The sequence below is a fragment of the Lacerta agilis genome, chromosome 4 (genome assembly GCF_009819535.1).
Source record: "Lacerta agilis isolate rLacAgi1 chromosome 4, rLacAgi1.pri, whole genome shotgun sequence".
Classification (NCBI taxonomy): Eukaryota; Metazoa; Chordata; class Lepidosauria; order Squamata; family Lacertidae; genus Lacerta; species Lacerta agilis.
In genome coordinates, this window is record NC_046315.1 from 74,626,375 (window position 1) to 74,698,135 (window position 71,761).

The following is a 71,761-nucleotide window of genomic DNA, read 5'->3' on the forward strand; positions in this document are numbered from 1 at the left end:
AATACTGATCCTTGGGGAACTCCACTTTCTACATTCCTCCAATGGAGAGCTATGCTTTTATTCCTACTCTCTGCTTCCTGTTTCTTAATTGGTTGCTATCCCACGACACAAGTGGTCTACAGCAATACCCAGAAGCAAAATTTTTATTTCCAGCAAGAACAGAGAAATACTGCCTGTGCAGTGTACAAGTAGTGCCAAAATATACTTGTTTCCCTCATCTGCAAGAAATTAAGAAACATTAAATGCACCCTGAAATCTGTTGTTCATCATTCTGCCTAAACACACACACACATTCCTTTAAGATGAGAACATGAATGAACATCTGCTTGCAATCATATTTCTTTCCCTTTTGAAATGCTGTCCTACTGCCTGAGCAGAAATGCGATTCTTCCCAACTCGTCCACAAAGTGCTTTGTGGAGCTATTTCTGCAAAGGGTTGGATTTCTGCAAAATGGAATAAATATGTCCTTCATACATTGGTCCTAGCGGTTAAAAAAAAAATGCAATACTTCTCTCTCCCACCCCCCATTACCCAGTTTCTTATTTCTTTCAGAAGTCCAAGGTGTACTTCAGTAAAGACTCACTTCTTCTGCCCAAGCACGAAGGCAGGAAGCCGATTCCTGGAAAGGTAATTTTATTAAATAAGAGTATGTGTTTACTATAGGAATGGGATTTTTTAAAAAACAACAACAGCAATTTGAATTCAGATAAAGAGAAAAATTGACTGCTTTATATTATTGTACTGAAAGGTCAAATGCAGGCTGATTGTAGGAACTGTGGTTTAAATGTCATGGACTTGTAGTATTTTATTTGCTCAGGAAAATATAGCTTGTGACAGAGGTTTCTTTTAGTTCATTCTGTATACATTATCTACAATCCTCCCACTACTCACATAACATTTGCCCTATTCAATGTGATTTTACTCCAAAACTATTCTAGCTCTTTTATATATAGATCAGCCTCTGAACAGGGGCTAGAAATTATATAGCAGCAAAATTACTCGTTTTAAATAGCTGAAAAACTGTTTGCTATTATTATGTAATCTAAATACGAAGCACATTATTAAGCAGCATTGTTTACATTGGTATTTGAAGACTTTTCTTGGGCTCAATTCAAAGGAGCTTGCTTAATTAAAGGTTGCAATCCTATACATACAGCGGTAAGAGTTGCGGAACATTATCCAAGGAAATTCCAAATAAATATGCATAGGGTTCTACATGACCAAAAAAATGGTTTTGTTTTTGTTTTTTTGCTGCTCTTCTTAACTTTAGTGGGGGTTTCACATGAGTTCTGGGTATCTTTTATCTGATATCAGTTGTAGGTGTAAATACACTTATTATCTTTAAGGGCTGATACTGTGTTGGTTTTTAAAAATTCTCCTCAGATGCCAGACAGGTTCCCACAACAACAAATCATTCCTCTTTAAGAAGGCATTTTGGACATAAGTGGTTGCTCCCTTTTTATTTTTATTTTCAATGGTTGTGCTCATTTCTAGATTATTACGCATATTTTACCTTTCCCATACTGCAGAGTCTTACTATCCCAAGTGTTACCTAATAATTTTTTCCTCAGTTTCACGTTTAATTTGTTTCTGGAAAGGTAGAGAGAAAAAAACCTTTTTACGTGCGGCATTTACTGATGAGCAGAAATGTGACGTGGTTGGATTGATTTTAAGCTTCATTTAATCTGATTTTTGTAGTCCAAGCTAAAAGTAAAATTTAAAAACTGTCTAAACCAAAAAGGAAGGGAGGGAGGAAGAGGAAAAGCAGAACTAGACAATGCAGCTAAGGAAGATTTGCATGTGGTTTAGATACTCTCTTAACGCTGTTTATTTTAAGCCAAATAGTTATTCACCCTTAAAATTAGCACTGTTTAGCTATGCTTGTGTTTGGAATTCTGCACAGTGAGTTAGTGTATCGTAAAGAAGCAGATTTTTAGTAAACAATTAAGGGCCTCTTTGGAAATACTGTAATCTGTTTCAGCAGGTGTCTCTCTCTCTCTCTGTGTGTGTGTGTGTGTGTGTGTATGAGAGAGAGGGAGAGAGAGAGAGAGAGAGAGAGAGAGAGAGAGAGAGAGAGAGAGAGAGAGGACTACCTTACTAGCCTAAGGCTCAAGGGGGTAAACTTTTGTTCTTGAGAAATGTTTCTTTCACAGACTAAATTCTAGAGGACACATTCATCTTGCTAGAAACTTGACTTACCACACGGTTGAACGGCACTATTAGCAGGAAGAAATTCCGATGAAAATCACCGCTGTTACATATTTTACATGGCTGTTTATGTGTATATGTTTTAAAATTATACATATAGATGTTTCATGATGGCCTCTACTTGTAATTCCTAGTAAAGGTTTGGCGAAGTAAGTAAGACTCACCACAGGGAAGGAAAAAAGGCTGGCTGAGATACACTGCAGAAACCACAAATAAACAGAGTTGGCAATATCCTGTGCCTTTTGCAGTGAGGCTCTGGAGATCTCTTCTGTCAGTGTGTGGCTTGGTTGCCCTTGTCACATCCCCTAACTTCCTCCTTTTACCTGCTTGTGAAAAGACACTTTCCTTTCCCAGGTGAGTCTCTGCAGGCTTCCTGCTCAGAGAGCAATGTAGGTGCTGTATACTCCCTTTTCTGTGTTGTGCTCATGAGGAACATGAGAGGATTCAAATTCCTGTCTAGATATGTCAGGGAACTGGTAGTATTGAGCTTCTTGATGCCTCCACCACTGGCTGATGGAGTGGAGACACTGCTGTTACCTTGAGCGCTGTGTGTGCAAAGATACAAAAGTGTGCTGGTCACGATGAGATTGTTGGTTCCTTTAGCACATGGGTGGCACAGTCCTTGGTTGGTTGGTAGGCTTTCTTTCTAAGGTTGTAGGGAGCATGTTTGCCATTTTGTTGTTGTTGTTGTGTATGCGTCCCCTCCCTCCTCAAGTTGAGCACACAAGTTCTGAACTTCCCTCAGGAGGAGTTCAAATCCCTCTATGCTGAAAGGTGTGGGTGCTCTGCTATCCAAGAAGGTACCTGGGGACAGCATCACGGAGAAAGCTTTGTGCAGCTCAGTTACAAAGCCATATAACTTTTTTGTATACGCAAAATGCCGGGTCAGTGCACAAACGTGCCCTGATGCTTTTCATACTACAAGAGAAAAGTCTCTTGAAGCCATTTTTACAAAATCATCTTTGAACTTCTCTTGCACTGTTGAAATGCCCTTAATGTGAAGGTAAAGGTAAAGGTACCCTGACCTTTAGGTCCAGTCGCGGATGAATCTGGGGTTGCGGCGCTCATCTCGTTTCATTGGCCGAGGGAGCCAGCGCACAGCTTCTGGGTTATGTGGCCAGCATGACTATGCCGCTTCTGGCGAACCAGAGCAGCGCACGGAAACGCTGTTTACCTTCCCACTATTTATCTACTTGCACTTTGACGTGCTTTCGAACTGCTAGGTTGGCAGGAGTTGGGAACGAGCAACGCGAGCTCACCCCATTGCGGGGATTCGAACCGCCGACCTTCTGATTGGCAAGCCCACCCGCATCCCCTGCCCTTACTGTACCTCCATCCGAAAGAGAACAGCTGTAGGGCCGCCATCTGCTCTGAGACGCCAGGCTCCTCCTTCCACTAACTTCTCCTGGCATCACCTCAGTCTGTAATAAAAAGAAAAGGTGTGCAGAGCTGCTCTGTCAATTTAGCTGGGAGGCCACCAGCTTCTGGCTCCTCCTGCTCCTGAACTTCCCCACTCCCAACTGTTCACTAGAAGACTTTGCAAGGAAAAATACTTCCTGCTCCCTCCCAAGGCAATCATTTGCTGCTGCTGTTGCATCTTTTTAGATTGCAAACCTGAGGGAAGTGTGTTCTGCAAGCCTTTTTGGGTAAAGATTGAGATCACTTGGTTGTTTTTAAATCATTTCATATGCACAAAGATTCTTTGCACATGTCAAAAAGCTTTGTAAAAAGGATGCCAGAGAAATCCCCCCCCCCAAAAAAAATGGTTCACAGTATAAATGATCAGTGATTTTTAAAAAATGCATTTTTTTTTAAAAGAAGTCTTCTTACTGGAACATTTCAGTATCTAATATGTAAAGTCTGTCCAAATTGCTCATATAGTGGCCTCTTGGGTATGGCAGTTTCACTCTATATTAATGTGGTTTTCACTGCAGAGAACGAGTTCTTTGTACTTACCCGACTTTCTGCTCAAAAAGAGGGTTTTTGCACATTCCATTCTATTGCCCCCAATTTACAAAGTGATTACCCACACCAAATTACAGCAGTCACACATGCTGTCACATACTTGATACGAAAATATGTGCTAATCAGCAGCAGAAGATACTTCTTCAAAAGCATTCATGTTTCAGAATGCTCAGTTGGGTGGGTGGGTGGGTTGGAGAGAAGTACTGGTAATCTCCTCTGAGAGCTTCTCTTCACATCATCACCATGCAGTTAACTGGTGCTGAATCTTTTGCATGCTGAATAAACTCCCCTGCTGCAACTCTGTTCTCTGACATTCGTTTGTGCATCTGCATCAGGACAAGAGTCAGAGACAGAAATGAAATGGGAAGTGCCTCAGTGTAGGCAAAGCTATCATTTTCCGGACAATTACCCTAGTCCGGTCCTACCTTCGCTTTGTGTATTAGATCCAAAACTTAATGCAGCTTCACAAATGCTTTATTAAGTAGAGGCTTCCATTTATCAGGGGACAATGCATCCTAAGGGAAACATGCTTGCAGAACTGAAGGGTTTTAAAGATAATTAGAATGAGGCTATAGTATCTAGTAGTACAGCCATCCCCAAATTCGGCCCTCCAGATGTTTTGGGACTACAACTCCCATGATCCCTAGCTAACAGGACCAGTGGTCAGGGTTGATGGGAATTGTAGTCCCAAAACATCTGGACCGCAGAGTTTGGGGATGCCTGATCTCGTATATATTATTTCCCGCCTCTTCAGTGGTAGGAAAACTTCCTTCAATCCGCCCCCCCCCCGCCCCACCAAACCAGGAACAATGCGGTCCATGAGATCTGCAAACTGTCCAGCATAACTGAAACAATTGCTGCTCCCATACTGAACGTTCCTGCCAATTTCAATTGATGGGCAGCACTCTATTCTCTGCACCATCTGGCTGAGAAGTTGCATCTCCTGGGGCAGATTCCAGGCCCTTCAGAACAGTAGCATCCCGTCTGTGACATCCACTCTCCAATGAGGTGTGCCCAAATCTCAGTGAGAGCCCCAAATCTATTCACCGCTAGAAGATCGCATAAAACATTTTCATTTGGGCTCTTGAGGATTTATCTATTTGTGGCATTTTGGTGTTCTAATAGAATATTAACTTTATAGTTCTGTTGCCGATATTTGTGCTGCATTATTGATTCATTTAATGGATCGTAATTGTTTGTGGGTTCTGTAGCTCTGCCTTGAATTGCTGTTTTTATGGCGAGAAAATTGAAGTAGAAATGGGGTGGGTGGGTGGGGGGAAACCAGGAGCAGGTCTTCAACTATGCAGAGCCCTAAGGCAGTGGCTGGGAAACATATTTGTTCATGACAAACAGCACAGCAGTAACACGCAAGCCCAACTTGAAGCATTCTGAATCTTGATACACAGGCACAAGGAACAACCTGTAAAAACATTTTCATCATGCAGTTATTAGGATGGATGATAATGATAATTCTTGACTTTCCAATAACTAAACACAGTGAACAACCAAAACAGATTTTGCCAAAACAGATTAAGGTAATGATTAGGAAACACATTAAAAAAAACCTTTATATGCCCCAAAGGAAGCCCTTAAAAAAAATACCCTCCAACTTTTATCCAATGAAGAATAGGGACATTCTATCCCATCATCATCATCATCATCATCATCATCATCATCTTACTATTTATAACCCTACCATCTAATTGGGTTGCTCCAGCCACTCTGGGCAGCATCCAATATATATACATTAAACATTTTAAAACTTTCCTATACAGGGCTGCCTTCAGATGGTTCAGGCATTGCATAACTCCATACCCTACCAATATTTCTCCAATTAAAATAGGGGCGTCCTAACGAAAAGCGGGACATTCTGGGATCAAATCAGAAACCGGGCTGACTTCTGTAAATCCAGGACTATCCCTGGGAAATAGGGACATTTTGAGGGTCTGAAACAGGGATGGGGAGTCCTCCAACCCAGAGGACAAATGCTGCTTTCCAGATCTGTCTGTCCTTGGGACACTTCAGAGCCACCCCCTCTTTCTCCAGGCTACGTGTCCCAACAATTTTGCATCATATTCTCAAGGGTGTTTTTATCTGGCTGGAAAGAGTTCTTGAACTCTGACAACATTTCTTGGTTTTCCTTGATAGAGGGGTGTGTGTGTGTGCACAGACTAGAAATGAGCGTGCTGTATAAAAGTAAGATTTAAATTCATTGCTCCTCATATTTTTACCTCTGGCTGAACCCACAGAAAAGTCCCCCACCCTTGCAGGGAATGAGGTCCTCAGTCTGAAAAAGATTTTCCCCCACTCCTGCCTTAAATTCACTTTCACAATGAGAACTGGGTTGCCCCCAGCCACTCTGGGCAACTTCCAACACATATAAAAACATAATAAAACATTAAAAAAAAACTTCCCTATACAGGGCTGCCATCAGATGTCTTCTAAAGGTTGTATAGTTACTTATCTCCTTGGCTTGGGGGTTGCATAACTCCATACCGTCCAACATTTCTCAGATGAAAATAGGAACGTCCTAAGAAAAGTGGGACATTCTGGGATCAAATCAGAAACCGGGATGGCTTCTGTAAATCCGGGACTATCCCTGGAAAATAGGGACACTTGAAGAGCCTGGAGCCTTATCCTCAGTATTGTTCTAAGAATAGTTGGGGAGCTTTCCCAGATGAAAGATCAAATTACCTTAACACAGCCTTTCTTTTAAGCTCCCTCTAAGCTGTAGGTTAAACCACAGAGCCTAGGGCTTGCTGATCAGAAGGTCAGCGGTTTGAATCCCCGCGACAGGATGAGCTTCCGTTGCTCGGTCCCAGCTCCTGCCCACCTAGCAGTTCCAAAGCATGTCAAAGTGCAAGTAGATAAATAGGTACCGCTCCAGCGGGAAGGTAAACGGCGTTTCCATGCGCTGCTCTGGTTTACCAGAAGCGGCTTAGGCCACATGACCTGGAAATTGTACGCCGGCTCCCTCGGCCAGTAACGCGAGATGAGTGCCGCAACCCCAGAGTCGGACACGACTGGACCTAATGGTCAGGGGTCCCTTTACCTTTACCTAAGATTCCTGACAGTACCTCTCCTGCTTATGCCAATTAAACAGTTCAAGACATGTAAATAGGCAGACAGACATGCTTGAGCCCAGACACCTGGAACATTATTGAGATACAGATGCAAATTGCTTGTTTAGATGTAATTTCCCTCCTAAGGTCAAGTGTTAGCCTCCTTCATTCAGCATCAGCAAAAAGCAAACCGCAGTACACAGTGATGAGAGTCAAAATACTTCGGGAGGCCTTGACTGATGAGCTTAATGCTCTTGTTATTTGGAAGAAACTCATGACTCCTGTAGTTTTCTTGGAACTAACTTTAGAAACCAATTTGCCATGCCAAGTGCATTTAAGTTGCAACCAACTCAGTTCAATTAAGGTAATATATCAGCACTCATTAGAAGAAATTAATAGCAGCAGAATGTCAGACACTATGTACTGTGCAATTAGAGGTTCTGGCCCCTCGTGGACATTGAAAATTCCTTACTGGGCTTTACAAAACTGAAAGTGTTTTCTCTTATTAAGGCTTCTGGCAAAATGTGTTTATTTTTATTTGGGGCAACGCTGGTAACTGGTGGTTTTATTATAGGCCTGGCATTATGCGAACCTTTGAAAGAAATGATGTGTTCCTACCCTGCCCTGAATTCCTGCTTTTATGTTCAGAACTTGATTTCTTGTTGTGTGGATATGTGTAACAAACCTTCCGAGTTATCTTTTATTTCCAGAATGGCACTGATGCCTTAACAGTCCATCATACCTAAACAAATACAAGTAAATTGAAAACTCAGACATTGTCCAGGCCCCTGCACATAGCCAGTTTGATGCACTTTGCAGCCAATATCTTTCCCCTTTGTGGATTATGCATGCATACACATACATATATATGCACTGATTGTTTTGTTATGTCTGTTTTAAGCAATTTATTGAGCTTTTATCTCATGTTTTTATCTCGTGAACCACCCTGAGATCTTTTGATGAAGGGTGGTATATAAATTGAATACAGAGCTTTCTAAATTGTGTGTCTTAGCATTAGTATGAGGGCTCCCAGAAAGGGGTCCGTGCCCTCTCTCTTCGTTTTGCTGCTGTGCTGTGCTGAGCTAAGCCATAGTTTGGCTTAGTTTCTTGCCCGGACACAGTTTATCTCAGCCAGACAAACCACGAGCCATGAACCACAGGACAAAACCTTGATTAGTTTTTGGTTTGAGAGTGCCAAACCACAAGTCCAGGCTTGGACAAGGCACTAAGCCAAACCATATGCAGAAGCAAAAACATCATGCTAAGCAAAGCGGTTGCAATCTCCTCTCCCAGAGTCTGCTTATTCATGCCAAGTCATGTTTTGGCTTAGCATGATGTGCGGAACAGATCGCAGTATCTAGGAAGCTGCCTTATACTGAGCCAGACCATTGCTTCACCTAGCTAAGTATTGTCTACTGGCAGTAGCTCTCCAGCATTTCAGGCAAAGTTCTCTCCCAGACCTACCTGGAGATGCTGGGAATTGAACCCAGGAACTTCCACAAGACAAGCAGATGTTCTACCATTGAGCTATGGCCCTTTTCCTAGCTCACCTAACTGAACTCTAGCCTTTCTCTTTATAACTCCCGGCGAGTTGAGAGAGAGGGCCCAGAGCCACTTTCTTTGTTCCCCGAGTAGCCTATCACCGGGGTGAACTTTGCTAATACGGTGTCCTGAGTGAGGACAAAATTTGGTGCTCTCCCCCAATATTTATTATTTTTACAATAATTCATTTTGGTACAGTTGCTTTTATGGATCTTCTCAGTAGGTACCTGTATAAATATAATTATGATTATGATGCACCCCCTTGGCTTGGTGCCCTGTGCGGGGTAAGTGCCTGCAGCACCCTAAAGCCGGCGCTGCTATCATCTCACCAGGAAGTTAGCTATTCTACGAATTAAAAGGGGGCCCCAGGCATTTTGCCTATCCCCACCCAAACTCTTATTTATTTCGCATTAAGGAAAGTGTGGGCTACATACACTGAAACATGTGGGCAGACAATTGCTGGAGGTGACAGGACTCTGTTGCAAATAAAACATTTCAAATGTGTTGTAAAGTGCAATATGCAAATGCGACACTCAATGGCGACAGTGAGCTATGCCAAATTCAATGTGTTTTTCAAAACGCTTTAAAAAAAAAGCATTTTGGCAGCATTTTTATATGCTACCTCAATAACAAACCAGGGGTGCCAACTTGAAAACAATATTGGGGGGGGGAGGTAAACCCTGCCTTGTATATTCCATCACATGATGTGGTGCATTGCACACTATTTAAATGGACGCAGGTGGCGCTGTGGTCTCAACCACTGAACCTCTTGGGCTTGGCGATCGGAAGGTCAGCGGTTCAAATCCCCACGACGTTGCTCTGTCCCAGCTTCTGCCAACCTAGCAGTTCGAAACCACACCACTGCAAGTAGATAAATAGGTACCGCTGTGGCAGGAAGGTAAAAAGTGTTACCGTGCGCTCTGGTTTCCGTCACGGTGTTCCACCAGAAGCAGTTTAGTCCTGCTGGCCACATGACCCGAACAGCTGTCTGTGGACAAAAGCCGGCTCCCTCGGCCTGAAAGTGAGATGAGCCTCGCAACCCCATAGTTGCCTTTGACTGTACTTAACCGTCATGGGGTCCTTTACCTTTATTGTTATGATTTGAATGGCAGTGTCCATCATCTTGTGGTCGGGGGCAAGCCCCCTCAAATATCTCAAGGGGGGGACACACAGGGACCTCAGCCCCCAAGGAGTTGGCTCCTATGATAACAACCCCAGCATACACGCTCAATAAGCAGCAGGCGTCGCACAACCTTTATGCAAACGCCACGGAGGCTCAATGAGCATTGAGCAGGTGGCTCCGAAGCTACCAAAAGAAACGCATCTGGAATGTGGGAAGCGTGCCAGCTGCTGCTTTGCTGCTTCACAAATCCCCTTCTCTCTCACACACACACAAACACCCTGCCGAGCGGTTCTTTCTCTCCCCCCCCCTTCCTCTGCGGACGCTGGGCAACGTAGATGCGCATCCAGGTGGGCTGCAGTCGCTTCTCCCGCCGCGTCCCAGGCTCGCCTTGCCCGTTGCTTCGCGCGCTCCCTCCTTCCCTCCCCTCTGGCCCAAGACCCTCCTCGGCTCCTCCCCGCGTCCAGAGCACCAGCCGCCTCTCGCTTTTCTCCCTGCAGGCGAAGGGAGAGAGCAGCGCCAGGCGAAACTCGGCCGGACGGAGATTCCCGCCAAAATGGTGCCCGGGCGGCGGGCGCTCTCGTGGGCTGCGCTCGCGCTGGTCCTCCTCCTCGTGTGCCTGAGTCCCGGTGAGTCAGCCCCGCGCGCTGGAAAGGGGCCGGGCGGCGGGTGCTGCCCCACACTTGGGAGAAGTGGGGCTTGGGGAGGCATTTTTGTGTAAGGGGGGAAAGATGCCCAGACACACACTTGAAAACAAAACAAAGCCCATTCCACCACTGCTGTTAACAATGCTCCATATTATTAATATGTATGCATGCATGCATGTGCACAGCTATGAAAAGTGGTATACTTCAGATGTGATGCATATAATGTGGATTTGCTTTGCTGGAGGAAAGAGACTGCCCTTGCCTAAACAGCCAGCTGTGGAAGCAATCATGTTTTTCACTCCCAGCCCAGGAAAGTCTCTTCGCTTTTTCCAGAAGGTATCCCCTTTATAACCCTGCTGATAGCTCCAATATTGCCACGTCGTATATGTTGCCAAAGTTGCACGTTCGATCCCCCGTATGAGGCAGCTGCATATTCCTACATTGCAGGGGTTGGACTAGAGGACCCTCAGGGTCCCTTCCAACTCTATGATTCTATGTCACAAAGGCTCCCCCCCCCACACACAATTAGGGACTTTATGTTTGATATGTCTGTTTCAAAGGCATAGGTGAGCATACAGGAAAGCAATCTCTGCAGATTGACAGTTACCAACAGAGTTCATTATGCTCCATTCCTTAGACGAGGGGCAGCCAAGGAGGGGGGTGCCCCCCCGGATGTGGCTGGATTCCAGCTCCCATTGGCCCAGCTAGTAAGGGCAGCGGTCAGAAATGATGGGAGTTGTACACAAACAACATCTGATGGGTACCAGGTTGGCCAGCCTTGCCTCGGTTCTCTAATTGGGTTTTAGGTGCCAACTTCTAACATTACACTTGTCTGGAATGAGACCCCTTAGTTCCCTGGATTGGGGTGGGGCTACAGACAGGCAAATTTCTACAATTTACTATTGTAAGCAAGCACTGGGGGGGGGGGAGAAAAAGACCTTCATTTGGCGACAGAAGCATCTTGTTTTCTGCAGGCTCAACTTTCTCAAACAAATATATTCACAACTCATATTAAGAGAGCAGTGCTTTGCAGGAAACCTTGTAAATTCTTTCAAACCTGATTTGTTTTGATTTTGGATTCCTTTAGGTGTATCAAGAGGAAATAAACTTAAGCTGATGCTCCAAAGACGGGAAGGTAAGTTTTCTGTCTCCAGCTCATGGCTCTTTCTGCCTCAGCTGTTGCGTGCCAGAAAAACAGCAGCTAACTCAAACCAGAGCCACACATTCTGCCCAGATCTTGGGTTTGTTTCAGATGGTGGCAAGTGGGAGAAATTTCCAGGGGATTAAATGGCTTGTAAAAATAGGGACACTTCATTTCCCACCTGTCTTTCCCCTTGTGCAACTGTCCCATTAGGGACTGTGGGAAAGACCAGGTCAGTGAAAGTCAAACGCACCCTTCAATCTAATTTTTACAGGCTGTGATGACCACTGTTGCAAGAAATCAGATGAAGACAGAACATGTAGGTCATCCTTCATATGCCAGTACAATACCCAGGGATACTTCACCGCAGTTGTCCAGTATCACAGAATACCTGTTCCCATGTTATGTTTGATATACAGTATATGTGCTTGTCACACAAAGCAACACAGAATCTAGCATGCAAAGTTGCGTAACGGATCCACATGCAAAGGTTTTATACATTTTGATCTTCATAATGGATTATGTGTTTTATTTATTGTTGTTTATAAGTATTGTAGGGTACTTCAGAGCAGGGATGTGGAACCTAGAGAGTATAGACCCTTCAGGTGTTTGGACCCCCAACTCCTACCAGCCCTTTCCACCTGTCAATCCAAAACATGTAATTGATACCTGCTTGGAACAAGTGACATTATCTAGAGAGTAAGCAACCTTTAGGTTAAACCGTTCCTTGTGTCTGCTGTCTCTTGCATTTCAGCTCCTGTTCCGGTTAAGGCAGATGTGTCTGTCAAAGAAGATAAGGCCAAGGAGTTTTTGAGCAGCTTGAAGCGTCAGAAGCGGCAGCTGTGGGATAGGAGTCAGCCAGATGTACAGCAGTGGTACCAGCAATTTCTCTACTTAGGCTTTGATGAAGCAGTAAGTGGCAACATTTTCTATTTTGGAACATCCGAAAAGGCAACTCGCTGAAGCCCCCTCCAATTTTTATGTCAATTAATTTACTTTTTATTATTTTTTTTCGTCGTCTTCGCGTGAAACAGGGTTTAGAGTATTTTCCTTTCAGATAGAAGCAGGCATGGTCTGGAAAGGGGAGTTTTCTAGTGGTTAACTTGGGTCTGATTATGTGAAGTTCATTGAAGCAGGAATGGGATAGTACACTCCAGCTCTTAGAACAGAACCAGGAAACCTGATCTGGGCCAGTGGCCAGATCGTCAACTCCCTTACCCTTCATGAGTCAGATTGGACAGACGGTGTCAGTCATATGACATCACCCTGCACTGCTTGCAAATAGTTTGATGTGGGTTAAAAAGTGCTTTGAGACTCCAGGTGCCTACATCCATTTAAGGTGTCCAGTTTCTGACTTTGAACACACACACACAACACCTAATAACACTGTCAGAGCAGGGCAGGTCGGTGTGTCTTCCTCCTTTTAAAGGAAACAGCAGCTGACCCGATGACTTTAATGTAGGAGACAACTGACCGCATCACAGACACAAGACTGGCAATCTTGTGAGCAATTTTCTCTCAAGGAAAGCAACAATTTTACAACTTTGTATATACACAAAACAGGAAGTAAAAGATAAAACTTTTGCACTGCTCGCATAATGCTATCTTTAGTAGTAGCATTGGGAGTTCCCGCCTTATGTAACAACAAAGGGAAACTTTTGGATAGTTTTCTTTTACATATTGTGTGGAACAAAACTTAATACAGATTTTGCTCTAGGGATTTATACTGCAGTTTGGTACCACATATTAAAATGCAATAATGTATTACCTGAATGTATTGTAGTACCTGAATATGGCAAAGGAAAATTTATTGAGTTCCATGGCTGTTGTGTGGTTTTGCTAGACTGGAGAGATATTCTAACAGTTGCTTAAATATTGAGGCTAGGAAAACTACAAAAATGTAAACTGCTATATAATTTTTGTTGTTGTTCAGTCGTGTCCGACTCTTCGTGACCCTATGGACCAGAGCACTATATAATTTACTTACCTTTAAATCTCTTTTTAAACAGTTGTGAATCAAAAGTACACCTGGGCAGATAAAAAGATCCAATAATATTAATTATTGCTTTTCTTCATAAGTAACAAGGCACATTGTGCTTTATTTAAAGATATCATAATTTGGATTACAAACGAAACAAAACTGGCATCCTTTCATGAACATAAACATTAACGAGATTGGAGTGATATAGCATCATCATAGGCTAAGAGCAGTGAAATAAGGTACTACTGTAATAAGGTAATGAGAAGTGATTAAATATACAGCAAACATTTTGAGGGTTTGGGATATAGGTCAGAATTTAAAGTGGAGAATTAAAAGTTGGTTTTATAGAATTTCAGAGTTCAAGTTAATATGCGAAACTAAAGTTTTGAAACCTCTCTGAGCTTGGTAAATTGTTGAAAACAGCCCGTACTCACTCTTCATGTCTAGGAATTTTAAATTGGTATGAAGTGCTTAAATACAGGGAGGTTTTTTAATTTAATGTGAATACTGTGCAAAATGGGTGCTAGTCTAGAGCAGTGAAAATGAGTCCTCGACACATGTGATGTTGGATAAGCATAGGCTCATAGAGTTGTAGAGTTGGGAGAGACCCCGAGTCATCTAGTCTAACCCCCTGCAATGCAGGAATCTTTTCCCCAACATGTGGCTCGAACTCATGACCCTGAGATTAAGAGTTTCATGCTCTTACTGACTGAGCTATCAGCATGATCAGGCTGTGGGTTATGTTTTCAAATGTGAAAGATTGTGCAGGCTTCTAATCAACTTTTTAAATATTGTGCAGGCTTCAAATAATTTTTAATGGTTTTTTTATCCTAAAGCTTTGCTTTGTTTCTTCTCAGACCCGTAACAAAAAAAAAAATATTTTGCACTGCTTAAGTTGTTTTGGGTAACAGTATGAATAAAAGAGAAACCTTCCAATGCAATACAGGAAGTTGTTACTATTTACAAAGGCGCTGAACCCTTTGCGGGGACGCGGGTGGCGCTGTGGGTTAAACCATAGAGCCTAGGGCTTGCTGATCAGAAGGTCAGCGGTTCGAATCCCCACGACGGGGTGAGCTCCTGTTGCTCGGTCCCAGCTCCTGCCCACCTAGTAGTTCGAAAGCACGCCAAAGTGCAAGTAGATAAATAGGTACCGCTCCGGCGGGAAGGTAAATGGTGTTTACGTGCGCTGCTCTGGTTCGCCAGAAGCGGCTTAGTCATGCTGGCCACATGACCTGGAAGCTGTACGCCAGCTCCCTCGGCCACTAACGCGAGATGAGCGCCGCAGCCCCAGAGTCGGACATGACTGGACCTAATGGTCAGGGGTCCCTTTACCTTTACCCTTTGCATGGCAAAGTTGCAGCTAGTAGCCAATTGCTTACACTTATTTTTTTATTGTATGCAGAAATTTGAAGATGATGTCTCCTACTGGTCAAACCTAGGCCGTAGTGGCCATGAATATTACGGTGGTTATTACCATCACCATTATGATGAAGATGCACCTATCGGCCCACGAAACCCGCATACCTTTAGGCATGGAGCAAGTGTCAATTATGACGATTATTAATCTCATCTTTCCTTCTCTGGATTAGAACGCCGGGAAGACGGATACCGCCCAAAGGTGCCTCTTACGCTTCTTTGAAATTAACTAGTTTGTTATAAACATTTAAAACAAAAAAAGTTATGGAACGTTTTTATATCCACTCAGTAGCATAACATGTATAAACGTTAGCATTAAAATTTCTTGATAAGTATTCTTCCCAGTATTTTTGGTGGAAGTTATTGTAAGACAGCATGGTTACCTTGTGAAATTTCAGTTATCTTGAAGGACATCCCAGTCTACTAGAACAGTGGGTGGCATATGGCTTTGGTAAAATCAGTGTGCCCCCGCCCCAAAGTGTGAATTGATAATCAGACTCTAAACATTCATATACTGGCAGAAACAATTGCTTACAGAACTTAAGAGCCTGTTGGATCCACTTAGTCCAGCATCCTGTTCTCTCAGTGACCAACCTCCCAGATGACTATGGGGAACCCACAAATGGAACTTGAGCACAACAACACACTCCCCTCTTGTGGTTTCCAGCAACTGGTATTAAGAAGTATACTTACTATGGAGGTAGGACTATCTTCCATGAATTCGTCAAATCCTATTTTTAAAGATGTCCAAGTTGGTGGCCCTCAAAACAGTTTGTCTTTAATCCTCCAAGCTAGCAGTATAGCATGGGTGCCACCATTATACTGTTATAATAATGTTCTACTTGTTTAAATAAAACAGTACAATACTTTTCGTGTAGGGATTTTGCATTATAATTAAATTAGGGGAATGTGAACGAGTGGTGTGAACGTGTTAAATTAGTACTGCAAATAGCAATGTGGTTTCCTCTGCATTTGCTACAGTGAAGAAAAAAAACAGACTAGGCTATATAAACCGTAAGTGCCTTCTTAACTCATTTAAGATCATGAAATTATCTTTGACTAGGTTGTACTTTATGAAAAGAATTGCTTACAACCTTATACACCGTTACTACTCAAGAGGACCGGTTACTGAAGGAAAAACAGACCACCAATGTAAGTTTTCTGTAACTTTGCATGAAGGCGCAACACACGGTTGCAGCACTCTTACATGAAAAACTGATATTTGTTAAGTTTCAATATTTTATTAAAATAGCATATTCAACCACTGGTAACCAATAATACATTAACTTTCCCCCCAGATTGTGCACAACACAGTAGTGATTTAAAATAGCATTTATCCATGAAAGTCGGTGAAAATATTTTCAAATTCAAGTGTGCAACTAGAACTAAACATTTGGGGGGGAGAAAACCCAATTTCAAAAGAATACATAAAGCTCTCATACAGAATTCTTTTTTATTATTATAATCCTATAATACTAGATGCCAGTGTTTTCAATCATCTGACAATACGGCTTGCTCTTTTTTTCTTTATGCATAGTATCGCTCATTTAAAGTACCCACTTTTTTATAAATAAATTGGCATTTTCCCATCCCATCTGCAGCTTCACAAAGAAACCAGTAAATAAAACTGTCAAGGACAGTCACAACAAAATGATCTCACAGCAAGATATAAAAACTTGAAGATACTAAAAAAAGGATGCGTCTATCCTATTTTACATAAAAAGACAGATTTAAAAAGTGCAAGGCAAAAGATTGCAGTTTTCTTATTTAGGCACATCCACTTCTTTAAAGCAAGCTTCAGAGTGAAATTTCCAGTTTTTCTTCATGATACCTGTTTCGGGAGTCTTTTTTAACAAAAGACGAATTACACCTTTCGAACGCAAGGAAAGGTTTTCAATTCCTTTCCGACTTGAAGAGTTTTTAGTTATGTCTGGTTCTTCCTTTTTTTATCCTGGCAGGTTTCGGTTTAGGAATATATTGATTATTTGCTTGATATTCCAATTCTTTGCGAAAGTAATGAATTGCTTTATTTAAGCCTTCTTCCAATGGGACCTATTACCAAAGAGAGATACAGCCAAGTAAGTCAAGTTATAAAAGTGCTTTTTTTGCTCATTGTGATAAAGTATGTCAAACAGGGTTATTTATTTAGTTTGGTTATTGCATTTATATCCCACATTTCCTCCAAGGAGCTCTAGGTGGTGCATTTACAGATACTTCACCAAATAACTTAAGACAGCATTTGCATCCAGCGGCAATTCCTGCAAAAACTTAGTAGCTCTGTCAATTGGCCTGTTCATACCTTAAAATCTGTAAAGCAGGTAGAGCTTTTTTCAGCTGGAATGGTGTCCTGGCACCTTTCAGAGAGGGTCTCCTCATGAGGTGCAGTAGGGCTTTGCAGGGGAAGCCTGAGAAGGTACTCTACCATCTGCCTCCCTGGCAGGGGCAGGCTGCCTCTTTTCCCGATCAATGGGAGAGATTGCTCAGGAGTAGGGTGTGTGTGTGTGGAGATCATGAGTGAAGGAGTAGCCCAAATTCAATCCCTTCCACCCCACGGTGTGTGGAGAGATCGTGGGGGGTGGGGAGCAGGCTGCTCCTTCGCCCGCACATGTCTGGGCTGGATGGCAATTGCCTGCCTTCCCCCGAGCAGGCTCGCTGCACCTTTCCTCTTGGGGGAGACCAAATGCATCAAGAGGAAAGGCTCTGGGGAAGGCAGGCAAGCACCGCAGCAGCCAAGCCCACAGAGCCTGAGATTGTATGTGTGGCAGGTAGCAGGGGAGATCTGGCATGCGGGCAAAGGAACATTTCCATCACCCGATGCCTCTACCACAGCTGCCTCTTGAAGAAGACAGCCCATGCCAAGCTGGCTGAGGCAGCACTGCAAACCAGAGCATGATAGAGTCTGGCTCTTGAGGAGACACACACAGACACCCCAGCCCAAAGATATCCTCGTTGGGCCTTCTCAGAGAGGTGCATTCCCACACCTTTGGGGACTAGGAAAGAAAAAAAGCACTGGAGGTAGGTAACTGGCAATCCTTAAGTACAACCTTCTCATTTGCCCCTTCTGAGTTATTCCTCCTCTACATTATTAGCAAAATATGGAAGGGGGGGGGAGAAGCACACCTCCCTCTCTTCTGCTTTTGCTGGACTACAACTCCCATCATCCCTGGCAACGGGAAAATGGGACCTCTTTCAACACGTGTCCGCAGTAAAATCTGGCAGTAACCATAGACTAGAGTACTGCATTCATCAAACTGATAAAAGTTGCAAATATGAAAAACTGTGGGGCGTGTTGGAAGTATCACAGTCTCCAGGCACCGCCTCTTCCAATAGCTTAAGGCAGCAGTGAAGAGTTGGGCTCCTAGAGGAATTTGTAAAGCTACCTGGAAGATGGTAAGTTGAGTTCCCAAAGTTCTCCCTGAGGAGAACTGGTGGGTTTTCAGGGCACAATATGTGGAATGCCCAACTTCGCCATATCTACCTTTTTGCACCTCTATTTATCACCTTTCAGCAGATCCAGTCTACTTCCTGCCATTTCCAATGACCTACGTTCCAGGGCATAGCACTTGCTCATAGATAATGAAGAATGCAGCTGACAAAACAAATAATCAAGCTCCCTCAGAATTTTTTGGATTATTACTCATTTGAATAAACTCAAGCTAGGATTGCAGCAATTATCTATTCTGAATAAGGAATTTTCAGTCTCTTGCTCTAATACTTTTATCGTTCTGCCTACTTACAAAAATATGCACCCTACAAACAAGTTAGCCGCAAGCCAAAACTCAGAAGTAAACCTCAATGGGCATCATTTGTGTACAGGATGCACCATTGAACTACTGCCGTTTTAATGAAGAGCAGGTTATAAATTACCTAAATTATTATTTTATTTAGGTAATTTATAACCCGCTCTTCATTAAATCAACATCAGAGTGGGGTACAACCTAAGAAAGCTCTCTGAAAAAATCAAAACCACAACGATGATAAATTATAGGTGTAAGAATGTGTCTGAACTAAGGCGGACAGGTATTTGTTGCACACTTCTAGCGTTTATTCCCCACTGAACTATATAGTACAAGAGTCATACCTCGGGTTGCGTTCGCTGTGGGATACAAACATTCCGAACCCGGAAGTACCAGAACGGGTTACTTCCGGATTTCGGTGCTAAATCGTGCAGACGCAGCGAATCGCAACCCACGCGGCGCTGCAGGTTGCAAATGCGCCTCCTGCACGGATCGCGTTCGCAACCCGAGTGTCTACTGTACTAGTTTCGGGGGGGGGGGGTTGGAAATAGCAGAGCTTCACACAGGCTTAATTTCAAACCTACACCCAACCTGCATGCAGACACACACACACAAAAGCATTCTGCTTTCCTACTAGCAGTGTTACTGCTAAGAAAATGGATGTTAAGCATTCTCAAGGCATCTCCGTCCGAAAGGTAGAAAGCACAATTAATCATTACCACTCTATAATGACCTACTGTTCAATAAAACTGGTTTCAATGGGAGCAGAGTCAGATCCACAAACACACACTTTCCTTCACTGCCTTTGTTAAAATCACTTTTGCTCTCAAGGGCCCCTGCTTATTTGCTCTAGATTTAACTAGCTTAGCTGTTTGTTTTAAAGATGAATACCAGAAGTGTGGCTATTATCTATCAAGGAGCAGCAGCAATATTGATTTTTTTTTGGGGGGGGGGGAGAACTCTTCCCAAAAGGAGGTAGCACAACATGGAAGGAATTTCATTAGATTTGCCCTGCACAGCAAGGAACACTGAGCATTATTTGGTTCTTGATGGTGTTGCCTTTCAAAAATACTTGCACACAACACTGTTAACCATAGAATTACATACCACAGGTTCCCAACCAAGTAGTAACTTGGCTTTACTGATGTCAGGCTTCCTTTTCTGAGGGTCATCTTGAGCTTCTGACAGAAACTGGATTTCACTTCCACTGCCTGCCAAAAACAACAACACCAAACCCGCAAATATTACAAAGCTGTATTGGTTTCTGGTGATCGACTAACCGCTTCAGAAGTCTGAAAACAGGTAGTTTTCAAATGTCTCCCTATACCACGTTTTTCCAAGACGGGTTGAAACAAAGGCTTCACACACCTACAACTCCCCTAAACTATGGTGTACAAAGTCAAGAAACCACACAGGTCCAGTGCAGTTATAATGCAGCCCCATCATCCTTATAGCTGGAAACCCAGAGGGTCCAACCCAACATTAAGCGTAAGCAACAGTTCTGGCAGAAAGTAGCTTTCTTGTCCACTCCTCCTGATGCACCCCTAAAAATGTTCCACTGAGGGTTGGGGTACCTGCTAAGTAAGTGGGCTGGGCTGAGGTAAAGGGGTGCACCATCATGGAAGCTTAGCTGGCTGCAAGTCAGTGTTTTGCGGGCACACAATCTCTTCTGCCCATGTAAATTCTTTTTCTTCCTTCCTTTATCCTAAGTCCTATTCGGCTGTTCTAATTTCTCATCTGCTGAGGTAAGTATTGATGAGAGGGCTGGCTTTGGTCTTCCCCAGTAGTTGCCCCATGTCCCCAGTAATTCCTGCCACCCTTCATAAAGTTGGAGAGATAACTTCTGAAGCAGAAAGTATACTATTTGCATACTGCAATATTCTGAATCACACAAGGTGTTAACAGCTCCCCCTCTGTTTAGCCATTTGCCTCAGGCATGTAAAAAGTGGTGTGGAGGAAGCAAGTACAGCCATACCTCGGGTTACGGCTGCTTCAGGTTGCACACCACACCAAAACCGGAAGTAACGGAACGGGTTACTTCTGGGTTTCGGCAAACCACGCTATGCGCATAAGTGCCAAATTGCGTCACACGTGTGCGCAGATGCAGCAGCATGGTTTGCGAACATGCCTCCCGCATGGATTGCGTTCGCAACCCGAGCGTCCACTGTATGCGTTTCCTCACTCGTACCTTGTGTGATTCCAATCGTGTGGGGAATCAGAACACCCTAACAGGGCAATAGCATTATTTGTCATTAATATTTATCAGTCGCTTTCCTCACAAAAGTGACCCAAAGCAACTTAAAAGTATACCAACCAACCAATAAAAAAAACCTTAAACACACTACTATGAAGTTAGGCCTTACAGAACACATCCCACTAAGAGAGGCCCCAAAACCCTGAAACCTTTCAAATTACAGGCCAAAAGCCCAGGTAAAATGGGAAGGTTTTGCCTAGTACCTTAAAAAGATAAAAGTTGGCACCAGGCATGTATCTCTTATAATTCCCCTCATTATAACTCTGCAACCAAGCGGATGTGGCTTCTTGGCAGCAGGGTTGCTGCTGCTTACTGCTGTGCCAACTTCCCAGGCACTACCTTTTGGTGAAGCAGCACTGCTGGGAATCTAGTGTTGTAGCTCCACCCCACCAGGTGAACCTCTTCTCCACTCATGCAATTCTACTGGATAAACCCCAATGGGTGCAAGAATGCAAAGTGTTCCAAGTTTGTTCAGGGCAATTATATGTCATACTTACCAACGAGTTTCTTAATTAACTGGGCAAACTCTAAAATAGAGTGTTCTTCTGGATTCCCCTAAGGATATAAGAAGCACTATTAAAATGACATTTTACCAAAAAAGAAAAAGAAAAAAAGCTTTATTTTGCAATAAGGTAACTAGCAAATAAAAGGACTAGAAGAGGCAAACTCGGCCCTCCAGATGTTTTGGGACTACAGCTCCCATGATCCCTAGCTAACAGGACCAGTGGTCAGGGATGATGGGAACTGTAGTCCCGAAACATCTGGAGGGCCGAGTTTGCCTATGGCTGGACTAGATCCTAACTTTTGTGCAGCGAACAGGATGTGGTTTCCTGCCTCCCCCTTCTCTTTGCAGCCTCCATGAAGAGCTGTCTTGAGAGTGGGAATGAACAAACCCTCACAAACTTAATGGCAATTGTGTGAGGTGATGCTAAATGGGGAGGGGGAATAGCTAGACAACTGTGATTCCGCCTCCTTATGCAAATGGAAGAACCCACCACACACCAGCAACCTTCGACCGAAAATGATGTCACTGGTTGTTACCACATTTCAGAGCAGGAGTAAAAGCCCACAGGTAATATTTACAAAGGACGCGGGTGGCGCTGTGGGTTAAACCACAGAGCCTAGGGCTTGCCGATCAGAAGGTCGGCGGTTCAAATCCCCATGACGGGGTGAGCTCCCGTTGCCCGGTCCCAGCTCCTGCCCACCTAGCAGTTCGAAAGCACGTCAAAGTGCAAGTAGATAAATAGGTACCACTCTGGCGGGAAGGTAAACGGTGTTTCCGTGCACTGCTCTGGTTCGCCAGAAGCGGCTTAGTCATGCTGGCCGCACAAACCGGAAGCTGTATGTCGGCTCCCTCAGCCAGTAAAGCGAGATGAGCGCCGCAACCCCAGAGTCATACGCAACTGGACCTAATGGTCAGGGGTCCCTTTAATATTTACAAAAACGAGTCTAAACTGCTTAAGTCAATTTCTGTTTCCATAATACAATCCTGCGAGAGGAAACTTAGGTGGGGAAAGTCACAGCATGGAATCTGACATTGCATTAATATTCTGCTTGCCAGATGGAACGATCTCTGTTCTTCCACATGCTGTTCTGACCTTCAAGGGTGGACTTGGGGGAGGTGCAGGAGCTACACAAGGGCAAGGTGGTGGAAGCCCCATGGCACCAGCATGTGTCCTTATGGTGGTTTCTGCTAGTGCACTGGGTTAGCTGAATCTGGCCCAGTCTCTAGCATTACATTTGCTGACATCCACACACTGCAACGCTGAACTGAACTTATAAATTCTGGCTTGCAAAGGCTTTGCTCACAAATCAGGAGTCGGTAAGTATCTGAAGAGGAGGAAGAATGCTGGTAAATTCACAATGCCGATTGTTCTCAGTGTGCTGAGCATGTTTGTAGTGAAAGGAGGAAAGGAAGGGAGGGTACATCCCTACCATTATTCTCAGAACTTCATAGTGCCAAATGTTTCTCCCATTACTGGATTCAACGGATTAAGAGAATGGGCAGGTAATTCCAACACAGGGTCTTAGAAGATCAAGGAGAACAAGGAAAGAAGAAAACCACTCGCTTACCAAGTTAACAGGACTGCTGACATTGCTGTTCATTAAGGCCACCAGCCCATTCACAAGGTCGCTGGAAAAACAAAACAATACATGACAACACAGCTTGAGCAGAGTTACTTCCTCACATCCTGACCGTCCAAAATGCTGATTTTTTGGGGGGGGGGGACGGACGACGACGACTAATGGCACCAGTTCCGTGCAGTGGCAACTTTAACAGAGCATTGGCCCTGAAATAAGCAAACCATGGAACCTCAGGTGGGCTTCCAGGGGAGCACATTATGCACTGGAGCAATAAATTTCTGCCTTATCCATTTCCATACAGTACCAAGCAGCAGGCCAAAACAAGATGCATTCAAATAGCGCATTGAAGGAACCATGTGAACAGTTCACATCCAATTTAAAAGTACTAAAAACTGATTTAAAGGTAAAGGGACCCCTGACCATTAGGTCTAGTCATGTCCGACTGGGGTTGCGGCACTCATCTCAATTTACTGGCCGAGGGAGCCGGCGTACAGCTCATGTGGCCAGCATGACAAAGCTGCTTCTGGCGAACCAGAGCAGCGCACAGAAACACCGTTTACCTTCCCTCCGGAGCAGTACCTATTTATCTACTTGCACTTTGACGTGCTTTCGAACTGCTAGGTTGGCAGGAGCTGGGACCAAGCAACGGGAGCTCACCCCATTGTGGGGATTCGAACCACCGACCTTCTCATCGGCAAGCCCTAGGCTCTGTGGTTTAACCCACAGCACCACCCGTGTCCCTTAAAAAAAACACTGATTTACTTGGCCATCTGTGTCTGCCCTCTACTTAAGTATGCAGTGTTCATTAATCTGGGCAGAGAATTCCAGTAGTACTGATTTGTTTGTTTGTTTTTTTAAGAAAACTGCGCTTTCGTGTCTTTGCCACACTAAATTAGGGTAGTTATCAGGGCATGTACAGGATGGGACAAATACTGCTACTCAGCTACAAACCTAGGGAAATCTGACTGCCCTCTCCTCCACCTCAGCTTCCAAATCAATCAAGCTGCAACTAAATAACAGCAATCAACAACATGATTAAAAACCTCCGGAAAAGTCGTATTTGACTGTAGCAGAATTATTATTCTTATAGTTTTTTTTATATATACAGCAAGATTAAAAAAGGGAGGAAGGAGAAAATAGGGGACTATAGCAGCACTTTAAAGGTTAAGCAATCTACTGTGCCTTTTGTAGACTAGAGCCTACCACCATTGTCAGTGCACCGTCATCTTAAAAGCCCTGCTGGCTAAAATCACTGGTTTCTCTTTCTAAATACAAGTTGCATATCCATTGTGCAAACACAAGATGGCAGCAATGGACCGAGTCCACATGATCGTTTTCAACTCAGAAATATCAACTAGTGTCTACTGAAAACCTGCACTTTTGGATTTCAGACTGCCAAGGCACCTATTTCCTACTTTAGTGTCTGCTATTCTGTTTTTAACAACAACAACAAAAATGATGTTTATTTAGCACCACAGCAGCATTCAAGACACTGGAAAAGCAGAGGATACTGAAAGGAATAGGATAGTGCTGGGTTTTTATTGCAACCATCACCAGGAATCCTAATCTGCGTAACCATGATGTAAATGGTTTTTTATTTGTATCCTGACTTTCTCCCGGTGCATCTTAAAGCTTACAAAGCTGGGATATTCACCTCTCTGTGTCACCTTATGTGGACAGAAGTTCTGCCAGAGTATGCTCTGCACTGCAGGGGATCCTGGGTTCAAACCATGACGTATCCTGCTAAAAAGGATCTTTGGGGTGATGTGAGAGACTTTTGCCCAAGACCCCGCAGAGCCATTGCCAGTCAGTCAGATTAGATAATACCGAGAGGTGGAACGATTGCAGCTTCTTAAAACTCAACGAGGCAAAAGGGCCTTTGCTGAATCTGTAGTATAGGAAACAGGACTACTGTTTCCAGTGTTGCCAGCAACCCCCTTTTTCTGATGTTATCTTCAGTGGGACAAAGGCTATCATATGTCCAGTTGTCAAGGGGCAGGCAGAGCTAGAAGGAACTCTATATCCAAATTTCTCCCAACAGTTTATGGTTCCAAAATGACCCCATTGTTTTCCCGGGCCAGGACAAAGGTATTAATGTTGTGAGCCACTTCTGGGCATAATTTTGTGGGAGTCATCAGGCAACAAGTGATGATGATGCATGTTTTTTCTTAACGTTTACACTGCTGTACATATGCTGTTTTCAAGTTAATGTTGTTTCCGCTTCATTCAGGACTACCGATGTGCCCACTGATTAAATCGCAGCACAAAAAACGGAACGTGATTGATCATGCAATTACATCAATGTTCCTTTTTTGCATGCCAGTCTAATTGAATACATGCAAGTATTGGCATGCATCAGAAGCTAGTGAGAAAGAGGGGGGCGGGGAGGAAGGCATGAACTGAATGCCACATTAAAAAACAAAACAAAACCCTGCGCACGTGCCAATTACAAACTTAACTGAAGAGATTGTCTAAGTAAAATTGGAAAGCAGGTGAAACACAGGAAACCCACAGAGCTCTTAACAAGGCTCAGTTTCTAACTGAATTGTGCAGAGAAAAAGGCCTGCTCACACAAGAAGTCCCCTTGAGTTATGGGATGCAGAAAGAAACTCGAGTAACATTGCACGGTCCCATTCATGAAATAAAAAGAATTCCCTACTCCCACTCGAGTAGTGCTTTTGCACAATCCAGTCTCAGAATCCATTGGACAGCAGCTGTTTTGTGACGCACACTAAAAGTTAAAGCAGGGGCTTAACTATGGGTTCAAATTATTCTACCTTTTCCAAGCTTTCAATGCAAGGAAGAGGCATTGGGTTTGAAAGGTCATAGGCGGCTATCCTGTATGTTCTGGATTTTATGATAGGAGAAATCATTGGTTTCACACATTGGGATAATGGGCTGCAAGCTGTAAGGGCTGAGAAATACTTGTCTATAGACTTGGGATAGTTAACAATGCCGAGGAAATAGCACAAAGTAAACTAATGAAACCAGAAAGAAATAAAAAGCAACATTCTGACATCACTGCATGACTAATGTTGAAATATGCTTTACTCTTCCCCAGCACTCCACATTCATTCATATATTTTTTGTTCAGTGTCCCTTCCTCAGGTATACTGAAACAAGGAAGGTGAAACAAATGTACCTGACATACTGAAATGCTCTGGTTTGAGTCCCAGGCCCATATACCTAGGGGAAAATAAAATAAAATGAGTATTACTGATAAGAAGTATCAATATGTCCATTACTTTTACTGACAAACACGTAATTCCTCTCCAATTTGTTTGTGACAGTGTGTTGAAAGCAAAATCTGTCCTGGTCTGATCTGTAACTTGATTATCTATGGCTAGATGCATGGGTTAAACTTGCTCATATACACCTCACAAACATTTTGATAGTCATAAGGTGGTATAAATGAGTTTCACCAAGCAGTCTTGTATCCAGAGTTTGGCCATATCCAGACTGATCTAGCTACAGATTTTATTTCCCTTTACTTTTTATTGCATCTCTGCACCACATTTTTCTTCACCATCTTTAATGTGCCACTTACAAAACAAAGTTGTTGTTTTTTTAAGAAAAGGAAGAGTATATTCCAGTTCATATGGAATGAATTCTATTTTTGTTTTGTCAAGTGGAAGGGAACAGATCTTTGTATATGGGTTGACAAAAGGAAACAAGATTTGAAGTCATCCCCTGCACCTTTGCTGACGGTTTGCAGAGTTGAAAGAATTCGCACCCTTTTTCTTTTCCTGGGGCTAGCTGAGCGATTGGGCACATCGGCTTGTTCCCCAGCGACAGTCTTTTCAAAACACACACAGGCTACAAGAGCCCTGCCTGTACACTGTTGTTTGCCAGAAACCAAAGCGTGCCAATCTTCTGCATTCTCTGGAGTGAATCTCATGAGATTTTAATGCTCTTCAAAATGCACATGAAAATATATTTGCAGGAGAGCCCTCCTGAAAAAACATTTGTTATTGACTTTACGACACATCCCAGCTCTGTCCTAATATAAAATATTAATGTAACAGCTGATCACAAAACTAATCCACTATGGTCACTAAGTTAAAAACAACAACTTAATAGTAAGATTCATTTTCTTATTTTTTACTGGGTGGTATCCAATGGTGTCAACTTGATGGACAGAAAGCATCTGTCTGTGGAAGACCAATTCCCCCTAGTTCCTCCCTTAAATCTGCTCTAAGCATCCAGGGAGCCCTGAACAGATTTAGGGAGGACAATCTTCAAAGGTTGTCCCCTTCCATATTGCATTGATGGATGCCTCTCATCAGCAGAGCCACCAATGGATACAAAAATAGTAACTCAAGCACCCAACTACCAGATGCTATCTCATAACACTAGACATGATTAAGGACTGGTCCAACACATACATCCTTGCCATTTCTTGACTGCAGCATTAAGGGATGGCTCGATGCATGAATAGCTGTCACAGACAAATTACCACAGTCACAACTGCTGGGTTACCCAATATCAACTCAAGGTCCTTTTCAATTGGGACAGTTCACATGTTTAGCAAAGACGTTTTTCATTTTGGTAAAAAACCAACAACAGTGTACATGCATGTTTGAACCAGTCCTGTGCGGAAAATAATTGCACTGAAGCTCTAGTTTAACTCCTGTTAATAGCCAAACAAATAAGCTGGTGTTATGGGGTTTTCCCCCAAGCAGAATACAATTGGACATAAAGACAGATTTCTATGGAAAGCTGTCTTTTAGTATACAGGTATTTACTAAGACTGCAATCCTATGCACACTTACTTGAGATCAAGTCCTATTGAACACAGTGAAGAACTATGCAAAGATTGTGCTACAACAGTAAGTGAAGACCTGAATCAAACGGCTGTCCGCCACGATAGTCTGATTACGGTATGTGGTTCAGCACAAATTCTTTATCTGAAGAACTTGAAGTTCTGCACCGTTTTAAGACATTTTAGTGAACATATTGATACAGGACCGTTCAAGCTCAGGGTTCATGTTCTTAAACCTACACAATTCATACAAGTGACATTTCACAAAGCGACAATTTATTGTACTTGGGGCTTCCTTGGAAATCCAATGAACAGCAATTGAGTTCAGAGGGCAGGATGGTAGATACGTACAGTTAAGGGTTCTCCCTGAAGAGCCTGAAGGATGAAGTTACTAACAACTCTGCCATCGTTCATGTGCATCCGAGGGCCGAAAGTATTGAATATTCTTGCAACTCTTACTTCTACACCCTCCTGGAAGAATAAGAAAAACGCTTTTTGTTTTTAAAAAAGGTTTTTTTTTAAAATTCTCTATTGCTACCCTACCCCAGAAGGAAGATGACAGTTAACAAGACACACGAAAAGGGGGAGAAGAATCCCACACTGCCGTGTTATCTTACAATTTTCATGCCTCTATGCCAGAATAAGACAAAAAACAAACCCGTCACTTAACATGGTTTTAGCATATTCCATACTACCTACATAATATTGCTGTTCTTGGAACTATTTCTCAAAAATCAGTCTGGTATTACCAAAGGGGTCCTAGTTTCAACCAAACAGGTTCCTAATTATTTATTGTTCATCTACTAGACTCTCAGGAGCATGAAACACTTCAAGCAAACCAGCGAAACTAATACTGCAGGATTTGGCCTCTAAGCGAACCATGTTTGGTACCCAAGCACCACCAGGAACAGGAGGCAGTCTATACCAATTGTACAGCATCCTTTCATGCGAGAGAATGTTGGATTTCACCAGAATCATTCACACACACCAACTAAGTGACCTTGTATTTCTATATCCTGTGTTGCAACTCTCAAGTCCTGAATGCTTTCGATTCTGCCGGCCAAATGTCACAATCATTACCTGCTTCATATAGGCATAGCACATTGTTTCGGCAACCCTCTTTCCTTCGTCGTAGCATGCTCTAGGTCCTATGGGATTCACATGACCCCAGTAATCTTCGTTTTGTGGGTGAACTTCAGGATCTTGGGAGTGAGGGAGGGAGAAAGAGGAAGAGAGCTATCATGAGCTACACTATTCAGCAGCACAGAAAGGATTACTATTAAGGTAGTCTCTACAGCAGGGGTCAACAAACTTTTTCAGCAGGGGGCCGGTCCACTGTCCCTCAGACCTTTTGGGGGGCCGGACTATATTTTGGAGGGGGGGAATAAACCCATTTTAAATAAAAGGACACATTCTACTCATGTAAAAACACGCTGATTCCCAGACTGCCCGTGGGCTGGATTTAGAAGGCAACTGGGACGGATCTGGGCCCTGGGCCTTAGTTTGCGTACCCATGCTCTACAGAGTAGTGCAGGCATGTCCAAAGTTCGTTTTGGGGGCCTAATCCAGCCCACTGGTTGGTTTAATCCAGCCCCTGTGGCAGTTTATTTCTTGGGGTAAAACCATGACAACTTCAACCCTAAAAAAAGGCTGAACAACTTCAATCCTAAAAAAAGTTAACAATTTTGGTTGGCCCTTTGGTCGGCCCTCACGGCCCTTTACGTCATCAAATCTGGCCCTCTTTGAAAAAAATTTGGACACCACTGGAGTAGTGGGTACCGGGGTTGAGTTATAGTCTTAGGTTGGTTTTTTTGCCACAATATCAGTTTCAAGGAAGTGACACTCTCCAACTCTATAAAGCCTTGTTCCTACTGCTGGGGCTGTTTTCAGATACCGTTTTGACCATTGCTGTTGCTCTGATGCCACTTCCCCCAATTCATTTCTCCTTGAATGATCCCAGCCAATCAAGGACCACATATAGGATACAATGTGAAGACACTACAGAGCAAAGCTTGGGCATTCGCCAGCTCCACGAGGGGCAAATGAAGCCCATTTAGAGTTACGTCAATGCTTCCTGTAGTCTGTCACATAAAAAGTTATTCAGAGCTAGCTGGCCATTTTTATTCTATTTTAATTTTATTTTTAATGCCCCTAGATTTTAAAATGAAGACCAAGCTTTTTGTTTGTGTAGGTGAGCGAAAGGAACATTTAAAAATAATATCTTCATCAAAAGCATAGTAAGATCCTTCGACTGCAGGGCAGGGGGTCAAATTTGAAGAAAAACGTAGCAGATGGAAAAGAAGCCGACAGCTCCCCCTGCCTTGCTTCAAACTATGCTTGGAGGCCTCCGTACTGATGGGACCTCTCCCTTCAGTAAAAGACTAGCTCCCAAATCAGCCATTGCCAAGTCCACTTCTTACCTCCATATACTTCAGAGGTAGATGCAAGAAGAAGCCGAGCTCCAACACGTTTTGCTAACCCTTAAAAAACAACAAGAGGGTGAACTTTAGTGAAAACGAACCGACTCAACGCTTATCTTCATTTAATTTTGACCAAAGGGAGCTAAGCAACCAGGAGTTCCACATTCTGTTCAGTAGCAGGCTTTGTGGTGAAAGCTTTCAGACCGAAATGTAACTTCCCATCCACAAAAAACCCTTTAAAAACTATGCTTTAAAGTGGCTCTGCATTACTCCAGCAGTGCAGACCTCCTGCAGTTCTGCAGAACTGATGTGGAGAACCTTGTGGCATCATAAAGGTTCATTATAGCAGCACAAGCTTTAGCGAGAGCTCGTCGCAGTGGGTGCCATCTTTGTTGTTTTTGATGAGAGAGACTTAACACGTGGCTTTTCGGGGATCAGTCCCTGCCTCTGTCAGACTAACCTACCTCACAGGGTTGTTTTCCGGGGATTAATGGGGAATGGGAGAGCCATATATGCCACACCTTGAGCCCCACGGAACAAAAGATGGGACAGAAATGCAAAATAAAATATCCAAAAATGCTTACTCTCTCATCCTGCCCATTCGGAAGCCTAGCACAGCAGGGATGAAAGCATAGTTAAGGATTTTCTGAATGCTTCAAGAAATTCCCTGCTACTTGGTATAAGACTACAAGTATCCAAAAGAGTTAATAGCTTGTCTGTGTCTATAGAATAAGGTAAGGATACTACCAAGTACCCCAAATTTCTGTAAAAGGAAGTCAAGAGAATACCGTATTTTCCGGTGTATAAGACGACTGGGTGTATAAGACCAGTGTTTTTCAACCACTGTTCCGCGGCACACTAGTGTGCCGTGAGGTGTTGCCTGGTGTGCCGTGGGAAAAATTGTGTTTATTTGATTCCTATTCAAGAGAATTACTTTATATATAGTCAATATAGACACAGAGTTAAATTTTTTAACATTTTCTAATGGTGGTGTGTCTCGTGATTTTTTTCATAAAACAAGTGTGCCCTTGCCCAAAAAAGGTTGAAAAACACTGTATAAGACAACCCCCAACTTTTCCAGTTAAAATATAGTTTGAGATATACTCGACTGCAGATTCTCCACCCGGCGTATAAGACAACCCCTGACTTTTGAGAAGATTTTCCTGGATTAAAAAGTAGTCTTATACGCCAGAATATACAGTACATCTTTGGCCAACTCTTAGAACTCGCTGAATGGCATGAAAAGTGACTTGAGATGGTATAGGAAGTTATTTGTGGCAAATATCCTGCACTATCCTCAAGTGCCAAGAATATCTTCTTTGTAATGCCATCAGTCCGCATCACTGGGCATATCCCTGGTTCACCCCATCACACTTGTTCATGCAAGTGGCTACCCTGGGACTGAAGCATGGCAAAAAGATACTGTTTGACTTCCCTTAAAGTTAGGGGTAAGGAAGCTGTGTAGATCCAGATACTGCTGGACTACAGACCCCATCATCCCTGGCCACTGGTTATGATGGCTGGACTACAGATCCCATTATCCCTGGCCATGATGGCTAAAGTAGATGGGAACTGGAGCCCAACAAACCCCAGAAGGTCAGTTTCCTCACCTCTGCCCTAAGGCTTGCCAACTTGAAACAAAAAGGAATGGCCTGCTGGCATTTCTAAAGAATATTTAAGTCATTTTCAAACAGACATACAGGTGCAAACTTCTGGAATCAGGATGCTGCGCCTTTCTCCAGCAAGTCAGTAGCGATGCACCGTACCATTTCAATGAACGTCAAGCTGCTTATTTCACATAATCCATTCATTGACTCACCCAACATGTTCAGCGTCCCTATGGTGTTGGTCTTTAGCGTCTTGATGGGATTATACATGTAATTTGGAGGGGAGGCTGGAGAGGCCAGGTGGTAAATTTGGTCCACTGTGAAACAATTGGGGGGGGGGGGAGAGAGAAAGAATAGCATTTATTTTACACCAACTCAATTGGGAGATTAAAAAAAAGGGGAAGGAGTTGTAGGTATTCAGGGACACTTCCACCATGCCAGATCTCTCGGATGTGGGAACTGAGCCAATGAGAGAATTGAACTGACAGAAGAAAATGGAATGCAAGAGTCCAAGAGTGTATAGCAGCCCAGATTTGGAGACAATCACTTCTTCTAACTCTCATGAGCAAGAGCCTACTTGCAAGGGTCTACTCACAAGCGAGGCAAGACAAAAGCATGGCTGGAAGGCTGCGTTAAGAGGGTAAAAGGAGGAAGATGTTATTTGATGCCTCTCCATAAGAGAACCAGGAACTACTGTATAATACATCTCTCTCGTCATCTGGAAGAGCCCAGGGACCTACAACTTGCGGGCTTGTCCCACTGTCCTTCTTCACGCTAGTCAAATCTCAAACACAGCAGAGAATAAGTTAAAGAGGTGAAACACACAATGAGTATGTTCCTATGGGTGTAGAACTAGGAAGAAGGGTATAAAGTGGTGAGAATATAAACTTGTATCTTTTTTTTAGTTTAAGAGGAGAAAAACACTACTCTATTTGGAACATACAACCAATTAAATATTTCTTCCAAATCCCATTTCACATACCAATGATTTAAGTTTGAATTGTTCCCCCAGACAAATTCTCATCCAATTATACTGAAGCAATGCAAAAATTACTGAAAAACTTTTCTAGTACTAACTTAATCCTTATGGGTTATCGCTGGTTTCTTTTTAACATTTTGGGGTGAAAGCTGACTTTCAAAACAATTTTACAGAGAAATCTTTGTTTATAGAGTTTAGCTAGCCAGTTCTAAGGGTGCCATTTAAACAGGCTCGTGTGATTTCGCATTCTGTGGGTTTTTTTCCCCCTTGTCACTGACACACAGCAAACACTTTGAATTGTGAAGTATCTTCTTGTTGAGAGAGAGTCACACCGGAATTGCCTTTCATTATACTCAACAAAAAGAAACTATATAATTCATACCCAGCCAAGGCTGAAATTGCGTGCTAAAAACAGGCTGCCGGTTTAATAACGTCCCACTGGTATTATTTAACCAAAAGCATTTGATTGTACAAGGGAGGTGTTGTAGACCATTAGCGAATTCCAACTGCACAGCTACACCCTCATGATCCAGAAACAAAGTCGTTAGGGGATCTAATTAAACTGGAGTCTGGGATAGGTGGAGAATCTTATTAACCCCAGTTTGTTTTATAGTCTTGCAAACATGGCAAATGCCCCCCCCCCACTTCTCAAGATAGTGTGTGCCTCCTGTACATTTAGATAAAAATCCATGAGGTTCTGTAGTCTCAGTGAAATAACTCCAGCTTCTAAAAAGCACTTATCTCGTGTATTTTTCGCTCAACTTGACAATATCTGTAAATGTATTTGCACTGTGTATTTGTAGTACCTGTTCTGTGAGGGCAAGGAGGCAAAACATGCCTGCGGCATGTGTAACCTCAAAGGGCAACATATATGGCATTATTCCAATGCTCACATGCTGGTTTGTAAGTACCACTGAGCCAAACCATAGCTTTTGCATGAACAATAACAATGTGTGGGCTTTCCAGTGAAAAGATAGGGTGTGCTTTGCTTCTCTTCCACTCCTGATGTTAGTTACTGCACAGCTATGAACGCAGCCACGTTTCGGCCTAGTGTTATGTCAGAACCGAGGCTCATTGTTTATTTCAGTTGAGAAAATTCACAAGCTGGGTTACTACTCATAGTTTGCCTGAGGCAAATAGGCCACAAGCATGGGTTCAGACATAACGCTAAGCCAAACCATGGCTTAGCTCACAACAACAGGTCTAGAGAAGGAGGTAAGCGGTTGTGATCTTTTCACCAGGAGCCCACAGATTTAAGTCATTCACACCAAGTAAGGGCTTAGCTTAGTATTACAGGCACCGTTGTGTGTGTTTTTCATTTCACCCATATTGTCACAGTGTGAAAACAGCATGGGTGAAGAGTTAAAAGGGAAGGCAGCAGAGAACTAAGCAGCTCAACCTCTGTAATTGCTTGACCGTGAGGATGTTACAGAATCAGAACCTGTTCTCATGTTTCCTAAGCCCACTTGCATTGCAATAAGCAGATTCGAGAACTCAAGTACATCCACAAGCAATTTCATTCTGGTGCGACTTCACTGAATTCATCAATACCGAGGAAGTACAGTATTACATACTTGTGATGTCAAGATGCAGGTGAATTAATTTTTGGGTGGGGTGGTGGTTGGGAAATAGCCCTTCCCCGCTGTTCCCACCCAATTTTAAATTGGATTAAACTTGGAAAGTGCCTGAAATCAGTCAGATTCAAAAAAAAAAAGTAAGATGTCTACCCTCAACGTGCCCCTGGTATCACAGGGTATCTCAAACCAAGTTGTTCTGGTTGTGCAAGAACTCTCATTTGTGCAAGGACTCTCATTTGCGCAACAGAACTTCCTCTCTGTCTCCTCCCTGTGTCAACTGAATCTAATGCGGGAATTCCTCACAGACTGAGGGTGGGGTGGGGGTCTGCGCATGGGGAAAGGAGAGGGGAGGGGAGGGGAGTTCTGTGGCAGAAGCAGAGGCCCTTGTGCTCACAGGCAAACTTTGTGGGGTACAACACTGTGACATTGCCCATGGTCCTCCCCTCTCGGCTAACTTTATGGATATGGTATCTTCAGCTGCCCAATTCTCGTGAGGACAGTGGATACTTTCCATGCTCCTAGAAGCAATTGCATGTGGACTTAAGGGAAATGGCAGAATTTGCCAGCCACACAGAGGTGGCCATTTACGAGATGACAGAAACAGGTCCCTAATGTTCATGCATGAAGCAGCCCAAGTTCTGTCCTCTTGGGGGGACTCACCTTCAATGTAGAGGGGCTCTACGACATCATGATTAATCAGTTCAAAGTTCTCGTGGCCAATCCAGTGTTCCACGTTTCTTTTCCTGCCCGTAAAGAAGTTGTCCACAACTGTAACTTCATGGCCATCCATCATTAGTTTGTCAGTAAGATGAGAACCCACAAACCCTGCTCCTCCAGTTATCTGCATTAGGACAGTTTGCATATAAATGTTTCTTCTCTTTTAAAAGGAAAACACCAGACAAAAAGTCCACAAACATGAAATGAAATCAACAGCAGCTTTCAGAGTGTTGTTGTTGTTGTTTTTTTACATCTTGATAGGGATAGGGGAGGGGAAAATAACTCAGTTTTGTTTTTGTTTTAAATTAAGCTTCAGAGTAGCAATAGATACACTTCACTCCTCACTTTCATGCAACCACAGAATCTGCGAGACTCAAAGTTCTTCCTGGGAGGTCAAAAGTTAAGGATGGTGTCTCCTGTTCGGTAAAATAGCATGTTCCAAACTCAAGGAATAGAGGTTTATCCCACGCCACCCTAAATTCACCAGAATAAATGGAAATAAGGAAAACTAGGGAAGATCCACACAGGATTTTCACCGAGGACCATCATGCAAAATGCATGCTTCTTTTCACTATCCCATCCCTCCAAGAATGGATGAGAAAACAGCAAGCATTCCTGCAATGAAGTGTTGTTTGCATCCCATTCATCAGATCTGTCTGGACCAGGTATAGTTGACATGGTTCCCCTCCAGATGAACTACAATTCTCATCAGTCGCGGTCAGCAAAATCATTGGTTAGGGATGATGGGAGTTGCAGTTGATCAACATCTGCAAGGCAACAGGCTGGCTACTCCTGGTGTGGATTAACTCAGAGGGCAGGCGCAGATGTCCACAAATAGCAATGGAGGTCTGACTGCAGGTGGTTGTGATGATGGGATTGCCTATTTGTCTTACTCCCATATTTTTTTTAAAAAAAACAACCACACCTTTTCTCTGCATGTGGAAAACTTTCATATATCTGGGGAGATACCAAGGGAGAAAAGTGTTGATCTGGACACCTTTCTGACAGCTAGCTTTCCATGCATGGGAGTGTTTTCCCATAGTGGTAGGGAGGTTTTCAAAGACACAGTTATCACCAGACTGAAGCACGATTTGGGCAAATCTATGGAAAATGCCAAAGTAGAGCAGAATAAGTTTTAACGTTGCTACACCCTCATTTTCACAATGCGGGTTAGGACCTCGAGAAAGATAATGCATCCAGAAGAAAGGAATGCATTTTTAAGAAAATGCTTATTTTCCCTGCGCTGCAATCTTTCCTGCAAGTGTCTCTCATCAACTTAGTGAACAGACAACGAGCCTGAACTATAGGTCACTCGGTCCATAGCTGGTGCCACTTAAAAGTTCACTCATTTCACACAACATTCCAAAGGGTGTAGAAAATAACCGAGCACTATTGAACCGCTGAAGAAAACAAATGAGCTTCAGTCTGATGTGGCTACTTCGTAAGGGTCAATTACATAACAGCCAATTTCGGTACTCTGCTAGGGCAATCCAAATAGCAGCTGCGAGATTACAAGTGATTACTAATGCTTTGAACAATTAACAGTGGAAGACTCTTACAACTACCGGAAAAATGTGTGATGATTCCCAACGATGCACTAACTTGGCTATTTATTTGTTCATTAATATATCTGCAAAGGTGATCCTTACTTCATAATGGGGGGATAAAATTTGCTGAATTCATATATTTTTTAAACACACACCAATAACTTTTTTTTTACTTCCCTAACAGGCCAAACAATTTAAAATCTAACTTTCCCCTTATTTGATTCAAATGTCTGACAACAATGTCATCAGTAAGATAGTTGTGTGCAAGAGACAGTTTACATCTCCGGCCATCTAATAATGACTGAGAAATCTTTCACCCGCTTTTAAGCTCACCAACATCTCAGAAGGTCGGATTTTACATTCACAATATTGACTGGGTTATACTTCAGTCCATGTATCACTTTGCAAATTATGGCAGCCATAAAGGAAGCAATACCCTAAAGTGTCCGAGCAACCTATTCTGGGGTTGGTCCCACCTATGTTCCTTTACACATGCATTGCTGGGATGGTGTTCAAGGAAGAAACTGCCTCCCATTGACCTCATCACTAGGATCATTCATGAATTAGCATTCAAAGCCAAATCAGTAAGCCCAACCATTCTAGAAGTGTTGTGAGGCAACCACTACACCAGGCTTCCTCAACCTCGGCCCTCCAGATGTTTTGAGACTACAATTCCCAGCATCCCTGACCACTGGTCCTGCTAGCTAGGGATCATGGGAGTTGTAGGCCAAAAAAATCTGAAGGGCCGTGGTTGAGGAAGCCTGCACTACACCCTTCCTAGTAAATTAAGAGCAGCTTTGCTGGGTCAGAGTGAATGTTTGCTGCATCAGGCTAGAGGAAGGCAATGCTTCTTCACAGTGGCCAGCCATGGATCCAACAGCTGTTGATCAGAACCCAAGAGATTTGCACTCAGTACCAGACCAGAAGCTGCAAATAGTAGTCACAGAACTGCCAATACTGACTGAATTACTTGACAATGTGGTTCTTCACATCCAGACGTGATCTTCAGGAAAAGAAAGTGTTCTTGTACAACACCACAGCAATTGGATTTCATCCCAAGTGCTTGCCTGTATGAGTAGAAGGGCTCCTGATTTCGTCTGAATCCCATTTTCTACCTCCCCGCACCTCCTGAAAAGCCATTCCTGATGAATGAACATGTACTGCACAAGCTATTCATTCTGACTGACACAACCTGTTAAAGGTTAGCACAGTCATTCAGGAAATCTAGGCAACTGCGTGATATGCATCTTCATCCTGATAAAAAAATAACCTTCTGGGGTTACTTTTCTCTTTTTCAGTTTTGCATACGGTACATATGGCTCCCCGGCTGTCTCACATCAAACACTCACTGCTTAAGAACAGACCCTCTTAGCTTGAGCAACGTCACATAGTTTTTACAGTCCTGCGCTTTTCCACAGACTGCATTTAAGGGCTGAACGCAAGCACATTCGGGAGAGGTGACATCAATGGGCCTTCTTGTAAGTAAATGGGTTTAGAATCAGGGTGTCAAAGCGTTCTTAAAGCCTCACAAAAATCCTGGGTTGTTACATATAGGTTTACTCCACCAAAACTACAAAGCTCTAGTTCTATCAAACAACAGGATGCTTATCAAAAGGACAAAGGACCACCAAATCTTTAATCAGAGTCCAATGCTGTGCTCACAGTAACATCAACAGAATTTCTGATTTACAGCTTTAATGAAAAGTTCATTGACCAACACATTGCTCTTAGCTAAGAGTCAATTAGTTTCCATGTCAATTAATTACTAGGAATATTTTAGGTCTGCATTTAGAGTCTGTAGCTCCTACACATTATTTAGTGCAGGGTTTCCCAAACTTGGGTCTTTAACTGTTTCTGGACTGCAGTTCCCATCGTCCTTGGCCACTGGTCCTGCTAGCTAGGGGTGATGGGAGTTGTAGTCCAAAAACAGCTGGAGACCCAAGTTTGGGAAACCCTGATTTAGAGATTCAAGACAGCCAACATTCTTCTGCTGGTGTCAGCTGTTCATTTGGCTCACTTTTCAAAAGGCATTCTAGATGTTTGACACTGAATAATTCTACTGATATCAGCTGCTCAATTTCACCTTTAATGAAAACTACATCATCATCATGATATTATTATATGTAGAAAATAATTTCATCATGTGGTAGCAGTTTGCCATGTGATATATGCATATATGTGGCTATTTCTAAGAATGTGCAGGTAGTGTGCATAAAGACTATAGACACGCACACAGGCATGTACAGTTGTACCTTGAAATCTATTCTGGAAGTCCATCCGACTTCCAAAACGTTTGGAAACCAAAGCGCGGCTTCTGATTGGCTGCAGTAAGCTCCTGCAGCCAATCAGAAGCCCTGTCGAATGTTTGGCTTCCAAAAATAGTTCACAAACTGGAACAGTCACTTCCGGGTTTGTGGCGTTCAGGAGCCAAAACGTTCGACTGGCAAGGCGTTACAGACTTCCAAGGTATGACTGTACTATGCATATGATTCAAATTGCTTCTGACATGAAGTCCCTTTCATGCAGGCAATTTTGCCTTGCAATTACAGCCTGAAGTAGACGTCTGAAGTACGTTGTCTGCAGCACTTAGCAACCACAGCTATTCTGCCTCTGATGTCACAGCTAACAGCACTCACATATTTGTCTAAGCCTTTTAGAAACCATCCAAGCTGCCACCACAAACTTTGGCAACTAATTCAATATACCTTGAGAGTATGTTTTGCAAACATTTGTGCATTTTCAAATGGCTACCAGCTTTCCCAGGGTGCCCCACTGCTGAATTTCTATTCACCTATGGTTATTGTGGTGGGAAGAGGTCCTTTTCAGTGGTGGCACCCCATTTAAAAAAGTCATCCCCAAAGGGGGCTCACCTGGTGCCTACTTAGCATTCCTTTGGGCACCAGTTGAAGACATTTATACTTCTTCAGGTGTTTTAATCTTTTAATCTCAACATTCCAAAAATCTGAAATTACTGGAGATGTTTCAGAGTTTGTATTTTCTGGTGCTCGTGAGAGTTCTATTACATTGCTTTTAGCCTCTGTTGCTGTCTACATTATGATTTTTTAATTTTATGGTTTTGTTTTACATTTACTGTTAGCCACCCAAACTTTCCACTATGGGGCAGCATATAAATATTGTTATTAAATGAAAAAACCAACACTGGAAAAGCAAGACTGCTGAAATAAGTCAAAGCAAGGACCAGCATGCAGCACATATATTGAAAAATTATGCTAGTAAGAGCATCACTCCCTCAAATTCTGAGTTAAAGTCTGTTGCCTGTATTTTGCTTTTTAATACAGAAAACTATGTTCTTTCTAACAAACTTTCTCCTTCACAAGAATCATTTGTGATCTTTTATTTCTCTCTCCCTTTTGAGGTTTCCTTTGGCTTCTCTTAGCACACAATCCATGCCCACTTAGCTCCAACAATACCAGTGTCTGGGTGCTCAGTCCAGAACTGGGTACTCAAATATTGATTACTGCTTCTTGATGATACCATCCTTAGGACTATGTCCAAAAATTAAATTAGGAAGAGCTAAAAAGCTAAGTACACTCAATTTTCTTTTCAATCTGTGCCATGCCACAAAGAGATCGGCCATCGTGTCGTTTCTTCTCATTAAACCTACGCAGAAATTTAGATCACTGATTAGTTCTGAGCAAGTTGTCAACTTACCAAAATTCTTTTACGATCCTTTTCGGATAGGAACTTCACTGGCGGGTACTTCTGAGTAAAACTATGAAACATTTCAAAATGGAAGAATGAGAAATTTTAAACCTTACTGAACCTGGCAGACTTATCACTGGCACATGCGTTTATCCTACGATGCCCAGTAAACATTACATAAGAGAATCACAGACCATTAACTCCTGGAAGCCAATACACAGTAGTACCTCCGGTTGCAAACAGGATCTGTTCTGGAAGTCCGGTTGGATCCAGAGGTTTTTGCAACCCGAGGAGAAGCGGTAGACCGTTTCTGCGCATGCGGTGGTAGACCGCTTCTGCGCATGCGCACGTGGCAAAACACTTCCAGGTTTGCCGCTTTCGCAATCTGAAGTTTACATTACCCGAGGGTAACATAACCAGAGGTGCTACTGTACTGAGTGGTATCCAACATTAGACTTAGGTGATCAAACATTATAGCCTCCTTAGAAGTCACTAATATCGAATGCGGCGGCATAAAGCACGAGTTCTTTGTTTACGCTGTGAACTGATCTGCAGCTTCTCTCACTTATCTTCCTGGGATAAAAACAGGAATAACAAAATGCTTCATTGGTACACAGCGTTGGATACCAGATGTACCACCAGTCTGCAAAAGTACATTCTATTTTAGGCTACTATAAATATAAACATGCAGTGAAGGGCGGGGGGGATGTGGTGACAGTTCTAAACGCCCTAGAGTCGGTTCGAGGATTTAAACAGCTACCTCTTAATCACTAACGTATCCTAAGGTACTCGAGAAGGTTGCGCCCATACAACCGCAGCCACACTTGGATCAAGAAAATTTGCATTCATTTAATACAACCTGGCTTCAGCACCAACACAGCTTTTGTCGCTCTGGCACTGGGAGAGACACAGGGGAGTGTGCCCTAGTTAGTTCTCCTTGATCTGTCGCTACCTGCAAAACCATTTCCAAAGAGTTGCATTTAAGCAAGCTATGGTCTGCTCCACTGCAGCTGTGCTGTGGGGTCAAGCAAGGTTTCATTGTGTCCCCAATGCCCTATGTAACACCTATCTGAAGCCATTTCAGTCGCCGTGGCTTTTGAAGATACCTTTTCTCCAGTTCTCGGATCTTCTCTCTTAAAGGCGCGACAACCTAAAGGCAAAAGCGACCGTTAACACCCAGTGAGGTTTCATTGCATCAATGTATTTCCCCGCAAGAACAAGAAATCAAGATTTGTTTTTAAACTACAGGTCATAGTTAAAGAGGAGAGAGAGCTTTAACTGTGATCCTGGGTTCAGACAACACCCTATGCCAAACTTTGGCTTAGCTGCCACACTGAGCTAAAGCACAAGGGATAATAAGCAAAGTAGATGCTATCTCCTGCTTGGGAACCAGCACTTTCACGTTAAGCCATAGTTTGTTATTTATAATAAAAGTGTTCATAGAGAAAAATACAAAACTGAGTATCAAATATATTTCTTATCCAACATTAGTCAGAATAAGATAGAGACATAGTGAAAAAGGAAAAAGAAAGGAAGAGGGAGATAATAAGAGAGAAAAATGCTTAAGAGAAAACAGAAAAGATAAAGTTCGGAAACTAAAGAACTTCTGATTCTTCATCTGCTATATATAAGCAATATTCCCTTCATCCACTCCAATATTGTTAACACCCAACAAAACCACTTTCTATGAACAAACTTTATCTTCAATCCCCAAATCCAAGCGTCACTAATTCATTTTTTTTCACACAAAAGTCTACGAGAGGTTTCCAATCTTTAGTCATAATCAAATCTTTATAGACCAGCACAAGGAAGGTGGGGTACAATCAATTAAAACCAATCTTTATTAAATGCTAACACTGACTTTTCCCTGGTTAAACATGTCGATTTTGCCATCTCAGCTAAGTCCATTAATTTTAACAACCATTCTTCCATTGTTGCATTAAGCCATGGTTTAGATTAGCTTTACAAGATGACACAGCCATAAAGAATTGGGGTGGTGGTGGTGCTGCATATTAGCACCACTGAAACTAAGATAAAGAAATCCAACAGGAAATCAGCATTTTACTCCCATGACCCATTTCTATCCTGACATACACTGGGAGCAGACATTTGGTGTGCAATGAGAAGGAGGCTGCATTATTACTGCGTTTATATATTTTACAACCAATGATTAATGTGTTACTACCCACCCACAAAGGCTGAGGATATGGTGGGGGCAAACGGAAATTGTTTTATATACATTATTATTATTTACAACTAACAAGTAGGACCTCAAAGTATGAATGTTAAAGGAAGACATCTACAAAGCAACACACTGGCGTGGAGCTGAATGATTGTGAGCTTTGGCAACATTTGAAGAGAAGAAAAATAGAAGTGGCAGCTCCATCGAGGGGACAGAATTGAAAGGAAAGAAGGCAGACGACGAAAGGAAAACAGTGAAAGTCTGCAAAATGCTGACTGTGGGGAAAGTAAGAATTATAATACTGGATATCCAGCGTACTGACCTCTTCAATCTTATTTTCTACTTTCTGATCACTATTATCCTGGATAGACCTGTTGGGCAGAAAACCATAAGGAAAACTTTTAAAAATGGCCAAAGATCCACCAAATCCAGCAATAGAAGTTCAGCTAGATAGAGTAAGCACTCAATTTACATGGGGGCTACTTTACAGGGATCGCATCTAAAGCCAAAACTGGGCATAATCATTGGGTGCAATGGTGGGTGGGATTGCCAAAGTCTCCCCCCCCCAAGAGGCCCACCCCTCCCCTTTTAAAATTTGTTTTAAAAAACCAATGCCAAGCACATAAAACTGAATGCGCACAAGTTAAATAAGTGTAGAACTTCCAATTCCTTCTGCCACACCTAAAGAGTACAAAACTTAGTAGAGAAACCCTACATGCATAGAATCACCAAAGGGGGGGAAACCCTCCACAAGTATTCCTATGTTTGTAAACTGTAAGGATTGTTTCACAACATAGGTCAGTCTTTCCTCAAACTTCTCAAAGCTGTTGTTTGACCACAACCCCCATCATCCCTGACCACCAGTCCTGCTAGCCAGGGATGATGGCAGCTGTAGTCCAACAACAGCTGGGAGACCCAAGTTTGGGGAAACACATTGACACAGCTGCATAGCTTGTAGGATGTACACAAAGAAAAACTCCTGGGTTCGTGCAGACCCAGCTCCAGCACATAAAATGCCATGCGTGATCTGAAGCTTGGGTCATGCGCACCTTTGCACAAATGCTTTCCCAGATATTATGCTCTATAAAAAGTGTGGAAAGCCCCTGAAAGTTACAAGTCAATCCTGTGCCCTTTCATACACCAGAAACCTGTGGCTATATATGCCCTTGTTCTGGAGTAAAAGAGTTAAACCAGGAGTGATTAACCTCTGGCCCTCAGTGGTAGTCTACAACCCCCATCATCCCCAGCTGCTGACTGTGCTGGCAGGGGGATATTGGGAGTCAAGAGTCCAGCAACTTCTGAAGGGCCAGAGGTTAGCTACTCCAGAGTTAAAACTGTTTTGTTACCTTAAGAGTCGTTTATAAAAAAAAAAAGGTTCACTGGGTGAAACCACATCCTCAGCTGAACTTGTTTAATCTTATGGGTTTCAAGTGCTGATAACACAATCAGAGCCAATGAAACACACACAGTTCTACAGCAAAGAACCCAGCTCACTTTCAGCCACAGGATTAGCACCAGTAAATGTTTATTTTTACCAATGGAGTAATCCAATCTGGCCTTTTTCTTTCTTTCTTTGGAAGGAGCATACAGCTCTGCTGAATGCAATCTCGTAATACTTGATAAAGCTTTTTGGAACATTTGACTGCAAAGCACACACAAAAGAATTGGGGCAGAGGGAGTCAAGGATACAGAGTTGTATCAAACACTGTGCAAACAGATAGGATGTATTCTCTCTCTCCTCTTCCTGCACGCCCACAAATTCTGCTCCAGGCAACCCCCTGGAGCAGATTTTTGAGGATGCAAAGGGAGAAGAGAAAGAAGTTTCATTACACAGAGTGAATGGAATGGTTAACATTGGACATGACCCACATTTTTTGCAAAGACGACAGTGGCAATCTCTTCCCCACTCCGATAAACTTCTGAAGGGCATCTGCATGGCTAATCCCAACAGAGATATTGCTCAAAGAGGCATGCTCCTTTCAAAAACAGCAGCATGCTACTCATATATTGTCTCCAGCATAAAAAAATGTTCCTGTAGGACGCATGCAATGCCTTCACTAATGACAAATCTACCACTGTTGTTCCCGAGTTTTCACCGCAGGAAAAAGGGGAAGAGACAGTAAGGGGGGGGAGGTAGAACAGTTATAGGGCCTTGTCCCACACTTTTTTTTCTTCTCATGCCAAAAATTTGTGGCTGACAACAACATTTTTCATCAGAGAAACTGAATGTTTCCCGTTATCTTCCATTCCACGGAAGAAGGAAAGGAAGGTTGGAGAAAACGATACTTTTTGTTGTTGTTGTTCTGACAGAAATAATAATTCTACTTCACATCCTCACAGACATACAAAAGAAAAAAAGAAGCACTCATTGTTACCTCATGTTGAGTACATTCCCCCATACAGCTGTGGGAAAAGAAGAAGAAGAATGAATTAGTGTTGCTTGAAAATATTTTAAATCAATTCAGAAGACATTCATTTCAGGTATTAACGAGGTGAGCTTCATTAGGGTCAGAGCAGGTATTCCAGAAAACAAGTCATACTGTATATATCAAATGATTATAGGACTATTGGGATGCTGAAATATCCCAAAATAATTAACCTTCCGAAAGTACTGAATGTTAATTGTCACAGTCAGGAAAACATTCAGCATTTCAAGCTCCAACAAGCTTTAGGTAGCCCAAATCTGGATGTGCTTAATATACTTCTCCTTCGCATACAAATTACTTCACAGAAGGTTTCAAAGTAGGAAATAACGTACAATATATATATTATCATCACATACATCAATCACACTAGACTGTTCTGTGAAGCTTCCCACAGGCCGGGGGGGGGGCAGAAAAAAGCCATCAGATATGACTAGATACCACCAGGTTATACGTTGTTTTATTTACAGAAGTACCATATGCATGGAAATCTTATAGCAAACTAAGTGGTCCTTAATTTTCCACCTTCCTGCATCATATGCCCCACTGAGCACACATCATGTCTGAAAGGGAGCCTTGACCTCAGCTTTGTGGGATTGAGCCCCATGTTGGGCAGATGATTCCTGCATTGCAGTGGGTTGGACTAGATGAGCCTTGTGGTCTCTTCCCACTCTACAATTCTATGGTAAGACAGGGACAACTTTCCATGGGTCACATGCCGGGGAGGGGGGCACAGAGAAAGAGCAGGCAGAGCAATGGATGTACCAGTAACTGTTCAGCTCTACAAAATAAGCTAGCTTCCATACACACTGACACAAATCTCTCTCATCACCCAACTTGGCAAGAAAGAGGCATTGTGGCAGTTCAAGGAAGAAGAAGAAGAAGAGTTTGGATTTGATATCCCGCTTTATCACTACCCTAAGGAGTATCAAAGCGGCTAACATTGTCCTTTCCTTTCCTCCCCCACAACAAACACTCTGTGAGGTGAGTGGGGCTGAGAGACTTCAGAGAAGTGTGACTAGCCCAAGATCACCCAGCAGCTGCAAGTGGAGGAGCGGAGACACGAACCCGGTTCACCAGATTACGAGTCTGCCGCTCTTAACCACTACACCACACTGACTCACTACACCGACGCATTCCAACCTGGCAGAAATGCTTGAGGGGCAAAGCAGAGCCAGTGAAGAAAGTTGGGGGTGGTGGCGCATTCAATCCTTACTGCCTGGTGTCCCCTGCTCCTGGTCCAGAAGAACAAGGACTCCCGGAAGGAAGAACTCAAGAGGTAAAAGAAATGCCAGCCTGGCCCCAGACATCGGGTTCCTTGTCCACGAAGAACCCCAGCTGCTCCAAGAATTGCAAGGTGTGAAGCAACTTCAGCTTCTGCTGCTGGCCAGGAGACCAAAGTCACCTTCACACACCTCCGCCCCCCCCCCGGGAACTCACACCATTGTAGTCAAGGAGGAATGTCAGATAGATACAAATGCCTGCTTACAGTTCCCTAATATATTCTGGCATTGTCAAATGCATTTGTCTTGCTTCCTGGGTGCTTTCACGTGGAAATATTCTACATATCGTTAAGAGTGGCCAACTCCTTTCTCCGGCTGACGGCCATGTTCGCTGTTGGCCAACGCTTCCCAAAAACCCAGCTCCTGGTGGTGACAGAGCATGGCCAAAACAGAAGTGTGAGCAGCTACCCCACATTCCCTCTCGTGCATGCAGAGACATGAGTGCAGAGCACAGACGTGAAGACACAGAGCAAAAAAAAGGTAAAGGTAAAGGACCCCAGGACGGTTAAGTTCAGTCAAAGGCGACTATGGGGTTGCGGTGCTCATCATGCTTTCAGGCCAAGGAAGCCAGAGTTTGTCCACAGACAGCTTTCCGGGTCACGTGGCCAGCATGACTAAACCACTTCTGTTGCAACGGAACATTGTGACGGAAACCAGAGCACACAGAAACACCGTTTACCTTCCCACCGCAGTGATACCTATTTATCTACTTGCACTGGCATGCTTTCAAACTGCTAGGTTGGCATAAGCTGGGACAGAGCAACAGGGGCTCACTCTGTGGCGGGGATTCGAACCAATGACCTTCTGTTTGGCAAGCCCAAGAGGCTCAGTGGTTTAGACCACAATGCCATCCGCGTCCCATAGACACAGAGCACCCCACCCCTGCTCCTCTGCCAACCAGCTGGGGAATGGGGGTGGGTTTTTCCGTACTACTGCAGTTCGGGGGGGGGGGGAGAATATTTTTGCCAGGCTGTGTTAGAAACTCAGATATACAGTCACTGGGGGTGGGGGGAGTTCGCCTTCTCTGAATTCTATGGTTTTACATATCAGGACAGAATCATCTGAAAACAGAATGCTAGCTCTTTCTTATTTGTCTACAGAGAAAATAGTATCAAATGCATTGTAATTAGTGTTTTTGCATTTTAAAAATTGTTTGTTGTTTTAAGCTACTGATCACAGTAAGAGCACCCAGAAACACTTAATTACTTTTAAACTATTAAGAAAATATGGGAGAAAACTGAAATAACCATCTTCAGTAAATTGAGAGTTTATTCTTTCGATGATGGCTTTATAAATTTAACAAGCTGACCATTATGTGCAAAACAAAGCAACAATTCCAACCTTCTCTTTAATATATCCTGAATCCAGACACAGTTCCTGATTAAGCTTATTTGAACAGTGTGTGTGTATGCATTTTAGTATGTTCTATGACCTTGTAATTTAAAATTGTTGCAAGTTGCTCTGAGGAGTGCACAGAACACAACACCCACACACCACAAAGCATTTATTCAATGACCTTAATTTGCCTTAAGGGCATGTCCACACACTTCCAAGGCCCATTCACTACACAAGGCACACTTAATGGACTGGTTGCTAGCCAGCCGGGTTGCCAAGAGCCATGGGAACAAATCAACAAACCTGCTCCAGATTTTAAGCATGCCTTCCCGATAATGTGCATCCTTCACAGAATCAAAGTACCGTACTTTTCCAGCTATAAGACACCCCCATGTATAAGACGACCCCTATTTTGGGGAAATCAAATTTAAGAAAATGGGGGGAGATGGCACAGGGCTGTCGAACATTTTTTGGGGAGGGGATTACCCAGGGTTGTTGAGCCTTTCTTAGGGGGGATTGCCGAAAATCGCTCACCCACACGCACCGCAAAATCCGCCTCCCGTCTGTCCCATCGCCGGCAGAAGCTGCCAATTGCCCACCCAACTGCCTGAGCGTCAGCCAGTCAACACCACCTGTTGACGCAGCATCCAATCACACGCACAATAGCTGCTGACAGACGCGGCAGCAACCAATCAAACGTCCACCCTATGCACTACCCACATATAAGACAACCATCACTTTTTAGCATGATTTTTAAAGCGGGGAAAAAACAGTCTTATGGTATTTTGTATGGTTGATGGGTGCTTAAAATGAAAAAGGTGGTAGAACAGCTTTTAAACTGATCTGGGGGTGGGGGTGGGGGGAGGCAACAGAAGCTGGTGAGCTGCCTACTTAGGGATGAATCATTCTCAAGAACTGGTGGCAAAAATGTCTATGGTTGTCCAAAGGGGATGCGGTGGACTCAGTGCAAGCTTGGGGGCATGGAAACCAAAGATGGGGAGAAATGCTACATGCTGGAGACACTTGGAAAGAGAAGAAGAAGAAGAAGAAGAATTTGGATTTGATATCCCGCTTTATCACTACCCTAAGGAGTCTCAAAGCGGCTAACATTCTCCTTTCCCTTCCTCCCCCACAACAAACACTCTGTGAGGTGAGTAGGGCTGAGAGACTTCAAAGAAGTGTGACTAGCCCAAGGTCACCCAGCAGCTGCATGTGGAGGAGCAGAGACGCGAACCCGGTTCCCCAGATTACGAGTCTACCGTTCTTAACCACTACACCACACTGGCACCAAGGACAGGTGGTTTTTTATCTGCCAATGCTAGAAGCCTCCAAGCCAAGATGAATGAGCACTTCGTTTCAAAGGAGGCACAGATACAGTGAACCTAACTGAAATGAACTAAAAGCCTGGGTGAGGATTCCCCCTCAACCACGCTCCCTTTTTAGGATGCTCATCGTTCATTGTGTGAATTAAGAAGGGGATGATGCACTGCGAGCAGGAGCAATACATCCGCTTAAAGAGAGCCGACAGAATGCCTGCGAGCAGATCACGCACGAGGGCTCGTGGGAATCGAGCACGGGCAATGCTGAAAATGTTTAAACGTGTCCCACCAACAGCACCAAAACAGTAGGACCTTACAACGGACACCACACCTTCTGGATGCAACCAACGGCAGCTCCCAAAAACTCTCTTGATCTAGTTGAGAGAAGCCAACTTAGTGAGCAACATAGCAATTTAGCAGTCTGCAAAGAGGAAACGGGTGATCAATAGGGAGTAAGTAATGGGGAATAACTGGGAAGATAGGAAAGCATCCAAATTAAGTAAATTTTTGCTTCACATGCTATACCATGTATTGGAGGTGGGATGGGAGCAGTGTAGTTTATTATCTATTTTTCTACTTTAAAAACTGCCTTGTTACATAGTTCTAAGCGACTCCATTCTGGCAAAACGGGTGTGCATTGTTTGACGGAAAACACTGGAAACAAAAGCTCAAACAAATGCTGTGGCAACAGTTACTCTGATCGAGCTGATATTTAGTCACAAGACCCTATCGGGTTGCATAAACAGAAAAGCAATTCTTTTATTAACTTCCAAGAAACTTCAAAGCCACCAACCCCCCCCCCCCACAAAAGCCCTGCTTGTGAATCCATTAGCTGCATTTTACCATTAACTACAGCGGACAATGAGCCAATTGTTCCTGTCGCGATTTAATTACAGAACCATAAGAGTTAATTAGACACATTACAATTTTAGGCACTTTACCCACACCAGACTAAGTCATGGTGCACCTATCTTTGAGAGCAGACGTGTCAAAAAATGATGTATTTTCCACGAAGGCCAAGATTAAGTTTGATTTTATGCTCCAAGGTTCAGCTAGCAAGCATTCGCTTTAAAGTTGATGACAATGACCTTAACGCTGGGTGATCGTTCTGTCAGTGCAATGATTTCTGCTTGCACCTCGGAACATTATCTCTCTCTTCCCCGACCCATGGCCACCCCTAAATCTGTTCTAGGGGTTCCCTCCAAACCCTTGGAGCACATTTTGGGCAGGTGTGGGGACATGCAGGGGGAGGAGAAAGGTAAAAGTCCCACTGCACAAGCAGAAATCCTTGAGCTGATGGGACACATTTAGTTGAATCCCACCCTCTGTCTCTTTGACTTGGCAGGCATTTTTTTTTACCCACTGTAGCACATTAACTGAACCTGGATTTCAGCCTTGCTCTGGTACAGAAGCTACCTTGGTGGCTCTGAAAAACATTCAGCCACAAGTACATGTTCCTTAGAATCTAAAAAAAACAAATGCCTTTGTTTTGGACGAACTGCACCTAGTTTTTTTTTTTTTTTTGTTTCAGTATGTCAGTGCTAATATTTTACCATATTGCAAATATGAATCATCCACAGAACCACTCCTGTAATGGCAATGCTGAAATAAGGGGGTGGAGATATAGGCCATTGCCACAAAACCACTTAATCATTTTTCAAGGAAGCATCAAAACAGCTATTGCCAGCGCATCGACCTGCAGAAGTGGATCGATCTTCTCAGCTATTAAAAGCTACTGCACTTAAGCGTTATCTGACTTCTACAGAGAACTGAGGAAAACCAGCAACCACAAAACGTATCACCCTTCCAGAAAATACTTATTTATTTGTTGCTCTGGGGCCAATCCCTCACAAAGCAAACACACACAGAAAAACAACCCAATATATAGAACATCAGCGATGACCCCTCCCCCCTTAGTAACACATAATTTACTACCTCGAGTTAAGCTACTGAGACTGCTACCATTCCGGAGGAACTTAAAAGTTCACCGCAATTGCCTTTCGGATTCTGTGCTACCAACAGAATTTTTTTGCCTTATTTCTGTTAAATAAATGCTTTTATTGCCAAGCAGCAATTTCTGAACACTCAGAAGTGAAATATTTTGTCCCTTTGACAGCGCAACGCTTCTTGCCTAGCTTGCATACTATTGTGACTGCTATGAGGATTATTTTTTACTCATGGGAATTTACATACTGTACTGCTTAACCACCCCGCAACCTCTAAGCAATTTACACAAATTATAGAATATCCATTAAAAAAACCACTGTTAAAATTGAACAACTGCGTGGCGGGCGGAATGAGAGCGGTGTCACAAAACTAGTCAGCGTTAGCATCTTAAGACACCAAGTGGCCATTGTTTGCACCCTAAGTAGGGACAAGAAATAAAAGTCCCTCCTCCACATCACCATCCTCCTGCTTATGTGTACTAGTTTGTGAAACATTTATATTCTTTATTATTATTATTATTATTAATACTAGGAGTTTTCAAATGTGCAGCAACTGTAACAACCAACACACCTTGCAGAAGATGACAAGCCTATTCCACTACACACACAGGCTATGCCAGTTAAGTAGCTGAAATGAACCTGAGGCACACTTTCAACAAACACATTCAAATACTTCCTTTCACTATCCCACTTACTTACTTAAATATTTCTAGGCCATTCTGGACCACCCAAGACAAGAGGTGATGTCTACAACATACTCTAGAACGTTAAGCATTATTTCACCCGTTAAAGTAATCAGCTGAAGCCCTAGGGCTTGTCCTTACATTAAATGACTACAATGCCCCTAAATAAGGAAACCCTGGAGACATTGCATTACGCAAGGAAGAGCGTGCCCTCAGTTTGCCTACTGCTCTATCTGGACTGTTGTTTGTTTCTCCTTTGAAGCGGAGTGGGAAACTGCTATGAGCCACCAGGAAAACTCTAGCGATTTTCTCCTCACTCCTTATCAGTGCAACAAGACAGTGCATCAGACGTGCCTGTATTGCAAGCCTGAAATGTCTAAGCCTGAATGTACAAAAAGCCCTAAACCATAGGTTTCCAAACTGTGGCCCATGGTTTGGACCATCATTATTCCGCAAGCATCATTCAGGTGGTCTGCATGGTGTCTGTGGATTAATGGTTGATGACAAATAAATAAATCAGCACATCAAATTAAATATTTATACTGATTTTTAATTGTGTTTTTATTGCTTTTTCCACTGCCACCAAATTCAGGGATTTGACCACTGTTATCTAAAGCAGAAATGGACACTTTCCTTCCTTCCACAGCAAAAACAACAGAGCCATGTCGGTGCTGAAGTGTGCAGACTCTAAAGCAAGGCCCACATTAAACTACAGCTGAGTGGGAAAGCAGATGATCTGCATGCAGGTTTGATCTTTGATCACTTCAGTAGCAAACCATGGGGAAAGCACCTGCCTGAGCTAGCCCTGTGGGTTATATTCTGTGCTATCTTTCTACAAAAAGAGGTGCCCACCTTGTTCTCTTATAAAGACAATGGCACCCACCTGAGAGGTACCAGAACTGAGTTCCAGCTGGAAAAAAATGCCCTGGCTATATCCATCTTCTCCAATCTGTTGTTCCTTCAATATTTTGGACTATACAGTAATTCTCATCAGCCCCAGCCACTGTGGTGAATGGTGAGGGATGATGGGAGCTCTAGTCCAACGACATCTGAAGGGGACTTGGTTGGGGAAGGCTGGACAAGCGGGTTCTCCCAGGATATATGTTCAACTTCCACGCTGCTTCAGCCTTCATGTTACAAAACATGCAAGGTCAATTAAAGTACAATTACTTCAGGCTGACATCCTTCAATTTGTGGTTTGTGAAAAATTGCCGTTTCTCTTTAGTACACTTTTTTTATAGTGCCCTGCCTCCATGGTGTCAGGATGGCATACAAGGTTCTCCTCGGCCTGTGTGACGCCGAGACAAACATGTCCAACTTTTTCTACAGATTGGCACTGTGCTTACAGGTTGTACTGTGCTTACTGCTGACATGTCATCTGATTCTTCTTTTGCACATACAATGCCAGATACTTCACTGCAAAACATCACGATCTGCTGTCGTGACATTAGTGCACGCCTCCCTGTGGAAAAATCCCACAAGCTGGCCTTAGTCTAGAAGGAGCCTCCTTATGTGTGCGATTCAGTTTCCAGCATGTTAGCGACTGACTGACACCTTCTAATGGATGTGAAAAAGCAAACCCTGTTTGTGGTGGTGAGATGGACATTTGCCACAATGCAACTCTGGCAGGGGGAGGGAGGCAGGTGAAGAGAGAAAGAGAGAGAATATAAACCTGGACACTAGAAACAGGTCCTGTGAGCAAGCCATTAGTTTATAGTTCAGAGAACCAGCAGCAGAATGTTCTTATTACCGGTAGGTTTCCCAGCCAAAAAGAGACACAGCTGTGGTAAATACAAATCGTAAACACAGGACACAACTATCTTTTTGTTTGATTCAGCCTGCGGGTGCCGACTCCACTTACCTTTTTTTAATTTAGCAGGGCTTACTCCTGAGTAGACATAACTATTACACTGCCATCACCTGAGAACACAGAGAAGCTTCTCTCCTCCACTGCCAAATACACACACACACACCACAAAATCTCAAAGCACACTCTGGTCAGTGTTCAAATAAGGACTCGGGGCCTAACCTGGAGGCACATTCACGGCCGGAGGTTTGGGGCATTTCGCTTTTAGACTTTGCTAAAGTTTGGACAACACCCGCCCGCCCCCCGCGCCAAAAAAAAAGCCACCCAAAGAGGCAGAAAGCGCCATCAAGATGTTTCCCTCCTCCCCGCTGCCGCTGAAAAACAAATACGCAAAGAAGCGACGGGGACTTTGCAAACTTCCACCAGAAACTCTTGACTCCCCCCAGAACCTTTTGCAAAAAACCTCCCGGAATTGCTATGTCACATCTGTCTCCCCACTACGTCGCTCTCCTCCCTCCCTCCCTTCCAGCGTTTGGTGCAACCCCTCAGCTGCTGCAATTTGCAATAATGAAAAACCGAAGAGGCGAGTGCGGGGTGGAGGGAAAGTGCGCAGCAGCGACCCCCCCCCCTCCATTTTGGGAAGAGGCGAATGAATGGGGGAGACGCCACCCACCCTGCCTGGGCACTTACAGGCGACGTAGGCGACCAGGGCGAGCCCCATGAGCAGCTTCATCCTCCTCCTCCTGTTGACGGCGGAGAGCACGCGCTGCAGCGCCCCTTTGCTCAGCATCCCCGGCGGGGCGGGCGGCGGCGGCGGCGGCACAGGGAGGCCCGGAGCGCAGCGGACGGAGCTCAGGCGCCGCCAAGCATCTGCCAAAAACACGACGCCGGGGTCCCCGGAGCGCCGCGCCACCACCAGCGGCAGCAGCAGAAGCCGCTGACGACGGAAGAGAGCCAATTCGCGGCCGCGGCGACGACAACGCGCACGCGCGCACACGCCAAAGCGGCTCTTCCTTTCCTTTCCTTTCCTCGCCGGGTTTCGGCCCGCTATTTCCAGGCGACGGAAGGGGAAGGAGATGACGCGGAGGTGGGAGGGCGTGAGGTCACGCCGGCTCACTGCGCATGCGTGGGAAGATGGGGGGGGGAGAATTGTGTTTTCTTTCCTGCCTCGAGGCTCCTTCGCTCGCTTTGGTGGGGAATTTTAGATTAGGAGTGGGTAGAGGCGGTTGGTTTTGTTATGCAAATTTTATATATATGTTGGAAGCCTGGTGGGCGGGGTATAAATAAAATTGTTGTTGTAAGAAGAGGACGTCCCTGTTTTCATCAGAGAAACGCTGGAGGTTAAAGGGAAAGTTGACGGCTATGAAAAGTTTTGCGCTCCAGACAAACATCCGCATCGGCACCTGCTGCCCCTAAGGATCTTGCTGCCTGTGTAATGATTAGTAAACGCATGGGGGGGGAACCTTTTGATGTCCTAAAGGAAGCCCTTAAAACAACATACGCTCCAACTTTTCTCCAGTGAAAATAGGGGCATTCCATTCCATCATTGTCGTCATCATTTTACTATTTATACCGCACACATTTTACTGGGTTCCCCCAGCCACTTTGGGCAGCTTCCAACATATAGAAAAACATAATAAAACATTAAACATAAAAAACCCATCCCTATACAGGATTGCCTTCAGATTTCTTCTAAAGGTTGTATAGCAGACCCTCCAAGTGTCCCTATTTTCCAGGGGCGGTCCCAGAATTTCAGAAGCCTTCCCAGTTTCTGATTTGATCCTGGAATGTCCCGCTTTTCCTAAGGATGTCCCCATTATCGGAGAAATGTTGGAGAGTATGGTAAGACATCCCTATTTTCATCGGATAAATGTTGGGATGTCCCTATTTTCATTGGAAAGATGTTGGAGGGTATGGTATAGTTGTACTGTATAGATGAGGACCAGTGACCCTCTATCTGGTCACTAGGGTCCTACAGCCCTCCCACTTCTTTCCCAATGCTAGGATAGTGCTGACTAAGTTTTGTAAAGGAGCAAGGACTCTATCACCCTGACAGAGCCTTCGTGTCTCCTTCCCAAAACCCAGGGCCTCGCTTACCCAGCTTGGGAAAGGCAGCATGAGGAATGTTGTTGAGGGCCACCACAAATGGCCCTTGGGATGGACCACCTTGCTCTAACCACTGTACCACACTAGCACCTCACTACATCCAGTGTGTTAAATTAGCAGGAATTGCTTGAGTTAATATGATGGAAGGTAAGACAACATACGGTACTTATTTCAGTAACAATTCCTAGATGCCAAATCACAATTAGATGATGGTATCATCAACTCAAGGTCATCTTGACCACTTCAGGCATTCGCTGTCTTAAGACAGTGCTTTACAAAAACACTGATTCCGTGAAGTCCTTTCTACATCATTCTTCCCTGCTGGGGAATCCCATATCTGCCGCAAACCCCTGAGCATTGCACAGGGTTCTGGGTATGGTCTTAGGCAATAGTTCACATGGGACACCAGCCAAACCTGTAGCGGGCTGATAATACGCCCTCAAACACTCACCCTGCAGCTTCATGTTGCGGAAGAAGACCAGTAGTAATGGGAAGTTGTCCTTCTGGGAGATTTGTTTACTATTACAGACTTTCAGCTTGCAAGAATCCGTGGTTTCTCACACCAGTTTGAAAAACACTACCTTGTTTGAAATTACACACATACTGCCTTTCCTGGTAAAGCTTTTGTGCAATGCTTCCTTCCTGACTTCAACACCAGTTACTTCATTTGCTTCTGATTTATTAGCAGCTGCCCTTCTGGAAGGACAGGTAGAAGGCAGAGGACCCCTGGACGTTTAAGTCCAGTCAAAGGTGACTATGGGGTTGCAGCGCTCATCTCGCTTTCAGGCCGAGGGAGCCGGCGTTTGTCCACAGACAGCTTTCTGGGTCATGTGGCTAGCAGGACTAAACCGCTTCTGGCGCAATGGAACACCGTGACGAGTGCCAGAGCGCACGGAATCGCTGTTTACCTCCCCACCTCAGCGGTACTATCTATCTACTTGCACTGGTATGCTTTCAAACTACTAGGTTGGCAGGAGCTGGGACAGAGCAATGGGAGCTCACCCTTTCACGGGGATTCAATCCACCAACCTTCCAATCAGCAAGCCCAAGAGCAGGGCCGGATTTAGGTTTGATGAGGCGCTAAGCTACTGAAGGTAATGGGGCCCTTTATATGTCCAGCTGTCCTTTGTCAACAACAAATTGCCGCTGGTTTTTGTGTTGAATATATGCTATATGGTAATTTATAGACCTAATAGGTATCTAAAGCCATTTGCACGTAACAAAATATGTATTTTATCAAAGTAATTGTTGAACTGAAATACAATTAAGAAGTATATTAATAGTGAAATACAATTAAGAAGTATATTAATAGTGAAATAATCACTAAGCTCTACTTGTATGTAGGTTTTAATTTATTTGTTTTTTATCTTATATTTTGGAAATGTACATCCAAGTTTTTTTCCTTTAATTTTTTTGGGGGGCCCCCAAGAGAGTGGGGCCCTAAGCTATAGCTTGTTTAGCTTATACGTAAATCTGGCACTGCCCAAGAGGCTCGGTGGTTTAGACCACAGCGGCACCCGCTCCCCTGGAAGGACAGGTCTCTATAATGCAACCTTTCACTGAAAGACCGCTCTAACAGTTTTACACCTGTTGCAACGATGCTTTCAGAATGAAACTGGTGGTGTGTTTGTGTATATGGCCAGCAGGCAGTTGGGTATCTGGGGTGTGGCGCCCCCTATCTTCGTGCATGAGAGGCTCTTCATACATTCGGTAACAACTTATGCCAAAGTTTTAGAACTCCTAGCTGAATATGTTCTTATGATCTCCTATGTGATTCCAGAAGAGGTATTTTTGGGATAAACTCAGCCCAACTGATCCCAGTTTTAAGTGTTCTCCTTCACTCCCACTTCCAGTGAATTCTGCCTAGCAAAGCCTTGTCACTGCTGAGTAAAGTCTCTTATTCTTACCTTCATGTTGGATTTTTTTCCAATTGCTAATAATTCTGCATAAAGAAGAAACAGTAAAGCTCTCTCTTATGTGCATGTGCGTGCTCTCACACACCAGCCTTTCAATTCCCACCGAAAAGCAAAGCAATTCACACCAAGCAACCTTGTTGCAGCATCACTTTTAATCCCTTTCTCTGCTGTTGGGGTCTCTGGGGGTAGACTTCGCAGTTAACTATTAAATGGCCGTGTCGTTATACTTTCTCACTAAAAATCAGTTGTTGAAAAGTCCTTGTCTCGTCGCTTGCTCTCCCAAGCAATGAGCACTCTCATGTCACAATGCATAATTACGCTGCGCTCCTGTGTATATTCGTAGCAGGGCTAGTTTCTGAGCCAGTTGCACCAGACAGACAACAGCCTGCCCTCTGGCAAAACAGAGCCTAGGTTGCAGTGGGAAACCCTCAGAATGTTTGAGCTATATTCTTCCCAGTCATTTCTATTCCTGAAGGGTATATTCCCTGACGTAACTGGTGTGTGTGTGTAGGGGCATTTGTCTCGTATAAGCATGATAACAGCAATTTGAAGGACTTTAGTTAGAAATTCCCAGTTGTCTCTTCTCTTGTTTCCAACTCTATCCTGTTTTCAAACTGTTCCTTTGCTTATCAGTGATATGTGTCGTCTTCTGAAGGTTGGGGTTAGAGGGCATCCGGGGAAAAAAAAATATCCCAATATCCTCCACTCACTATAAGGACTATTCAGGATCTAGTCCCGGCCCACTCATTCACAATTTGCTAAAGTCTGGCAAATAGTTCAGTAAGAGATTTTATAAGCAACATTGTGCCTGGGTGAAGGGCACATGATGAGCTTGACCGTTCCCTGCCTATGCTACAAGGGCTAATTCAGAACTCCTGCAAATGCACTACAGAACATGAGTCAAAGAATGTGGATGTATTGCAAGAATGGGTAAAAGTAGTGCTTCTTCATGACAGCATTCACCTTGGTGGAGTACTATTGCCTCTTTTTTTTTCCTTTTTTTTTTTTTGGCTGCCCATTACACTTTTATCAAAATATGAGTCCTGGCACCTCATTTTAACCCCTGAAAAAGAGCACTGAGTAAAAGGATGCTTTCTCCTTTTAGTTTTCAACTCAGCATCAAGTCTGAAAGTCATCTTCTTCTTCCACGCACAATTTCCCCCTTTGTTTTCATCTTTGGGGCTCTCAAGTTTTCAGTCGGAAGTTTTTGTCTTAAGAGGGAGGGATAAACGCAGAGGCTGTAAAGGGTGGCTGCTATTTGCTATGTGTCATTACTTTGTATGCTTTGTATGCTTTGTATGCTTATATTATTCCACCCTGCCTCAACTGAGAAATCTTTGCGGTAGCTTGAAACATAAAAAGCAAAATGTAAGTCAATAATAAATATCCACACAAATCTGAAAAGCAGTGCTGAACAGCAAATAAAGGTCTGGATTCAGCTACCTGGTTCTGTTATTGGACTCCTGCTAGCACAACAGGAGCTTCTTCCTTCCACCTCCTATGCACTCCCACACCAGTGGAGAAGCTTCATGCTCTGGCACTGGGGGGGGGGGCGGGGGCGGAGAGCAGGCGGGAGCGGGGCTGGCGCGTGTCCCGGGGGCGTGGTGCCCAGCGCAGGGGGCAGCCACGATGGCACCCCACCAGGATCGCACTGCCGGGGGCGGTGTGCTCCCCCCGCACTCCTCTTCCTCCGCCAGTGCCCACAGCTCCCCACAAATCTGCTCTGCCAGGACAGCATGCAGGGGAAGGAAAGGGGGGATTGTTCTCCTGAGTGCTATGTTGAATTCCACCTCCTTCCCACCAAAAAACAACAACAATCCCTTAAGACTCAGAAATAAGTCTCATTGAACTCAAAGGGTCTTACTTCCATCTAAGTGTGTATAAGATATAAATCTAAGAAGCAGCAGGCTACGAAACACTGACTAAAAATGCCTGGGCAAATAAAATGTACCTGACACAAATGACCCTCATAATCAAAGTTCCTGGGTGTAAGGACCGTGTTCCATAATCGTGGTGCCACCAGAAGAAAATCTGTGCACAATGAAGAAGAGAGCAAGAGAGATGAGGAACAGGGCTGTCTAATAATGTGATATTTCCTGACGCTGACATTGTGGCTAAGTGGCAGTGTTTGTAGTAATTTCAATACTGGGCTATATTTGATATCTGTGTGGCCGGGGAGTGGGTGGAGTGGGCGTTTTGCATCAATGTAAAGCTGCTGTTCTTGCTGCAAATATTTTTCTGTTGTTCCAGAGTGTATGCACAGACAAGAATGTGGGCAACGGAGGCGGACAGACTGTGTAACAAATGATAACATGGATTAAAGAGTAAGCCATCACCCAGTGATCTTCTGGCACACTGTGTGGGGGCTTTCCCATTACTGATCACTACATTTTTCTGCAATAGATTTGTAAGTTATACAAAGTTGGTATTTTTTTTTTTAGGGTGGCATTCAACTACATTTTACCCAGAATAGACCCATTAACATTAATGGCCATGTCTAAATTAGGCCCATTAGCCTTAAATGGTGCTCCTCTGAGTTAGAATTAGTGGCATGCCACCCTTAAGAGTCAAACTGGGTGTGACATGGGGAATTCATGATCAGGAACTCCTGCGCTATTTATTAAGTCAAAGGCAGCCATCAGGCAGGGTTGGCAAAGCAAAGGTTTGCATGCGGAGGATTCTAGTTCAATCCCCGGTTTCTCCAAGTCTAGGAAAGTCTCTACTCTAGTTGGTGAGGAGGAAAATGAACTACATGGACCTATGAGCTGACACAGCAAATGGCATGTTCCTATGTTTATATAATATTTAATGTAATCAGTCATTTATTTCACACCTTTGTTATAGGCTTTCTTAATTACACTTGAGCAGTGCTTTATTTTAGCATCGCACACGATTTCGCTCTTCTGATTGTTGATTGTTAATATTGCTATGCAATTTCCACCATAAATTACTGGTGACCATCCGTTTATAACTGTCTAACTATGTTTATTGCTGGGGACATTTCCAAAGACATTTCCAAATCCTGAAGATTTGTGTTTGACTTCTTCTCATGGTTTGCAGAGAAAGAAACCATGAGCAATGGGTCACGCTTAATGGTAAGCCAGAATTCTGAGCGGTGATACAATAGACACTTTTAAATCTCTGAAGGGCTTTTCACATGGATGATGGAGCAAGCTTGTTTTCTGCTGCTCCAGAGAGTGGGACCTGAACCAAATGGATCCAGATAGGAGACACCGACTAAACATTAGGAAGAACTTTCTGATGGTAAGAGCTGTTTGATACTGGAACGGACTACATCGGAAGGTAGTAGACTCGTCTTCATTGGAGGCCTTTAGCCAGAAGCTGGATGTTCATCTGCAAGGGATTCATTGACTGTGATTCCTGCATTTCAGGGGGCTGGACTAGATGACCCTCAGTGCCCCAACTCTAGAATTCTATGAATCTATATTATTCTATGAATTGTAGTTTCTTTCCTCCTGCTTGCATTTAGGATTTAAGCTATAAGCCATACATTCCAGCCAAGGCACATCAAAACTCTGTGGTAGTAAGTCTGGGTTGGTTTTTTGTTTTTGCACTTGAAAGGCATCATGTCATGAACAGTGCATAGATTGTTCATTCTGGATGAGATAATGGAATTCCTTCACTGTGGAAACTTAACCAAAGTCCAAGGGTGAACAGCTTTCGGTAGTACAGTAAGGCTTTCTTTGTTGTGCTTTGCTTATTGTGATTAGGTTTGCTTCCAGGTGACTTGTTTATAGAGCATTCATCCTGATTCGTTTCTGGGGTCTCAAGCAAATGTTATCTCACACTTACCAGTTCATTTTCTCATCACTTTCCTTATGGGAAAGGCTAATTTTGGAGGGGAGGCAAATCAACTTTAATGGCCCAACCCGAATTTCCTGGGACGTGACCAAATAGCAATGGTCTGGAAGCACTTGAGGTTAATTTGGTACAGGAGAGGTAGACAGTTGGATGCCCATAGCTGATGGCTTCCTCCCAGAAAGGTGTTGCATTTGTGCAAGACTCAAATACCTGCATGTAGGGATGTTTAATTCAGCTCCATCTCGAATTCAGCAGTTGTTTGTCATCACCCATTTTGTGCTGGGTGTGGCATGCAATGCATTGTACGTCTCTCCCGATGTGGAAAAATCCAGTCATATCTGTTTAAGAACCAACAATGGACAGAGATGAGAACTTTAAAGGGGCTGCTTGTCCAGGTATACAGTGCCTTCTGGGATGAGTATGGGTTGTATTCCAGATGGCCATAAAATAAGTTACCAGTAGCTGAAACAGTACCCAAACGAGAGACATCAACCCACTTATTTGTCAGATTATGCTGCATAAAGCCAGTGCATTCTTGTTTTCTTGCATCATCACCATCATCATTTTGTTGCTGCTGCTTTGTTCTGTGTCCAATATTTTACTTTATTAAAGGTAAAGGTACCCCTGACCATTAGGTCCAGTCGCGGACAACTCTGGGGTTGTGGCGCTCATCTCGCTCTATAGGCCGAGGGAGCTGGCGTTTGTCCGCAGACAGTCTTTCCGAGTCATGTGGCCAGCATGACTAAGCTGCTTCTGGCGAACCAGAGCAGCGCACGGAAATGCCATTTACCTTCCCGCTGGAGCGGTTCCTATTTATCTACTTGCACTTTGACGTGCTTTCGAACTGCTAGGTGGGCAGGAGCAGGGACCGAGCAATGGGAGCTCACCCCATCACGGGGATTCGAACCGCCAACCTTCCGATCAGCAAGCCCTAGGCTCAGTGGTTTAGACCACAGCGCCACCCGTTTAGCTTAGTTGTTGTTGTTATGTGCCGTGATGCAATGTATGAAAACAACCACTAGGGGGTTCCTGCCATTGCATCCCCTAGTTTGTTTTCATAGAGACTTGCAGCAGTCTCAGAAAGCTCCATCTGCAATTAGACAATAATAATGACTGTTCCTGTTACCACCCGCCTGAACCCTGCCAAGGGGTGGCCAACGTGCGCCCTCCAGATGCTGTGGTGGACCAGAACACCCATCATCCCTTTCTGACTCTGAAACCATTGAGCATTGATGATGATCATTATAACCTGTCTGGCAGAATAGTCCAACCACAGGCAACACCACTAGCTAATGGGGAATGTTTTAATGACTTTACTGTTCCAATAGTCCAATCACAATGTCCTCTTGTGCAGAGATTGTGGGTGGTCAGGTAGCACACTGGACATTGTCAGGGGTGTTGTGTTAGTGGGGTGGAGAAGGTAGAAATCTTGCCTGGATCTCAATCCTGCACTGCAAGTGCACAGGAAGGCTAACATCTAGTGCCTTTCATTCTATTCCATCATTGTAAGGTTTTATTGGTCCCAAATGTGGTGGGTGGTGTTATTTCCATGTTTTCGAGTTCTTAGGCTATGGCTTTGCAAAAGCACTCAAAACTCGGCACATGATCAGAGGTGTGAAAGTTTTTATTGATTTATTTTTATATTTTATAATTAGTATCCATAATTTGTATCCATGTACAAGCAGAATGGTGACAGATGATATGCTCACCCCACCCATCAGCCGCTCCCCATCCTAATGCAGAATAAAATAATGATTTTTCTGGTAGTGATTCAAGTTTCCTTCCAGGTAGAGAATTCCCCCAGCTGGAAGCCGGGAACTTTTAATTGCTTCCTGGTCTTCTGATCTTTCTTGGTGTACTTACAAGGCTGCTTGTATGGGACGGCACATCTGGCAGTCGAAAACAGCACCACCAAGTGTCGCTTTTGGAAAATGCACCAATGATTTCAATAAAACCATCAATAAAAGGAAATACTGTACGTAAACAGTCCATGAAAAACGGGATATTGCAAAACAAATGTGAAAGTTACATACCGGTAACTATTACTTTTTTTCTGACTGACTTGCCCAAAAAGGAAATCCAGAATCACCAAAAGAGGGGAAAGGAATCTGGGTATGTGTCACGGCAAAAAATCAGACATATTTCAAGTTTGGGTGAAATTCTTTTCCATCCCTACTTTCATATGATATAAACTTTAAATGTTCAGTGACTTAGAATATTTGTGCCCCCCCCCCCGGAATATTATGGTTTTTCTCAAGGCAAAGTCAAGAAAGACTTCTAAAACAGACTGTCCTTTATGTTTCTGATATGCCATACCCTCCAACATTTCTCTGATGAAAATAGGGAACGTCCCATTCCATATTTACACCCCACACATTTTACTGGGTTGTCCCAGCCACTCTGGGCAGCTTCCAACATATATAAATAACATAATAAAACATTAAACCTAAAAAAAACCTTTACCTATACAGGATTGCCTTCAGACAGCTCAGGGGTCGGATAACTCCATACCCTCCAACATTTCTCCAATGAAAACAGGGACATCCTAAGGAAAAGCGGGACATTCCGGGACTAAATCAGAAACCAGGATGGTTTTCTAAATCAGGGATGTCCCTGGAAAACAGGGGCACTTGGAGAGTCTGATACTCTTCCCCTGCAAACAATGTTCAAGGACAAATTTACAAGTTTGTTTTGTTTTGTTTTGTTATTGCATTCCCTCACCTCATCTCTCTTCCTTTGAGTTTGATGGCCTCTTCTTCCTGTTTGCGTGCACAGAGCTCTGTGTCAGTACTCCTGCTGCTGTTTGTCTCCATTTTGGATGGAGCAGGATCCTCCGCCAAGGGGTGTTTCTTGTTCACAGGTGGTTCATTTGAGTAGAATTGCTTGCCATAGTGTCACAGAGGGGACAGCCACACTATACATTTAAAGCACCATAGCATTCATGGCTTCCTGCAAAGAATCCCGGGAACTGTGGTTTGTTAAGGGTGTTGAGTTCTAATCCCCTCACAGAGCTACAATTCTCAGAGTGGTTTAGCAATAAATCCTTTCTCGTAGGAAATTCTTGGAATGGTAGCTCTGTGAAGCAAACAGGGGTCTCCTGAGAACTCTCAGCAAGCTTAAAAAGCTACAGTTCCCATGATTTTGTTGAAGTGGTATCACAGTGCAGAAGTGGTCTATTGGCATTGGTTCTCTTCTGCTTTTTAAATTTAATTTTCGCTCCATTTTTCAAACATTTCTGCTACAGGCCTATGTGCTTAAGTGGGGTTTGAAAAATGCTTCATTTCTAAGGGCTATTTTAAAACCATACCCTATTAGGAACTGGATTTTCGATCACAATGCTCTAACCCAGGCATAGGCAACCTCGGCCCTCCAGATGTTTTGGGACTACAATTCCCATCATCCCTGACCACTGGTCCTGCTAGCTAGGGATCATGGGAGTTGTAGTCCCAAAACATCTGGAGGGCCGAGGTTGCCTATGCCTGCTCGAACCAAGACAAAGCATACATTGTTGATGTTAGTTTTTCCATCTGGTTCCCACCAAAATCAAGACCAATCATTCAAGGGCCCCTTATTTTGAGACACTGACCTTTTTGCAACTTCAAGGCACATTTATAGATGTCCTGAACATAGCTGGATGGAAGATACCTTGGAATCTCAGTTAAAGAATGGAAATGTAATATTTGGTTGTAACCAGATTTTATGAACCATCTGTGTTTTGTATTTGGAGCCTAGGGCTGGCGGCAGAATTGTCATCTATTCTATCGCTGTATCTGGACCTATCACCTCAGAAAGAGGTAACTGAACTTCCACCGGATAGCTAAATTTGCACTGCCATCTAAGAAGTTGTGTTCTACTAATACCAAGAATTATAATGTATTATACATTTTAATCCAATGTTTCATTACCACCTTGAGAATGGTACGCATGGGCACTAATGGTCGTTCTGTGATTCTCCGTGATTTTAATTAATGTGCCATGCTGTAAATTATACATTCTATATGTTGTAAAGGCCTTTAGTTATGCACTGGTTGGTTTTGGCTGGAGATGCGGACATGATTATTTAAGACGTTTCAGAAGTGCTGTTTTATGTTTTTGTGCAGTGTGGATATTGTGTGTGTGTGTGTGTGTGTGTGTATTCCTTTAGACGTTTAAAAGCTGCAGTATAGATAGCTATAAATGAAAGAAACAACAAAATGGAGGGGAAAGAAATTAAGTTTGCAATCTGGTAAAAAACCAACGTTATTTGAGTCTGGGTCTTTCTTTCTGTGATATGTCAGCAAGCAGATCTAGAAAATCAAGCATTTATTCCAGTCTGCTTTGACAGCTTACTATTTAATAATGGAAGTTCGTCTGTTGGTCCAAGTGGGCACTGTTTGCCTTTGAAATGAGTTTGCCAGAGTTCTCATTAAATGCTCAATTTTGTTTGTACATTTCCTGTTCTTATAGATTGGATCACCATTTTAAGGGCAAGCATAAAACGGTTTTGTTTATTCACATCCACTTTGCCCTTTTAAGTTATCCTGACTTGTTTGGACAGCATTCCTAAACCTTGCAAAGCAATTCTAGGAATCCATATTGTGTCACCAAAAAATATTTATTAGACATTTTCAAAACCTTTCCTGGAAACAGCAACTTACAATTGGTTCAAGGAGCACATAAATCTTGAAGGTTCATATCAGGCAGAGTGGGGGGGGGGGGAATTGTGTACATGACAAAAACAACATGCCACATTCTGGATTAGTTGTAGTTAGTTAGTTTCCGGGTCACCTTCAAAGGTAGCCTCACATAGAGCGCATTGCATTAGTCCAAGCTGGAGATAACCAGGGCATGCACCACTCTGGCTGTCAACTTTTCCCTTTTCTTGCAAGGAATCCTATTCAGAATAAGGGAATTTCCCTTTAAAAAAGGGAAAAGTTGACAGCTATGCTCTGGCAAGACAGTCTGCGGGCAGGTAGGGTCTCAGCCTGCGAACCAGATAGAGTGGGTAGACAAAGTGAAGCAAGGTATTTAAAAAAAACACACCACAAGGCTTTGAATTTTCCAGTGTAAATTGTGATTTTGTACCTCCCCTATACTAACCAGTAGGAAATTCAGGGCTGTCTGTAGTCAGGGGTGGAAATCTCAGGCCTTGGGGCAGAATGTGTCTCTTTAAGCCACTACTGACTGGCTGGTAGTGATTATCCAGGGTTTGAGACGTTCCCAGACATTCCCAATCCTACCTGAAGATGCCAAGGATTGAACCTGGGATTTCTATAAGAAAAGCAGATGCACTACCACAGAGCTTATAATAATACAGGCATTTTTCAGCCAGCACACACGACAATTAATCCTGAATATTTTATTATCATAAAGGTATCTGCTTTCAGTATTAGTGGGAGAACATGGTATGCCTGTGCCATCTTACAATATACAAAGCTGTATGGCCTTAATGTATATAGCACGGTCCATTTTGGCCATTTATTTCTTCACATAGGATGCTGCATATGTTTGCTGTTGCTGGATTCAATCCCTGAATAGTTAGTGACGGAAACATTTCCTAGCAAGCTTTTCAGACTAAACAGGAAACAGCTGCCATCAACAGGTGTTCCTTATGATCTCTGCAGAGTGTTGCTGTTGTTGTTTTAAAAAAGAGTAAGCAAATACACCCTTTTCATTCAGAACCAATCACCACCCAACTCAGTTATTTTGCACAGAAGAGCAAATCAACTTTATTAATTTCTCTCAATTCTTAGAAAATCCATAGCTGTAAAAGAATGACCACCTCTTCTAAGGTCCTGATCCACAGAGTGGCTGGGGAAACCCAGCCAGATGGGCAGGGTATAAATAAAAAAAGTTGTTGTTGTTGTTGTTGTACATTATTTTGGACAGAAGTGAATTGAATTAGGCTTATAAACGTTCATATAGCAGGCATGACATGCTGCAATTGGTAGGAGCCTTTCCTACTCAATTAGATGAATTGAACACACACACACATTGTTAAAAACAAAATAAAAATCTGTTTATTTGCCTCTGCTGTGCTGGATCCATACCAGAATTGGGAAGCTGCTTTATCCTATTTTCTTATTCAGCAACACTGTCTGGAATATACCATTAATTCTCAGAGGAAACAATCAAAGGCAGTGGTATGCAAATAACAGAACAAACCAAAATTATAGCTTAAGAATAAAAACCAATCAGACTCATATAAAAAAAATATCCCCAAATTAGCCTACTTTCTCGTTACTGCAACATCTGTGTGTGCATGTTTAAATTATATTTATTGGGGAATGAGCACTGAAAACAAGATTTAGTTCGAATCCCACTTAAGTGCTTCAGAAAGCTGACCTACATGGGGAAATGCACAAATGATTATACCATTGCTGTTTTTTGTACTCTTTGACAGAAAATTTGCAAGTATAGCAGGCCTTTTTGAATGAAAATGGTGCCCATAATGGTAAATAACCCAGAAAATGTTCAACAGCTTGGTGCAGCATTAAAGAGTTGCAGTGAGCAGAAAACAGGTTTGAAGTTTTGTCTTCGTTTCTTGCTCATTTGACAGTGCCTGATAAATTCCTTCTACCTCCCTCCAAAAAACACTGTGACTGGAGTAACAAAGGAGAGCCCTGTTTAAGTTATTCACTGGTTAGAATCCAGAACTGCCAATCACAAAATGGAACCTGTCTTCTTCCTTCCATCACCTGACATTGCACTTATAAGAGAGAGCATTGGGATGTTTCAGTTTTCTCAGACGCAACAAGCTGTGTGCACACTCCCTTTTGCTCTGTGCCCAGTGCGTTGTCCACCTATCCTGTTGTTTCTTATGAATTACTGCTCTTTGAAGAGAAGAGAAGAGTTTGGATTTGATATCCCGCTTTTCACTACCTGAAGGAGTCTCAAAGCGGCTAACATTCTCCTTTCCCTTCCTCCCCCACAACAAACACTCTGTGAGGTGAGTGGGGCTGAGAGACTTCAAAGAAGTGTGACTAGCCCAAGGTCACCCAGCAGCTGCATGTGGAGGAGTGGAGACGCGAACCCGGTTTCCCAGATTACGAGTCTGTTGTGTCGCCAATGACTGGAGGCAAGAAGTAGGTATAACATTTCTTTATTTCTGGTGCTGGAAGAACTCGAGGGAATGGGGAAAACTGGGGTTTATATAGAAACAGTTATCTAGTGGAGAGAGATACATTTTGGCGGGAGCCAATGGCACGGCTTCCCTCCTGTGGGAACCAATCCAACAGAGGATCCAAATTCTGCTCCCTGCCTCAGCAAATGGGTGCTGCTCCCGCTGTAACTAGTACATTCAGATAAAGACTGTAATACAACACAATACGTTATGCTAACATCCAGACTGTGTTATTGCTTAATACACAACACCCCCCCCCCCACGCTTAGCGGGAATGACACACGAAGTCTTTCAGGAACTGTGGCTTCCTGCGATCTCTACCCGATCGTCTCACCTCTGGTGTTGTGACCTGAGGAATTGGCGGCTGAGGGATCTCCTCGGGTGTATTGGCTACCCCTGTCCCTGCTAAAGGTTCCCCCAGCTCATTTTCTTCCGCCAACTCTGTGTTTTCAGCGGGTAGTGCCCCGTCTGACTGACCTGGCGGGGCATTAACCAGTGCAGGTGTCTCTACCTGGCTCGGGGATGGCGACTCCCCATTTAATGCAGAGGCGTTAGGTTCCTCGGCATCACTCCGGCTGGGTATCCTGCGTCTCAGCTGATCCACATGCCTGCGCCAGACCTGACCTTGTGATAACGTGACATGATATGACACGGGACCGGTGGCCCGTGAAATGACTCCCGGAACCCAAATCGGACCTCTGGCATAATTTCTCACCCACACGAGATCCTCCGGATTAAAGTGTCTCGTTCTATCCCCTTCAGGTGGGGGTGGCTCCCGTGCAGGACGCGAGGGCATCCTATCTGGATGCACAAAGTCCAGGACTGTCACCAACCTTCGGCCTAACAGCAGCTCAGCTGGTGATCTTCCTGTGGCTGTGCAGGGTGTGGCGTGCTGCAAGAATAGCATAAGAGCTATCCGGGCTGCCCAGTCACCCTCCATTAGACGTGAAATAGCCCCTTTTGCGGTTCGCACCATTCGTTCTGCTTGACCATTAGAGGAGGGGTGAAAAGGGGCAGAGGTCACTCCTCGTATGAAATTGTCAGCAAGGAACCCTCTGAACTCATTTGACACGAATGCTGCCCCATTGTCTGACACCACTGTTCCTGGCAGACCATGCGTGGCAAACAAACGCCTTAAAACCTTGATAACGGCTGCTGATGTGGGACTGGAAACTAAGGCTACCTCCAACCATTTCGAGTATGCGTCGACCACAACCAAGAATGTTTTCCCTTGAAGTCTATATGAATACGGTTCCATGGCGCCTTTGACTGTTCCCACCAATGAATAGGTGCAGAGCCGTCTTAAGGGGATCTGCCGCCCTGGTGCGGCTATCCCTCCGCCGCCCCCGCTATCCCTCCGGCGCCGCCTCTCCGCCGCCTCCCTCCCGCGCTTGCCGCCCCTTGGGAGGGGGGTGGGCGAGCGGGGGGTGAGGGGCGTGGCGCTGGAGCGGCGCGGGGCTCTGCGCGCCCTTCCAGCGCTTCCGGGATGGGAGGCGAGGGCGGCCGGCTCGCGCTCCCGCGCAGCTGGACGGCGCGGCGCTGCTGGGCAGCTCGCGCTGCATCGGGCGGGCGGCCGGCTGCGCGCGGGAGCGCGAGCCGGCCGCCCTCGCCTCCCAGAGCCCCAGCTGGAGTGCTGGAAGGTCGCGCAAAGCCCCGCGCCGCTCCAGCGCTCCAGCTGGGGCTCTGGGAGGCGAGGGCGGGCGGCTTACAGCCCGCCTGCCGGCGCGCGAGTGCCCGCCTGCCCGTGGGGGCGGGGGCGGGTTGGGGAGGAGGAGCCCGGTATGCCGGCGGGCTCGCGGGGGCGCCCCTGGGGCGCCCAGCGCCCTGGCGCGCCGCGCCACCGGCTTCTATGGATGAGACGGCTCTGAATAGGTGCCCCGGGAACCTCAGGTCAAACCTCTTGGCATGTTTTGCACGTGTGTACCCACATTTCTATTTCCTTATCCATCCCTGGCCACCACACATAACAACGTGCCAGGGATTTCATCCTGACCATTCCCGGGTGCCCCATGTGCAAGGTCTCTAGAATGCGATTCCTCAGGGGGTTAGGAATGACCACCCTGTCCCCCCACAGTATGCACCCCTTATGAAGTGACAACTCATGCTGCCGCATTACGAATGGGCGGAATTTTTCTTCTTGGCCCCCACTGGGCCACCCCCTCCCTACCCAGGCGAGGACTCGGGAGAGTGTGGGGTCCTTGCGCGTCCTGGCCGCCACTTCTTCCGCGGTCACAGGAGCGCCTGGCAGTGTTTCCAACATCGTGACCTGTTCGGCTGGTGCTGGATCACAATCACCAGTTCCCTGGAGTGGCAGCCGGCTGAGGGCGTCTGCGTGACAGAGCAATTTCCCTTTCACATGACATATTTTATATTGGAACCCATTTAAAAAGATCGACCATCTGAGCATCCTAGGAGACAGGATTTGAGGAGTTTGTTTGCTGGGGTTAAACAGGCCTAGTAATGGCTTGTGGTCCGTTTCGATTAGGAACGATCACCCATACACATAGTCATAGAATTTCTTAACCCCCGCTACCACAGCCAATGCCTCTCTGTCAATCTGCGCGTAGTTCCTCTCGGCGGATGTAAGAGTCCTTGAATAGAATGAGATGGGTCTGTCTGACCCATCCGCCTCTCTGTGGCTGAGCACAGCTCCCAACCCATATTGCGATGCATCACAAGCAAGTACGAGGGGCTTCGTTTCGTCATAATGTGCCAAAACACTCTCAGCAGACAACATTCCCCTTATGGTTTCGAAAGCCTTTTGTTGCGGCTTTCCCCAATGCCAGACGCACTTCTTCTGCAGAAGCCTGTGCAAGGGCTCTGCCACCGCTGCTTTGTGCGGTAAAAACGCATGGTAAAAGTTTACCAGACCCAAAAATGATTGGAGTTCCGTTTTGTTACTGGGTTTGGGTGCATTAGCGATGGCCCTAACCTTGCTTTCCATGGGGTGCACTCCCTCAGCATCAATGGTGTAACCGAGGAAATCCACCGTAGGAACCCCAAAAATACATTTCTCCTTCTTTAGATGGAGTCCAGCTTCCTGGAACTTGTAAAGCACCTGTCTGATGCGGCTTTCCAACTCGTGGGGGTTCCTCCCCGATATTAGGACATCATCAAAATACACGAGGGTGCCCGGTACTTCCCTTAATAACCTTTCCATAATGCCCTGGAATATTCCCGGAGCTACACTTACTCCAAATTGCAATCGGTTTACCTTAAATGTTCCTTTGTGGGTTACAATAGTCTGAGCCTCTGCGGTCTGTGGTGTTACAGGTAACTGTTGGTACGCCTGGGCAAGATCAATTTTTGCAAATACCTTGCCTCCCGCCAACTTTGCTAGCAGTTGCGACACCACTGGAATGGGGTAAGAATTTCCCCGAATTGCCTTATTTATTGTGCATTTATA

The 71,761-nt window shown here is 44.0% G+C and overlaps 2 protein-coding genes and 1 pseudogene across 3 annotated transcripts; 1 reads left to right on the forward strand and 2 right to left on the reverse strand.

The window, feature by feature from the left end:
• The first annotated feature begins 561 nt into the window (after positions 1-561).
• Positions 562-15,423, forward strand: ECRG4 (ECRG4 augurin precursor). Of its 2 annotated transcripts, XM_033147655.1 has the most exons (5): positions 562-628; positions 10,399-10,527; positions 11,633-11,680; positions 12,441-12,598; positions 15,070-15,423. In XM_033147655.1, exons 2-5 carry the CDS (start codon positions 10,455-10,457, stop codon positions 15,229-15,231), a joined length of 441 nt encoding a protein of 146 aa, XP_033003546.1. In that variant the 5' UTR covers positions 562-628; positions 10,399-10,454; the 3' UTR covers positions 15,232-15,423. The 2 variants fall into 2 exon arrangements, with proteins under 2 accessions (XP_033003546.1, XP_033003545.1); XM_033147654.1 differs by lacking the exon at positions 562-628 and having other exon boundaries at positions 10,347-10,527.
• Positions 15,424-16,308: 885 nt separating this feature from the next.
• Positions 16,309-54,199, reverse strand: UXS1 (UDP-glucuronate decarboxylase 1). The gene is made up of 15 exons (XM_033147653.1): positions 54,100-54,199; positions 44,989-45,016; positions 42,936-42,984; positions 41,538-41,581; positions 40,441-40,501; positions 35,165-35,345; positions 32,161-32,265; positions 30,342-30,401; positions 29,002-29,123; positions 28,273-28,392; positions 26,302-26,345; positions 23,148-23,208; positions 21,572-21,629; positions 19,928-20,031; positions 16,309-17,135 (listed from the first exon to the last, which is right to left on the reverse strand). The coding sequence occupies exons 1-15, from the start codon at positions 54,197-54,199 to the stop codon at positions 17,004-17,006; spliced, it is 1,269 nt and encodes a 422-aa protein (XP_033003544.1). The 3' UTR covers positions 16,309-17,003.
• Positions 54,200-70,246: 16,047 nt separating this feature from the next.
• Positions 70,247-71,761, reverse strand: part of LOC117045391 — a 3,090-nt pseudogene continuing 1,575 nt past the window's right edge.

What these genes read in the sequence shown, in the direction of transcription:
- ECRG4 (XM_033147655.1), top strand. Translation starts at nt 10,455, where the DNA reads ATGGTGCCCGGGCGGCGGGCGCTCTCGTGGGCTGCGCTCGCGCTGGTC. An exon ending in GATGCTCCAAAGACGGGAAG is followed by an intron (nt 11,681 to 12,440) that starts GTAAGTTTTCTG and finishes CTTGCATTTCAG; the next exon opens with CTCCTGTTCCGGTTAAGGCA. An exon ending in ACTTAGGCTTTGATGAAGCA is followed by an intron (nt 12,599 to 15,069) that starts GTAAGTGGCAAC and finishes TATTGTATGCAG; the next exon opens with AAATTTGAAGATGATGTCTC.
- UXS1 (XM_033147653.1), bottom strand. Translation starts at nt 54,199, where the DNA reads ATGCTGAGCAAAGGGGCGCTGCAGCGCGTGCTCTCCGCCGTCAACAGG. An exon ending in CCTGGTCGCCTACGTCGCCT is followed by an intron (nt 45,017 to 54,099) that starts GTAAGTGCCCAG and finishes CTTTTCCCACAG; the next exon opens with CTGTATGGGGGAATGTACTC. An exon ending in GTTAATTAAGAAACTCGTTG is followed by an intron (nt 20,032 to 21,571) that starts GTAAGTATGACA and finishes TGTTTTTGGCAG; the next exon opens with GCAGTGGAAGTGAAATCCAG.